The sequence below is a fragment of the Chamaea fasciata genome, unplaced genomic scaffold (genome assembly GCF_029207755.1).
Source record: "Chamaea fasciata isolate MVZ Bird 193981 ecotype frontalis unplaced genomic scaffold, bChaFas1.0.hap1 SCAF_2, whole genome shotgun sequence".
Classification (NCBI taxonomy): Eukaryota; Metazoa; Chordata; class Aves; order Passeriformes; family Sylviidae; genus Chamaea; species Chamaea fasciata.
The window spans coordinates 68,875,366-68,947,454 of NW_027094087.1; the positions used below are offsets into that span (position 1 = coordinate 68,875,366).

Genomic DNA, 72,089 nt, shown 5'->3' on the forward strand with positions numbered 1-72,089 from the left:
GGAAAACCTGTTTTCTTCATACACAGCTGGGACAAGAGCCGCTCAGTACTACCATGGGACTCTGAGACCAGAACAAGATGGAGAGAGCCTGAGACAAAGGACCAAAATAGTGAATAAAGGAAATGTCAAGCTGTCTTTTCAAGAAGCGGGATCCATGGAGAAAAAGTTCATATCCATAAGCAATAAACTGAAGTGAAATGACTGCTCAAAGGGAGACTGCACCTTTCCAGTCATATTGATCCAAGAACCAATGGATTTAAGATAAGCTGGAAAATGGAGATGGAAAGGCAATTTGAACAAGTCGTCTGCATCCAGAAACACATAATATGAAAGAACAATGGGAAATAGGTAGATGGTTCCCACATGGAAGATGGTTGTAATTCTCATGAAAGGAAATGAAGGCTGTCTGCCACTGGGAAGTTCAATAGAGGTGAAGAGAGACCAGAGTGGGAGGTCTGAGCTGGTTTTAAAAAGGCAGTGCAGAGAGGAAAACACAGTGGGGACCATGCAACTTCGTAGAAGTTTGTGGAGGACCCTAAGTACCCCATGGAATATAGTATTCCCTCAGTATGTGGTAGAGAAAGACCGAAATTCCTAAACATGTAGAAATTTCAACCTTATTCCAAGCCTCAGTCAAAGAATGTGGTTGAACAGCAGGAAACTCCTGGGTTTAAGAAGAAATTCCACTCAGCTCCAGCTACCACAGAAAGTATTCAGTGAAAATATTTGCCTATCCTAGAAAACATGTATCCTTCAGTGGAATTTTAAGGTGCATAAAAATTTAAGATGAATGAAATATAAACTTTCAGCAACAGAGAAACTAAGAATTTTGTTACAGGTTATGAAGTAAATAAGACTCAGACACAACCAGAAACTGGACTTAGTACTTCAGTCATAGGATATTCTCCTGAAACACCAGATTTCCCTTAATTGCTTGAAACAAATATCAAGACAGTTATGATGTTAAGAGATAAGAAAAAAAAAATCTTTCATTAAATGTAACTTATGCAGGTGAACAGTTGAAAATGTATGAGTTTCAAACTCTTCACTAAAAAAAGCATAAATATTGGTGTTTGTTTAGTATCTGTACAAAAAGAGACTCCTTAAAGATTCTTTTGCCACCTCACTTTTGAATAGTGGTTTACTGCATCCACATCTCAGCCACAGGCTGTCATTTTCAATGGGTTTTGAGCCTAAGAATTTGATGTGAGAAAATTTTTACCATAAACTCAGGTGATGGTAAAACTACATTTACATTTTCTGTAAGTGATGACATAGATGGCAAAATGATCCTTTCTGACAGCTGGGATCTGTTTGTTGTGGCTTGAGCCACTCTGGTGTATCCATTCTGCTAAGCAATAGGGGAGAGAAGTTCAAATACTGGATTGTGATGTTTGTTTGTAGCTTATATTCTGACACTGTTCTGGACCTCTCCAGTTCCCCCAGAGGGCTGTGGATCAGCGTAGGGCAGGAGGCAGTCCTCAGCAGCCCAGCTACAGCCATTTGCCAGGAGTGTCCCCCCTCGTTCAAGGGGAGTGGCACTGCTCCTGCAGACTGGTATCACTGCCCAGCCTGCTCCACAGAGGTGCTGATTATGACTAAGTTTACATATACCTCAAGTTATACATATACCTCAAGCATACCTAAGTTTATATGTACCTACTACATGCATATTTATTTTTCTCCTGCATGTCTTCTTTTTATCATCAGGAAAGTAATTATAGCTATAATACACAGAAAATGAGTGAGAGTGGATTACAAAAGGTTCTTTCTCACTGCTGTTTTCCTTTATTCTTTTCATCTATTTCATCTAATTCCTGTCCTCCAGGCATCTCTGAATTTAGAGGTGTAATTAATGATGAAAATCCTTCCAGTTGTTACATGCAAGTGGTCATGCATGCACACTTCAATTCTCTTCAAAGGAAGAACTTTGATACAAATATGTATACATACACATACACACAAAATTTGACCAGTTTTTCTACAGCATTTTTAAAGACTTATAATATTTAACAGTAATTCAAATGCAAATAACAGAACATACCATACAACAGTCCTGAGAATGTGATGCAAAATAGCTGGATAAAGGGGCAATCAGAAGAGGAAATTAGTTTTTTCCAAGCAGGAGAAGTGTTACAACCAACGTAGCTCAAGGGCAGATTACTCACCTACATTACTTCCTTCAGGACTGTTTTGAGTTTTGGTTTCTTAAAAGGGGGTTTATGTATGGAAATCCAGTGAAGAGTAAAGAATAACTGGTGAAGAGTAAAGAATAACTGGCCAAGAAGTTTATGAAATAACATGATTTGAATATAAAAAATATATATTATTTCAATTGGAGGTGAAATTATAGGAAGACATATGTTTCACAGAGAAAACTAAATTGAGCATAGTGTATTCCTTGTGTATGTTTACAAGCAGGACTGCATCAAAATTATCAATGAAACACAAGCATCTTCACAGAAGAAAGAATTACTTTGATGAAAGATTGGTACTACTTATATTGTGCACTCATTACTGGAATCATACACTCTCAATTGACATTATTCTGTCCATTTTTCATGTGTTTCACATGCACAATAAAACTCTATGGGATTCTGCACCTGGATAAAATGTTACTTTCCCAGATAAGTTGACATAAAAATAACTTCTTATCCCCTCATCCATTAAAATATGGCACACAGGCCAGCTGAGACAGGTTGATGAGTGTTAAGCTACAGGGAACCCTGACTTCCTGGGATTTTCTTGCAGTGTCCACTGCAAGAAACATCTCAAGTTATTTTTCAAGCTATAGGACTGACTGCCTGGTGGCTTGGCAGGGGGTTTTGGAGCGGCAGGGATTGGCCTGAGAGGTCTCTCTGGCATTAGGAGCCTTGTGACCCCCTGCATGGGGCAGCCGCTGCCGTCTTTTGACCTGGAGACCCCGACATCTGTGGGCTTGGTAGCCTACTGTTACATTAGGCTTTATGAGGCAGATTTATGCTTAAATAGTTTGCTGGTGAGTAGTTTACATTTCTACTTCCCTAATTGGCTGGATTTCTTTCTCAAAGTTGATTAAAAAACAAAACAATAAAAAATTCAAAGCAGTTGACATAAACCAACCAAATCTCTTTACCATGAGCTGCATAATAAATGTCTTGGATATAATATATGATTATACAGACATTTAACAAAAAAATTCAGCATTAACCTTTGGAAAATGCTGCTACTGCACCTACTACAAGGACCAGCTGTCAGCTCTCTGCATTTGAAATGATAATTATTTTGGAAAATGCCATGTACACAGGAATATACATTTCCCATTCCTCCAAGGAAGCAAACCCAAATCTAGTGACATCGTTCTGATCCTCGAACAGGCACATTTATTTTTCCTGATTTCAAGTTAATTGCTTTGTTTTGTATGTGACTGTATGAGTACACAGTGAAAATTACAGTAGGTAGGACTTTTGTAACTCCTAGTCCTGAGGCCTCAGATTTTTACAAATATATGACTGATTCTCACTGGATGCACTGGGAATTAATTCTCTCAAAATTCCAGATGTACAGTATGATGATTAGCTCACGGAAAATGTTTTCATATTCACATATAGAATGGGAAAGAAAAAAAATGCTAAAAAAGTGTACTAAAGTAAATCAGGCCTTCAACTCATTACAGCCAACCAGTAGTCTCCAGGGAAATTCCAAAAATTTTGGTCCTTATTACTTAATCATTTATTGTTAATAAAACAGAATTTAAAGCTCTTTTATGTATGTGATTTGCCCATGAAGTTTTCTAAAATACAAGTCTGGATATGTGACTAAAAGGACCACTTTTTTTTTAGATGCAGGGTAATTCTTCTGGACAGGATATCCTAGAGAAGCACTGAAGACAGTTGGGTATTGCATTTAGAAGTCCAAGTGAAAATATTTTGAAAGGAGATGAGAAGTTCCTCTGCTCCTTGAATTTGCACCAACAGGACATAGGAACTAACTGCTGAGTCCAGAAGGAAAGAGACATAGTGGAAGAAGTTTAGAACCGGACCACTGAGTAGGGTGAATCTGAAGGAGATGTGGATTTTGCTCTCAGAGGTAGGAGAAAAGATGTCATATATTTTCTGGAGCAGTTAAAGAAGAGACAGACATTTATTACATTTTCTGATATAAGAAACTGTTTGTACCCTAAAAATATCTAGCAGCTTTTCACTGCTGAAATCAGTCAGGCTTGTGGGTTTGTTGGGAGGGTTTTTTTTTTGGGTGCGGTTTCTTTTTTTTGGTGTTTTGTTTTTGTTTTGTTTTGTTTTGTTTTTTTAATGATTCCCATAACATTGTGAAACTGCACTCATATGCTGAGAATTGTAATATGGATGAATAATCTAAAAAATATTTTGTTACTGAAATCTTCTGTAAATATGAGAAGGGGGAAGGGAAAAGCCATGTACTTCTGTGACCTTAAATATGGGACTGGAACTGACTCACTGTGCTAGGAAAACCTGTGGTAGGATTGTTTAACACTTTTCTCAATCTCACAAAAATATATGCTGGAAGTACGTAACTGTTTATCCCTGTTAGTCCTGTGAAATCCAGGTTGGTGCATTCTCAAATCCTGAAGAGCTGAAGTGGGATATTTGTAAAACTATAAGAGGATCATCAGTGCAAGCTCTCCCCTTTTAATCTTGTCTAACGTCTGTCTGCCCAGAATGACAATTATAATTCTTTATAGAATCATTTATTATTAATTGTTACTGTTGTTTGGCCAAGGCTTGCTGGTTACTTTAAGGATTTGCTTAGTGTCACTGCTAGCAGTGCCTAAACTCTGAGTATTAATAAGAGGTAGAAAATCTACATGTAGCTTTGCACATTTCTATTCCTTTCTTTTTTTTTTTTTCTGATCATGAATGAAACTCATTTTTTAATATGCATAAACATGCAGAAAACTTGCTGGAAAGCAGTATTTCAAAAGAATTTGTTCTGGTACAAAATCACAGCAGATTTGCATTTGGTTTCAAGGACATTTGGGTAGTGATCCATTCTACTTTGGAACTGAAGTTTCAAGAGTTTTAATTTGATTCTGCCCTATTGCCACTTCTATTTTAGAGAATTCATTCACTAGTTTGGGAGCTCTTTGTTCCCCTTCCCCTCCATCCCTGACTGAAGTCAAAATTCTGAATGTACTAACAATGCCAGGATAGTGGAATATAAGTTCCTTCTATGAAATATTCTAAAGGAATAAATCTACAAAATTGTCTGTGGCAGCTGAGTAGGAAGGGGCTACCCACTCTCTTACCTGTTACTTCACACTGACCTAAGCATTTAGCTATCAGTGTGTAGAATAAAAGTGCCGGCTTCCATGGATTGATATGTTGCAAAGATGGGCTTAGGAACATCAGTTATCTCCCTAGCAAAAATAAGACCCTGACTGGATTTTACCAATCTCTTATCTGGCAGAAAAAAAATGTGGAAAGCTAATGGTTGAACTGAAATTTGTTCCTTTACAACTAGATTTAGGTAAATGCCAAGTGAATATTAAGTGCTTTTAAATATCCCGCTTTAACTATTTGAGGTTTTAACCATTAGATTGGCCAGGAGTGTTAAGGTGAACACTTAGCATCTCTGGGATCCAGTCGTCCATCTTCACACAAGCGGGCTGAGCCCCAAACAGTGACTGCAGAAGTGTTTTATAATGGAGAGTAATTACAATATAACTGAAAAAAAATTAAAGAAGACAAGTTTTTGTGAAGGTATTTTATGTTTCAAATAATTGTTGATTTGCTACTAGCTATATTTGCTAAAGTGATCAGATATGTCACAAACTGGGTTTACTTTTTCTAATAAAAACAAAATCATATCTTTCATGAAGTCCCTGTAAAAGAGAGTAGAACACTGAGTACCCGGTATCTGCAGTGCTAATCTTTTCCTTCTCCTATGTGTCAGTCTCAAGAAATGATTTTGTCACACACAGGCATAAAATAAAATAGGGTTCAACATGCAATTTTTTTTTTTGAAGAAAAGGTTTGTAAGTGACAGTGACTCATCTATTATTCCCTGCTTGCTTCAAAACGACTTATTAAAATTTAACTGTACCTGAGGTTTTAAAGTTTTAGTGAATCTATTTGGTCATATCTCAATGGGTCAGTTGTTCGATTAATTCCAGCCTTGTAATACCTTTTGTTCTTATTTTTATTTCTGGCAGTGTAATTATGAGTTACATTATAGATGAGCATGAGTGGTTATGTCAACACATTTCAGGTTGTAATGAGGAAAATATATAGGGGTATAATAAAGATAATGTGACTTCAGCTATACTTTGTGAGCATGCCTCTTGATTTATGCTGTTTTTAAAACCACTGTGATAACATTCTTGGAAGCAAACATAGCGAGGTCTTGTTATGCTGAATGTCACTCTGAAGACATATTCCAGTTGGCCAGAGCCTATGGCTGCAGCTGTCTCTAATTCATTACACCACTTCTAGCACCTGCATCTTTAGGAAATAACTAAGATTTCCAGCTGACATCTTCTAGGCATTTATTTATGCTGCGACTAAAAATGATTCAATCTGTATGGTAGAGGGGAGTGTTCTTTCATTAAGGGCAGCAACTGATGAGAAGAAAATGTGCCCTAATAATGAAAACCACTAATCTGTATCACCCTACACAGGAGAAAATTTGAGGTTAAACTAATGTTAATTTAACAAGCAAAGTAAATGAAGTTTTGATAGTTATATGACCATTTTAGTTTATTATTAGCTTTCTATTTTTGGAGATTGTTAGAAGTCTCCAACATCGTGAGCTATTATATGTATCACACTGCTGTTTGTATTTAAGCACAAGATAATAAATTAGAGATAGTGGCACTGTCATATTTTAATTAAAGGTCTGCTTTCTTTCATTGCCTGAATTCTTGAAAGAAACTTACTTTCCTGACCTTTCATAAACATAGAATTATGAAAGATTCTTCACTCCTTTCAAAAGTATATTCCCAGTTTTTAGAACATGAATAGACCTACTGCTATCTATGTCATGTTTAAAATCAACCAAAGTGTAAGAGGTATTTGGGAGGGAAGTGCCTGGAGATTAGAGTGCTCTACTGACTTTGTAGATATGGTGAAATGCCATGGAACTAAGCTCTACTATATTTAATATTTTATAAATATTGGAGTAATTTTAGCAAGCATTCAAACTGACTTTAGTTCTCCACAATTTAATAAAATATGTGGTCTTAAAAAAATCACGTTAACAGAATTGCGCGACTCTGGATTACTACAACACAGGGTAATTTACCCTCTATGAATTTATCCTTCTTAAGGATGGCCCTAGCTACAGGTGTTTCATAATCAATCTACTATTACCTGGAAAACTATTACAAGGTTATTCTAATGAAGAACAGGGTGTAACCTCTAATCTATTAAGAGTCACACTATCTTCAGCTGTGGAGTGTTAATGTCCGTATTTCGACAAGTTTAATTCTTCTTTCTTAGATTAAAAAAATTTTTCCCACCAAACTTCATCTACTGGATTTAATGTAAAAAACAATCAGTGTAATATATGTGACAGATGCTTCAAATGTGGACTTAGGAGAAGATGTAAGGAAAAGCTTGTGATGAAAAAAAGTAGAGGAAAAATGACAGACTCTAGCAGAACTATCTGTCTAAGTGGGAATACAGCAGCTCAAAATTTGCCTCATTTACAAGTTATTTGTGATAAGATTGAGCAAGAACAGTCTTCTGTCCTTAGTGCTGAAAAATGCTGAGACCAACTTGAGCAAAATATGAAACCCTCCACAAGGACATGCAAGAGAGATTCTCTCTGAGGTCAGGAGCAGCAAGGTTGTGCAGGCACTGATACAGAGGAGACAGTCAGAGGCGCCGAGCAGAACAAACCAAAGGGCAGGTAACACTTTTTTCAGCACAAAGCTGAAGTTCATTTTGCAAAACACATTTTGTTGAGTAAACCTGACCACACATAGTAAAAATGTGTGTAACTTACATCTTATACCATAACAAGCTTGTCCCACTTTTCCCACTTTTGCACAGCAAGGACTTGTAGCATATCTCCCTAAGATGTGTGAAGATCCTTCCCTCAAATTTACAGTGAAAGAGATATGACTCATTGATATGGGTGAGAAGTATTAATCCCTACTTAATAATTGTTTTCCCTGTTTTACTATAATTGCTTTAACATAATTGATTCAGTATTGCTTCAAAAAATAGTGCACTACACTTGAAGTTATAGCTATTCATACAGTGTAGTAAATATTTCTGATTAAGCTGAATTTATTTCTTACTCATCATTATTGTAATAATTTTAAATATATGATTCATTTTGTTTGTATAAATATATTTGATTTGCCATCCTTGATCCTGAAGGACAAAGTTATATAAGGGTTCCATTAAACCAATATATATCAATGTATAATGCTCTAGACATAAACCATTAGCAAAGTCTGGGGCCAGTATTGGATCCAGCCACACCCAGGCTCCTCTCTGAGAAGAACTTTAGAAAACAAGGGCATCCTTTCTGTACCTTGTGACTCAATGGGAAGGCTTCTCTAATAATGTTTGTCTGAAGCTCCCACTCTGCTTATGACTATGACAACCTAGACTGTTTTAACATTGCATAAATTGAAAGTAGTATGGGATATCTTTCTTTGTTAAAATAAATCCACTGAACCACTAAAACACTCCAACTCCTTCAGTGTGTCCTCACATAGAAGAAGTTCGGAAACCAAGTTTAGATATTTTATGTTGTGGCAGAAATCTCTCCCTCTCCAGCCACAAAGAGTCTTGAAAAATTAATCCAGTCTGTAGAGTTTTTCTTTCTTAATTATGTTCTCTCATTTCCTTTACAGTAGCAGAGACTGAATACCTCTTCACTTGAGCAAGATGAACAAAACTAGAACTGTAGAATTGTAGATATTACCTCAAAGGCAATAAAAGTTTAAAAGCTTGAAAGTGATGGATAATGCAATGTAGATCATGAGTACATTTTTTAAACAATTTATTTGTCCTTCTCCTAAGTCCTTGTCTAATGAGAAAAATCGAAGCATTTTAGCAAACTTACTTTGACATTAGTTTTGTAATTATTGTTTGGAAGTACAATTTTTTTGTAATATTTCCAAGGTAATAACAAGAAGGAAGAGAAACATCAAGTAACTGCTGCAGATTGTGATTACTTCTTGAAATTTGGAAATGCTTTATCAAATATTTGGATGATTAGCTGCACGGAGGTTAGAGAATAAGAGAAAGTACTGTCATGCTGCTAAAAAGGGTCTCTATAGGCTATAAGAAATCACAAAATGGAAATGCTCAACAAAATTAGTTTACTCTAGAGATTATATACACAAAAGGCAAACATCATAATGAAACACATAAACATTGTATGCATTGTTTAAGTGACATATGAAGTAGTTAAATACTGTTTGGTTTTTGTTTAGGCCTCAGATGCAATATTATGACCAGTTTTGGGCTTTATGCTTCAAGAAGGGTACAAACCAATTGGATTGGTCCAAAAGAAAATAACAAGAATGGTTATGGGTCTAGAAAACATAACTTCTGAAGAAAAATTGAAGGAATTAGGCTTGTTTAGTCTAGAGCTGAGGAGACTGAAGGCAGCTATGACAGCAGGATATAGAAAGGTAAAAATACAAGATAGGAATAAGCAGTTTTCCACGGCTAGCATGAATAAGAGCAAAGTAAAACAGAATTCAGTGAAGTTAAGTCTAAATGTTATTGAAAGTTTTCTTGCAGCAAAACTATTTGAGCTCTGTAATACATTGTGAAAGGAGAGTCTTAATCAATGCTTCCTTTTGTGGAAGAAAATAATAAAAACACTGTGGAATAATTTAGGTGCACTGTGTCTTTGAGTCTAGAAATGAATTGCATAACCCCTTGTGATCCCCTCCAGCTCTATTGTTTATGATTTTATGATTACTTATTTTGCTTTCTTTTTATAAGATACGATGTCGAACATATTTTAAACAACAGATGTAGGATTGTGTGTGAAAAGCTCATCTTCACACCCAGAAAGGAGCATGGACAAATAATGGCAGCTGGGGGAGCCAAGGCCAATCCAGGGGGCCAGCAGTCTATAGAGGCTCATCTCCACAAACCTAGAGGAGTATAAAGGCCTAGTCATGTGGGAACACAAATTAAAGGCTCAAGGATGTGACACAATGTCTGGGTACCTCCCAGAGTTGTTCCATGAGACCCTCAGCCCCTGTGACCTAGTAGGAAACCTCTCAGGATGGGACAATATCAGAGCATCTTCTGGGCTGAGAAGATTGCTGCTCGAGGTTGGGACATATTATGGCATGCAGGGGAAAAGTATTTTGTGTCACATAGGACTTTCTATGGGATATTTAAGAGATGAACCGAAGATGGGAAAATTGATGGTATGAATTGATTTGGGGAAGGATAACTGTGGGAAAATTGAAAGGTAAGGAGCCAAGAGGTGCCAATCTTAATAAAATGGTTACTGATAGGTATATTTTTCTGGTCATTCCCTGTGCCTGATCAATGTAGTCTGTCCCACCTCATTATTAAATGTTTTTTAGCTCTTTTCCTGGGTGAGGCCTCTGTATTTAGTGTATGAACATGTGTGTATGAAGGGATTTGGATACAGAAATTAGTCACACCATGGGTTGGAGGGTCCACATGCATGAGTTTTAGGGACTGGAAAGACTGGACTTAATGAAACCAAGTGACAGCGAGAGAGGTGGGACTATAAATGACAGGGGACCCTTGTCCCTGAGCTGCCAGGAACTGGAATAATTCTGGGAGTCTGAGTGCACGATGATTAGTGAAGACCAAGATGGACAAGCTAAAGAATAGGTGAAGTGGCTTGGGACCTGGGATATGATGGTCTCAGCAGTCAAGAGCATGGAAAGAGCTGGCTGCTCATGTATGCATGTCTGTTAGGTCTGGGTGTATGTGTGTGTGTGTGTTCATTGTACCTAAGTACACCATAGCCTGTAACATCAGCTGGTGTGAGGCTGTGGACTCAGAGGAGGCAGGGATTGAAGGTCAGCTCCTGAGCACACTAAGTACAGGGATCTACCTTGACAGAAAGAGAGAGAAAGAGAGAGAAAGAGAGAGAGAGAGAGAGAGAGAGAGAGAAGGAGATTTTCTCACTAGTGGACCTTCATCCTGGTCAGTCTAAGGGGAGGGTAGATGGCACTCTTGGTGCTTTCTGTATTCATCAGGTGATGACTATGCATGTACTTATATATATATATATACACACACACACACACACATATATATATATATATATATATATATGATGCTTATGTGTGCATGTCTTCTTTGTGTGAATGTACTTAGAAAGAATACGTTGCCAACCTTGCTGTGGGTTGAAATTGCATGCAGTATCCTCACTGTCATCAAGCTACTGCATTCAACCCTGGACACCAGCAACCTTATTTCAGTTTACAGAGCTCAAATTGTGCTTCTGTTACTTAGTTATGTGTGTTTTCTTGTCTGCTGTATTGATTAAAAACAAATAGATTTTCACGGTTGGGATTTCTAATATTTGAGTGAACTCCAGTGCATCTTCCCTGCCTGGCTATCCCTTACACATTTGTTTTTGTTGCATTCCCTGTTCCAGCTTGACAACAGTGATTCTCTTTAGAGTTTCCTGCAAGAATACTGACATTTCAGACTTCTGAATGACTTCCGTACCTTCAGTACACAGTTACACAGTCTCAACTTTATAGGTTCTTTGAGATTGTTAAAGGAATAATAGACATAGCAGAAAATAGACACCACTATTCCACAGGAATGATTCTAGAAAAAAGTTATAGCACTATGGAAGAAATTAGTTATTCTTTTTATAAAAATCAGAAACTTATCCTATTTTTCTCAGAGCCTTTGACCACTTTTTTGATTTATTGTTCTGGAGAATATTCAAGATTATTCTCAAGTCGAAAAATTTTGAATCACAGGTCTCCCTTTAATCTTATCTCTCTATCAAAGCATTCTGACCACTTGCTCAGAAGTCATATATATGTTACTTTTTTGAAAATTACTTCTTTTTTTCTGTATTTGGGAGTTTCTCACACCGAGAAGTTAAGTTAAATGAACCTGCATGAGCACATGAGGTGTGGGCATACCATGGATTTGCAAACCATGGATTTACACACAGTACATTTCATCTGTGTAGAAACAATGCATAATATAATTTTGTTCCATAATTTCATAGTTTTAATGAGAATCTTTAAATCATGCAAACCTTAAGTCATTGCAGATGATTGCTTTGAAACACAGAAGAAATAGTGAATTTTTTTTCCTTGAGCAAATGATATCCGGTCGGTAGGAGTTTAACTTTTTTTCACTGAAATGTAGTAGATACTCACGTTCGTCTACATTTTTGAAGTATTGTATGATGGTCAAACCCAAAACTCTCTCAGTAAAAAGACCTGACAGTTGGACACTCTCCTCTCACTGCATTTGCCCTCAAGGGTGTACTTACATTTTCCCAGTATAAACAATTTTCTGAAGACTAAATACTTTGAAATGGAAGAAATGCCTGACTTGACATCAGACATACTTTTCCTGTGCTTTGAAGATATAGTGTGCATTCTTATTTATAGTTCATCTTAGATGTTTGCTACAAATCCCCTCTGCCCCTTCTCATACAGTTGCTTCACTTCATCCTGGCTTTAGCTGCCACCCATACATCCCTTCCTTTTATCTTATCCCTCTCCCACTGCTTCCACCTCTCGCTTTGTCCCTTACCTTATCTTGAATATCATCAGTCAACAAAGAAAAAAGCCAGGAAAATTAAAATAAATAATAAGAGAACTGCAAAATATTAATGAAATTTCTATCTTTTTTATCTCTTGAGTCTTAATCTTTTATTTGTTTTATCTATTTAAAAATATTTGGGGTAAAGACTGTACTTTAGACTTAGCTGACAATTTTGGTGACATAGCCTCTCTTTCAACTGCATGGCCTAGGATTTTCTGTAACACAATTGTGACAGTAGAGGTGTTTTGACAGACATGAAAAGCAGTGTTGCATTTTAATTGACAATAGATATTGCTTTGTCTAACAGAGAAAATAGATATTAAATGATCCATGAACTCACTGCTATAATTATGTTTTATTCTTGTTTACTTTTGCTTACCAGAGTTGATTGCCTACTTCATCAGGCTTTGTAACAGACCTGGTACGGCTTTTATTCAGACAAGGTTAGTGCTGAGCTGTAATGGAGGGCTGTTTCACTGCATTTCCTGCTTTTGTTTCACACTTCATAAATACTCATTACCATGACATTCAAGGTGTAAGCTTGGTCCACTATTATCCTAGGTTGTTAAAGATGTCGCTGACACTGACAGAGTGTATAGAAAGGTAAGAATCCATGAAAAATGGAGATGCCAATTTCTATCTCCATGCTCACTTTAGGTCACCTAGTACAACCCTAAGTGTCAACATAAAGATCTGGAACAGCCTACCTGTAGTGTTTGGGATTAAAAAATGGGGGTTATTCTAGGAACTTTACATGGATTTTGAATGGGTAAATAACTTAAAAATTCATTTACTATGAATTGCTATTTTACTGTGTAAAATGGTGATATTTGTTGTTTTACTGCTGGACATTCAGCCTTGAAACTAATTTTATGTAGAGATAGCTTATGCAGCTGTGAGCTCATGAAGAGGAGGTGGAAGATAGGAAATTCTAGATGTTCTGCAGGCTGTCATTTAGATTAGAACTTCCTCATTCATCAGAATCAGTTTGCCCTGTAATACAGTGTAATGGAAGCCCTACAGGATGTAGGCATGCCCTCTCTGGAGAAACTTGTTCATGCTGGCATTCACTAGAAGTTTGTTCATATGAAGGTATCTCTTCTTGCAGATATCTCAATGAAGTGTGCATGTGACAGATGTTATTCATCCAGACCATATCACAGATCAAAGTGTCTGAACAGTAAGTATACACAGGTCTCCAAGCCCCTTCCTTTTATTGGCCTGCTTCTCTGTGCAATGTGTCATCATGTATTTGGTTTAAAAGAATAAAGAATAACAGTAGTTACTGAAGTTAGTGAGGCAAATCATATATTGAAAGTAAGGAATATTCTTCTTTAAAATTTTGGTCTTGTGACCCTGACTTACCCAGGATGTACCAGAGAAGTTGTGGATACTTCACCCCTGGAAGTGTTCAAGGCTAGGCTGGATGGCGTTTTGAGCAACCTGGTCTAGTAAGTGGCATCCCTGCCCACGATAGGGAAGGATTTGAAATAGATGAGCTTTAAGGTCCCCTCCTTAAAAGTTTTTATGATTCTATGATTTCTATGGATGCAAAAGAGAAAAATCCTAGAGCTTTTCAAATCAGTGGATTTGTTGTCATAATGTGTGTGTAGTCAAGATTGAATAAAATGTGTACTGGAATTTTTAAGGAGTGTTTGCAGGATTAAGAGATGAACAGAAATCTGAGTCCTTAGAGGTTTGCATGCTTTCAAACTGTCTTGAAGAGAAAGTGAAATGAAAAACCCCTTGTATCTTGCTCACTTCCTAAAAGGTTTAGAGAAACTTTTAACCAAAAAAGGATTTAGTTATTTGATTAGAGCTGGCAAAGTTAGAACCCAGCTATTCCCGGGTGCTGAACAGATGCCCAAAAAAAGAGGAGCAATCCCTCTCTCCATATTGGTATAATTTATTAGTTTACTGACAGATTGCTCAAGACTAAGATGGTTGCTTACCGCAGTTATGACTTGGATTGATTTTAGCAATACATGGTTTGCGCACTTAAAGCCTTTGTGTAACTTCAAATTATAGCCTGTTTGTTTACATAAGAATAAGAACTGTATATATTCCATCCAGTAAACTTATTTGTGAAAGTCTCAGTAGTTTAGCCCTCTAATCCCATAGGAGAAAGAAGGATGTAAGAATAGTCTATACTCCTAGATCATATTAAACAGTAGACCACATCATGTAAATACCACAAATCTCAATTGAATCTCATTTTTACTTATGTTTTGGTTAAGGAATATTTTTGAATCTTTTAAGTACCTTTTATCCTAAATAAGTGTATATATAAAACTTATAAATTGTACTGCTATGGGCATGGATGTCCTGACCCCCACATGAAACAGAGAGAATTTATTTTTTTCCTATGTCTAAATGGTGTTTATCACTCCCATTACATGTATAATGGAGAAATGAGGAAAAAGAAAAGAATATATTAAGAAGAAAAAAGAAGAATAATTTAAAAACAGCAGAACAACAACAACAACAACAAAAAGATAAAAGAGCAAAACTAAACGTTAGAATCTAAGAAAAACAGTTCTAGGGAAATGAATGCAAATGTTGGTATTAATACATGATTTAAACCACTACTATTATCCAGTCTTTGAACCTGTTTTCATTGGTTTGTACATTTTATGTTCAAACTGAAATTGTATTCATGGTTTTCAATGTTTTGAAACTAAAAGTTGTTTTCGCAAATGCACCTCAATTTTTTTTTTTTTTTTTTTTTTTTTTAAGAAGCTATTTAAAGTCACTGATTAGGATATCAGGATATTAAATACTGTACAAATTAAAAACACAAACCAAGAAGGAGAGAAGAAAATGCATGAGAATTGTTCATAGTGCTTGGCAAACAGCGGCTCCAGCAAGTCAGAATTTTAATCATATCAATGTCTTTTGTACACATCAAGGCTGAAGAGAAGTTAAGTGCATGGAAAGGAATAATGATCTGTTTCAAAGGATGTTAAATTCAGAATCCAGAGGACATGAAGGACAAAATCATAGTAAGGAGTTACTACTTCAATAAAGATAGAACAAAATGATTATGATGTAAGTGGAAGAAGGAGTTGGCTCCCTGGAAGTGACTGAAGGTCTCTTGGCTGCTTAAATGATCTTGGCCACCAAGCAGTTTGAAATCTATTCTGTATTTATGCTCTCTTTATCACCACAAGATAAGTCATTTGAGAGCTGTAAAGGGAACGGACAATTTTTTCCATGTGTTAGGCTATAGAGAACTTTAACTGAAATTCTGCATTTTCTGAGCAGGTATTCTATTAGGAAGAACTATGAAAGACAAGGTTAATACGCCTACTGCTACCTGGGAAAGAGAAAAAGGGAGACAGAGTAAACAAGCATTTAGAACTTTCTTCCAAATAGAAAAGCAGGATTAAGGGAAGTGGAAGTGATGCTTCTGACTGGTTCCTTATAGAAATGAACAGCAGATGAAGGAGATTTACTAAAGTGGTCTTGGGAGGTTTTCAGATGTGCCCAACCTTAATTTATGAGAGTAATGTCTATCTGAAAAGGACTTTCTTCCACTGTGCCTGAAGTTCAGGACCAACCATAATGCTCTTAGGAACGTCAGGCTGCTACACTGGTTCTAGTGTACTTATCACTGTTTCCCATGCATCCAAAATGTTCTTAGTGCTTCCAAGAATGTTCAGGTAAACTTAAAGGGAAGCTACTGCCTCTATTTAAAATATTAGCAACTTATTTCAAATATAGTGGAAGGTAAGCAAATAATTATATTTTGGTTTTGGGTGGATTTTTCATAGTTTTTCTAAATGAATTCACCTAAAGAGACATTTGTCTTTCCTCATGTATACTCTCATTGATGTCAAGTGCAAGAGGTAGAAAAAGACCTCCATAGTAGTAGAAAAGACATCCATAGTAGTTGAGATGGAAGCAGAAAAAGTAGAGGAGATGCAAAACCTCAGACAAAAAGACAAAGGATTGTTTAACCCCAAATTTAGTGATGAGGACCAAACCCCATAATTTATAGTCGGGTATCTAAACCTAGTCCTGAATTAAGTACTTGAACTCTACAATACGTTGAGTTTTGCGAAGTTGTTGGCTTACAGTTTTCTGGATGAACACAGCAAGGATTTGTTGTCAAAACTTGATATTCCTTAAAGGATTCCCTGCTCAGGTAAGAGAGGCAAGTTTTCCTTGCATGTGATTATTGCTGGTTAGAAGCTTTCGTAATTCAGCAGCAAAGGAGAACTGTTGAGGTAGGGGGGAAGGGGAGAAGAAAAAAATTAAGAACAACAAATAAAGATCCCGGTGCCTTACTGACAGGCTGGTTAGCAGGGTATACTGGGAAATAGGTATTCACAGCCATACTAAGAGCAAGTATCCCCAGAAAGAGCTTTCACTCTGCTGTGGAAAGGAAATGGATGAAGAATTACTGGATTAGTACTTACTGCTGACTGAAATAACTTTTGTATCCAGGGTCCAAGCAAATTTTGAAAATAGGCTCTTAATAATCTCCTCAAATTATCTGTCTAGAAATGCAATACTTTTGTTTTCTTTATATTTTAAAATACGGCTCTATATACAACTCCAGTGTTTGTGTAATTTTCCTTCGCAGAGAGAGCAGTGTAGCATTTTGTATTAATAAACTCATAATGAATGGAAAGTTGGTAAGTGATTTCTGTTAAATATCATTTCATAGTTCAACATATTCAGTGATTTTTATGCAATCAACACAGTTTTTAAAGAATGTGCTCTGAAAATTATTCCTAAAATGACTCAACCTCTCCAATCCATCTGTAAAAAACATCTTTAGCCAGTAGACTGGTTACAAATGTTTGCAATTTCTCACATACTTTTAATAATGTAGAAATTCTACAAAGGAACAAGGAATAAAGTACTATAGCAGACTCTGTAGCCTATTTCTGCTGATTTTTTCATATTGTTCCTTTTGAATGAACATGTTTTTACAAGCAAATACATTCTTAGTTGTTTGTAGAGCGTTGCACTGACAATGACATGCCATTTAACTTCAAATCAATGTAAAATTGGGTTTTATTTCTTTTTTTATCCTTTTTCCCTCCCTTTCTTCTTCTTTCCCAATCCTGCTCCCCACCCCCAGTCCTATAGCTCTTCATTCATTTTTCCTTAGTGTTTAAGTAAGTGCCAGAGATTTGCTAAACATCACATGGTCTTTTGCAAATAATATTTGGAGGACTTTGAAATATTTACATGCTGCTTTTTGAAAACCCTTTAATGCCTTGAAAATGTGTACTTATTTGGTTGCATATGAAAGAACATACACCAAGATCAAATAACTTCTTATCACAAATATATTATTTATGGAAATCTAATGTTGCTAATAGAGAGATTTAGGAAAAGGTTACTTTCTGCTGTTTTTTCAGCAGACACTGTCTATAAGCCTGTCTCTCTGCAGGAAGCACGTTGCTTCTCCACACCTTAGGCAAATATTTATATTCCACTGTAGTACATACTTGACATTGTTCATGCTAACCTTTACTTTTTTCCCTTGTAAAATGTTAGCGCAGCATATCTTAATAGCTTCTTATGGAATCCTATAAATGCTTTAAATTAAGAATATTAATTTACTCTGTTCTCTAGTAGAAATATCATCAGAACTTTTACTTTGCTCTCCATTTTGTCTGTCTTGGTGCCTTAGGTATAGAAGAAAGGCCAATCTGTCTTTGCTTTCTTGCTACTTCTTGTTTGAATTTGAATTGCTTGGGTGTAGGGGGAGTTCATGCTGCTTCTCTTAATCACCTTTCATGGTAGTCTTTCTTTAGAATTGAATATTTTCACAAGAGGTGATATTTTCTTTTCTAACTGTAAAGCACGTAATGCATGTAATGCAAAACTGATCTGTTGTCAAATGTTGAAGTTAGAAATTAAAAACTTATCAGTGCCACTTCAGTCATCAGACAATGTGAAAACAGGTAATCCAAATTTGTAAGCAACCCTATACAATATGGCATAAAAAAATGTATTGCAAAGACAAATGATTACAGACTAGATTGACTTTTTCAATAATAGATTATGTTTTGACTTGAATAAAATTAATGAAATAGTGTCACATGGTGTTCTTGTAAGTAGGTTAAACATATTTCCATAAGGTGACTCAAAACTGGCTGAAAGCCAGTAGATAGTTATCAATGGCTCATTGTTAAACTGGGGGGTGTAGAAATTTAAATCTTCACAGCTGTATTTTACCTGTTTTTCAGTGATAATGTAATAGAGTATACTTCAAAAAAATTACAGTGTATGATAGAGGTTAGAAGCATACCAAAGAGAGGTTAATTAGTTCACCATAAGGAAGGAAAAAGATGAGAAAATATTTTCTTGAAGGATATAGTTCTTGGAGAAAAGAAAAAGTTTCTATATTTAGAAATGAATAAACACAACACTTTGAAAATATCTGCAGTATGGAGCAGAACTCAATATCAACATCAACAGAAAGTTGCTTAAAATGTTCTTACAAAGAGGAAAGGATAACATGCTTGCATACCCATAGCAGGTAAGAAGAAAAATAATGGTTTACAATTACCACAAGGAAGATCTGGGCTAGATTTAACAAAAAAGATTTCAAACAGGAAGGCCAAGGGAATATTGGCATACATTGCCTGTGGAGACTGCAAAATTTTACTACCTGGAGATTAGATTAAGGTGGCTGAAACCACTCTCTGGCATGTCTTGGCATTTCTTGGTGAGCTTGATGATTCTGGGAAGTATACTGTACAATGATGGCATGTACCTATGTTATATTTAGATGGCAAAATCAGAAACCTTTATTTTTGTTAATATTTGGAAGAAGGAAACAAAAGTGTATATTCAATTGTTGACAGGCTGAGTTTCTCAGTTTTCATTATGTAACTATTGCTGAGGCCTCACACTCCTCCAGCCAGTTTTATGGAGCCCAATCTGACAGCTCATCTACAAGAGATTAGGGTCCAGTTCCAACCCTAACTTACTGCTTAGCCTCCATTCTGAGACTGTAAACAAGGGTAGCAATAGATACCAAATGTGACTGTGGTTTTGGTAAACTAGATATTGATTGAGCCCAGGGCTTTAATGCATGATGAGAAGCAGAAGATAGTAACATATTTGTGTCACCACCACCATAGGCTGGAACCACAATTGGTTCTATTCCAAATCTTTTAACAAAGCTTTTGAAGTGCCTTTTTATCAAATTTATGTGTTTTTTTTTTTTTTTTTCCTTTTTTTTTTTTTTTTTTTTTTTTTTTTTTTTTTTTTTTTTATTGCCCTTCACAGAATTGCTGTTGTGGTATGTTGCATTCTGTTAAATTACAGAAAAATAGAGGAATACTATGCCATTTAAGAAACTAGAGTGCACACAGGTTGAAGGCTACACTTAGAAAGCAGATATTTAACAGCAATGTTTTCTGTTGTAGTTTTGCTTTGGTATTCTTGTGGTAATGCTAAACAAAAGCTCAAAATTTATGTAAAGAAACTGCTAACTAAGTCTGTGGCTGGAAGAATGTCAGTTTCAAGTATCTGGTTATAATTTAAAAATATGTATCCCAGAAATCAAATATGATGTTCATAGCTGCCAATATTTTTTCTGCCTACAACTCCACTGACAACCTAGTACTTGAATGACACAAGAAGCTAGTCACATCATGCTTTAATATATTTTACACTAGGAAATGAACCTATTTTTTATAGTATTTCCTTTTCACTTGACAGTATATGTTGGCATACACATAGTCAGTGAAACAAGGAATTCTAGGAAAAAATATGGAATTAATCTTTTGAGCTTGACCTACAAGGGCTTACAAATAGTACTACTTGGCAAAAATCTCCCAATGGCTTTATTTCTCTCACAATTTATCATTTGTAGAACATGGAGTTTCATGCAGCAGTGGAGACTACTTCCTATTCAGAAGTACATTATTCCACGTCTGGTAATGATGAAATAATGTATTTTACCTTCCTCTTTTCCAGGTGCAAACACTGTTAAATTTCTCATACCTGGTGATGTCAGAAGATACATATGTAATTATGCAAAATGAGATTTTAGCAACCAGAAAAGGAACCGTTTAACCCCTGGTAGCTGGAATGTCACAGAATCACAGAATGATGGAATTCCTGGGTTGGAAGGGACCTCAAATATCATTTAGTTCAACCTCCTCTGTCAGGGATGATACTTAATAGATCACATTGCCCAAGCCCCCATCCAAACTCCCTTTGAACATTTCCAGGGATGGAATATCAGTTTCTCTAGGCAACCTGTGCCAGTGCTTCACTACCCTCTGAGTAAAAAATTCTTTCTAACATCTAATCTAAATCTGCCCTCTAAGTTTAAAATCATTGCCCCCTGTTCTGTCACTGACTGTGTAAAAAGTCCTCTCCCTCCTTCTCATAAAGCACTTATAAGGTATCCCTTAGGGTACTGGAAGATGTCAATCAGGTGTGCTGAAGACTTCTTTTTTCAGGACTCAACTACCTCAGCTCTCTCAGTCTGTCTTCACAGGAGGGCAGCTCCATCCCTCTGATAATCTCAGTGGCCTCCTGTGGACTTGCCCCAGCAGTTCCATGTCCTTTCTGTACTGGGACCCCTGGACTGGATGGAGCTCTGCAGGTGGGGTCTCACCAGGGCAGAGCAGAGGGGCAGAATCCCCTTTCAGGCTCTCCTGGTCACTTCTCTCCACATGCAGCTCAGGATGTAGTTGTCTTTCTGGGCTGCATGTGCACACTTTCAGCTGATGTCCAGGTTTTCAGCCACAAGAACCCCCAAACCCTTCTTCACAGTCAGGGCTGTTCTCAGTGATTTCTTCTCATACCTGTGCTCGTGTCTGAGATTTCCCAGACCCTTCAAGTGCAGCATCTTGAACTTGGTCTTGTTGAAATCCATGAGGTTCCCGTCCATGTCATACGTTACCTTTTTTTTTTTAAATTAAATTAGACTGAGAAACAGGAAATCTAGCAGTTTTATGTGCAGAGAATTCTTATTACATAATGTAGTAATTTTCAAGAATAAGTTGCTTTATTGTAAGAAAAACTTTAGTGGGTCAAATAATTTTTTTTTTTCTAATTCAGAGGCATGTGGTACCAGTGTCAGGTCTTAAAGAGAGAAAAGACAAAATAACACTGCCTTTGAAGTGTACCTTTTTAGCTTCCAGAAATTTGCATGCTTCCTGAATTGGAGCTTGGAAATATTCTTTGAAACCCAAATAAGCTTATATACTGTGCACTTCTGTATTTAGTTTCTGGAGCTGCTTTTGCTTCTGACTTCTGCAACAACTTGTGGCAATGGTTCCAATGTTCTGAGACCTCTGTACAAACATATTTTTGAAGAGTACATAAGATTAAGTGCTTAAGTTCTCTTTAAGGTAAGGATCTACCATTTGAACATATTAATACAAGATTTGCATCCTGTTAAAATAAGAAATGTATAGAAGCACTAAAAAAATCAGAAAAAGAAAATAAATACAGAATTTTATGAATGATGATTATCTTATAAAAGAATCAGATACTTCTTTTCCAAATTTATCCCACAATGATTCTCCTAACTTGGACCCTGATTATTCTCCTACTCTGTGTATTTTCACAAATTTTACCTTCACTTATTTCAGAGGAGTCCTTCTGTGCTCTGAGAGTGCACCAAAGAATGAATGCAAACTCCTGAAGATAGGAGCATTTCTTTCTCAGTCAAATACAGAGTATATAGAGTAAGTCACTTGTAAAATGAATCAGCTCAATTATGTAGCAGATTGCATGTAAAAAGTTCCATAGGTTGATATGTCAGTTACTGACTGACTTATCCCTCAAAGCATCCAAAATATTACAAAAATCTATCCTTTAAAAAAACTAAAACCCCAAAATTTTTTATATTTTAAATTTTTGATTGGTCATGTATGTAAGTTTTTCATTATTAACAATGCTACCACTTGCTTCTGTTTTTATATTCTTCTTCAATGAAGTTATGGTTAAGTCATTAAGAGATGAAGACCAATAGAAGTAGAATAGAACAGTTGTCATTGAAGCCTCATAGTCTGTAGCACAGCAATTTGTAGGGTAGGCTGCTTACTTCAGACTGTTTCTAGTTCAATCCTATGAACTGGATTCTGTGAGGACAGAGAGCACATTAGGTGAAGCTCTGAATCACATCTTCCAGTAATTTAATCCAAAACTAAAATACTTTATGTACTTAAACCCTCCTATATGATATCAATCAAAACAGGTAGTATCCTGGAATTTTTCTGGTGGTCAGGATATTTGTTTTGAAAATGCATTCCCGATTCTTACTAAAATACTGTATAAAGAAACTCTCAGTAATCAGGACTAAATAAAAACATTTGTCTTGAGTAATTTTGTGGATAAAGTTTGGAGTTTGTCTATTAATATCTGTCTCTGTTGGAAATGGACTGTTGTCTTCTGTCTCCCAAATACTACTCCGTATTTCTTCATTTTTTGCTTTTCCTTTACCTGCATTTGATTAAGATATCAAAGAACTCAATTAAAGGGAGACTGTATGTACATTTCTCTGTAAAGGTTTTACTGACTTTCTACAGGTTCTAGTGGAGGAACTAATTGGACGGTTTTGGGCCACACAGGAAAATATCTTTAGTAGCAGGGATTTGTATGAAATTTCTTGGTGTTTCTGCATACAATGTAATCTGTCAGTGCAATCTTCTGTCACCTGCTTCTTAGCTGTGCAACAAAAGAGCAAAGGTAGGACAAGACAACCACAGGGAGAATGGGAGCAGTAAAAACATTTCCAGAAGCAAAATAAAACCCAGGAGAAATTTAATGAGTAGATTGCATAGATCAAGTTTTCAAGCCAGATTTTGTGATGTGGATATAACCATGGAGAAGTCTGGAAAGGGGGATCAAGAAGAACTGAAGGAATGGCTGGGGCAGAAACACACATAGTCTTTGATAACATTGCGAAAGAAACAGTATCCAGAGTAACCCAGTTTTCTAAAGTATAATTAATGCAATTATTATTGTGTTGAATCCAGCACATGTATGGACTACTCTGCATGCCACAGGTTAATTTATCCTTACTTTAAAAGGTGAAAGCACAGAAATACCCTAGTTTCCTTTCATAAATATGGTTACTCTGTTTTCCTATTAATTCTAATGGTTTATGAGAAGAGCAGAAAAATCTGTGATTATTAATTTTGTCTTAAATAAAACTAGTTACCTCAATACACTTCACTGGAAATGGAATGAATATTCTTGAAAGAAAGGAAATCAACACTGAAGTTCAAGGAAATGAGTGACCTTTTGGTGAAACAGTGTCAGGCAATGATCATGACGAAAATCAGTTGCCTAATTTGCTTTTTGGAGTGTATAAAAACAGGCGACTTTTTGTGCATTCTAGACAAAGATAGGAAAAATAAGCTTCTTCTTCCATGAAGCAGAAAAGATTAGATTAACGTCTTGTTCATCAGAGATCATGATCAGATTGCTTGCTTTACTTGCAAATGTCTCCATTAGAAATATGGAATGCCTGTTTCCTTCCTATTCACCAAAATTTTTGGATGCAATTCCTTGTGACCAAAGAAATAATAAAATCAGCAACATCAATTTGAACAAGGCTACTTATGGAGATCAAAACTTTTTGATTGTACTTTTTTTTTTTTTTTTTTTTTTTTTTTTTGATATATCCCTTCTAATCAGTCAGAAATATATTAAGTCTAGATCATATCTAGGCAATTTCTTCTGATGAATAAATGAACAATAGTGAAATGAAATCAGATTTTTTAGTAGATTCTCTTATATCCATATACTCAAATAGAAGATGCAAAGTAACAATGTCAGCAATTTATGTAACTTAATTTTTTATAATGTTTCTGGATTCTCTTCTATCAAATAGTAGATCATTCTTCAACTTTTCTATCCCTTAGGTCACTGATTAAATTTCTTTCCTTCAGAACAACACAGGGAATCTGTAAGAACTTCATACCTTTAAGATCACTGTTCCTCAGTCTGATCTGGCTCAAAACTTGCCACTGTTTCTTTAAGGGAAGACGGGATGATGCCAATACTCCTTGTAGGCTTTGCTTCTGTAGGGAAATGCTAAAAAAACATTATTGTTTGAAATTTGACCCGCACATAATTATAGGAAAATGCTGTCCACTAATTTAATTTTCTCAGTTTGCAATTTAGGTGCTTTAATACAGAAGAGGAAATAAGAATGATCCGATACTCTGTGCAGGATATTTGTGTATTAGCAACCTGAAATATGGAAATCACATTATGGGGAGCTGGAGGGCTTTCAGTCAAACATTTCAACTTATAAATACTGTCCTGTAACTTGAAATTCCAAATCATCTTTAAGTACTGCCATGAAATCCTTAGAAACATTAAATAAAGGTTGCAGATGGTTGTCTACCTTACTGTTACTGACTTTATCCCAACTCAGAAATCATCTCTGGTGAGTGGTACCATAGTGTGTGTTGTGTGAAACGACAGAATAGTTGGGATAGCATATCTGCATAACTGTATGCAAAACAGAACCTGTCCAGTGCACTCACAATACAAAAGGTTTTTTACAGTCAATGCTTTGACAGGATGAAAACATCGTCCATGACTTTCAGATTTGATTCTTCATATCTCTTTCTTTTATTTTAACTTCCCTCTAAGGTTCTTTTAGTATTTCTGCTTCATTTCTAATCTAAAAATGTGCCTTTGAATGAAACACTCATATTGTCACTGTGGCTGTTGCTTATTTGTGAGTAGCATAACACTGCTGAAATTTTGGTTACTCAGCAAGGTTTTGGCAACACTCTATTTATCTCTTGTACTTGGAACATGGCCTCAAATGACCACCTAACTCCTAAACCTGAAAGTAAAACATGCCAAAGTAACTACATATCTGACAGATGTATCTTTCTAAGAGGCAGTAGATATTTGGTGATCCATATTCAAGAGTTTCTTTTTTTATTTGCCTGAATATTGGAAAATTAAGCTTAAATCATATTACTAATTTCTTTGCACATTACTACATTAAGGAAAGATTTAAAGCCATGTTACTGTGTACTCAACTCTTACAAAACTTGTGTAGTAGAAATTTCTGGAATACAAAACAGCTTTAGTAGTTCATAGGAAGCAGCCTGGAAGCTTTGTAAACACTGAAACCTAAGTTAAAACCAAAGTGATCCTGTTTAGTACTGTAGGGTACTTATCAATTACATATGCAAACAGTAAATGTTTCTTACAGAACTTGCCTCTAAATGAACTTCTGTTTCTGGCTGAAAACTAAATCTTTGTAAGCTTCAGTATTGCAGAAATCAGAGAGAGTAAGCTGATACTTTTTTGCTTAAATCATTAATGCTTTAAGCTTCTCTTACCTTTTGTCACCCCACCAGTTTTCTTTATCAACCAGCTCTTCATGTAAAGGGTCAGTTTTTCAGGGTCTGATTGTGAGGTTCTATTTCCTACCTCCCTCATTGTGTTTATAGTGAATGCACTGTTTGTATATAGAGAGAGGACATCAGAAACTCCACAACTTACTGGAGTTTAGTCTATGAAGAGCTGATTGTAAACAAAAATGAGAAAAGACCAATTTACTTTGCACAGGAATGCTGTGTGGTGGGTTGATGTGTTGTTTTGGGGGATTTAAATACTCTTCTTGCAGTTTATTGCTGCTTTCTTAAGTATTCAAACAAACCGTAAATACTGTCTCTATGAGATGTGATGGCTCCTAAGTAGCCATATACATTTTCAATTTCTGGTGTAATTATTTTTAATGGAAATAAGGCTTATTATAATAAATACTTTTTGCAGTCATGCTTACTTGGCTGAGCAAAAATGACCAAAAATAATTTAAATGCTCTAAAACGTAATACAAATCTAATACAGAACAACCTAAATGCTTCAAAAAGTTACCCTGTGCCCTGAATTGACAATAGGCAGTGCTGAAAAGAAGGTGTATGGACACATTTTGGGCACATCTCTAAATTACTATGTCTCACTTACTTCCAGACTGCTGCTGGCAGGGTATAGTGCTGCTGACATAAAGACTCCCTGTTTGGAAATAGAGTTGTAAAGAACTCACTTCAGAAAATCATCATGTACTCTTTATCTTTTCTTTAAACGTTTAAGGCATGAATTCAAAGTGTTTTATTTTTATAATCAGGACATAAGCTGCTCCTTTCAAAACTTATTCATTCTGTGATTTTGTGATCCAGAAAATTAATAATTGAGTGAGCACTACTACTATTCAGCAAAATAAGAGTTTTAAAAATACTTGTGTCTTGTGACATTTTGTGGATTCAGTTCTATTTCCATTTGTTTAGGGTGATCACTGCTAAAGTATCAGTTTTCACATAACATGATTTAGCTTTCCTCTGCAGCATATAGTTTCATAAAATTTGGAACAAGTGCAGAGTCAGAATTTTCCCAGTTCTGAGAACTTTCTGTTAATATTGAAGTCTGTTTTGTAGTCTCCCCATCTTCAGCTATTCAGGAGGAAACAGAAGGAGGGATTCAGTCTTCATACAGTTTGAATCCCTCTGGAGGCTGCCCCTTCAGCAGCTGTGTAGGGGGCCTTAGATGGCATCATTCTGACAAAAGACATTTGAGGTGCTAAAGAACAGCTTACAAAACCCCTGCAAAAGACATAGTCCCTCTCTGTAATCTTCCTCTTTAACATGTATGAGACAAAATACACCTTGTTACTGTGTATGCACCTGTAATGGGTGTTGTAGTCAAGATGGCCACTGCACTGAGTGTGCTTCTATAAAAACCTCAGGGGGCTTCAAGCATCAGCACCATGTTATCAGACATCTTTCATACCTTTTCTATGTAGCAATCCTATAGGCAGTTCCACACAGCTCTGGTTCTTTCTCTCCTTCTTCTCTCTTCCTTCTGGAGTCCCAGCTCACCACTTCCTGTCCCTGGCACAGCCACCTAACCCTGTCTGTCTCTCACACAACCTCCTGTCCCTCCATCCTCACAGCACAGCCAGCACACTCCACCTGACTCTCCACTAACTCTCTCTTTTATTACACCTATGGCTGTGAGGGCAAGGCTGTTCCCACTCTTTGGTAATTAACACAGCTGCAATATATCAGAGGCAATATATTAGAGGATAGCACTATCTCTGTCTTCCCACAAATGGGTGACACCTGAGGCATAACTGTCCTGTAAAAGTGATCCATGTAGCCTCTGGGCTGCTTCAGAGATTTCTTGCACCATGCTGGGCACTTGTCATAAGTTGGATAAATCAGTTCTGGCAGCAGGAGCAGCCTAGTCTTCACCTCTGTCTTCTTCAAGCTCTTTCCAAGTCACGAGGGCACTCGCTGCAGGTGTGCTCCATGTGCACAGGAGAACTGCTCTCTATGTGCTCAGAAAGCAAAGGCTTCCTGGCCAGTGATGGTCCTGGGGACCATTCTGTCAGGCCACAGTGAAATGCCTTACAGCACATTCAGCAGGCCTGGGAAATGCGGCATTTTCTTAAGAGGCATTAAAAGCATACAATAATTACATACACAGAGGGATATTTCCACATTTTTCTTCCACAATACTTTATTTCTATTGATCAAGCTTTTAGCAAGCTTTCCTAGTTTCTGCAGTCTGCCTTTGGAAGAGGTGCATTTTTATCCATGGATGTTGCAATAATACTGAAGAAGTTGGAAGGTTTCAGGGACTTTTCATTGTAAAGTCTCTATTACAAGCAGAATTAAATTTACCCTAATCTGGTAAAGTAAGATACAGTTCACTAAAGATAAACAACCAACAGAGATCACAGATATCTCAACACATCTAGAAAGTGCCTTTTATGATAGATCAAATCAGATGTAAGATTGGACTTTTGGGAGATTTCAAAATGTCTCATGTCTCCTTTTATTCCTCGAGAGTTCATAATTTATGCAGTGAAGTGTCTGGTCCTTTCTAAGAAAAGAAATTACTAAGAAATTTCTAGGGAAAGGAAAGATAAATATTATAAAATAGTTTCATTTGTCTCAGATCAAGCTATGGCTCTTAATATTTTCAGTATAGTTTCAAGAGTGACTGGTTATATATTCAGTGTTTATTAACAGCAAAAGTCCATTTGAAAAGTAGGAGAACAATTTTTTTCAAGAGACAATTTTTTTGAATTAAAGTACACACACAAATATATAAATAATTAAAGTGCACACACGAATTATGTAAATAATTAATGAATTAAAGTACACAAATGAATATATAAATAATTAATGAATTAAAGTACCCACACGAATATATAAATACGTGCATAGAGAAACAGCAAACACTTTTCTAATATAAAAGAAAAAAACTTACGTTTTTAAGACAATGAACTTGAGAAGATTGCATAATTTAGCTAAAGGGAATATTATGATTACCTGGGAATAGTGATGTCTGAATTTCCCCAAAATAAGTTGGTAATCTGAAAGATCTGTGCAGATGAACAGGATGTAAAACAAGTGATCACAACAGAGACAACAGCAATGAAATAGAATATATTCATATTCATGAAAACAGACATGCCAGAAATGTCTGGTGATGCCAGGCCTCTGAAAGAAATGTTAAAAACAATAAGCTAAGAAAAGTTTCCTTTGCATGCTATGTAAAGAGAGCTTTACCATTCTGCTATATATTTGTGCATACATTCTAAACAGCAGCCCAAATAAGTCTGCTATTTGCCTTGGAAGAGAAAACGTTACTGGCAGAGAGAAGGGGCTTGGATTTGGAGTTTTTTTGTTTGGTTGGGGTTTTGAGGGATTTTTAAACACGTTTACATCTTTTTTTTTTTTTCCCCCTTCATTCTAAGCACTTTCTATAAAGCTGGGACAAAAGTTATTAGCATCACAGAGATTAAAGAAAGATTGACTTATCTCAGTGTCAACCAACAGATAATGAAGAACCTTCTAATTGTCTCCTTTCCTTCTGGAATTAGAAGACTAAATGTGGCAAATCTCCATCAAAAAAGTTAAAAAAGATTCTGACAGATGTGATCTCGTGTTTCCTTTTAATCTTTGATTGCTTAGCTATTTCTTTGAACTCATTTCTGCTACAGGTAGTGAAAGCTGAGGGCATGTTATTTTAGTTATTCTTCCTTCCCAAACAGGACATCATTCTTTCACAATGTGCATTTTTTATCATCTGATTTATAGCCTTTGTTTGCTTTACCATTCTGTTCTTCTTTCTTCTTAGGAAAAAATATCTCATGCATACCTTTGTCTAAGTTGCTTCCTATTCTTTACAAGATCTGTAAAACTTTTTTTGGAAGAAAAAAGGCTTCAGATTTCAATTAAATAAATGTAAGTTAAATATTTAAATGATTAAATTCTTATTTCAGCTTTGAAATAGATAGCTCTCTTTAATTAGAAGAGTGTTTAGTGTATTGTTCTTTTAGTTTTTTTCACTTTTTTTCCCCATCAGCAGGATAGTGTAAGTACTTATTTTCAGGAATCTTGGAAGCAACAGGAAGACCTTTTAAAAATTATATTTATTTACTCATTTCATGGATTACTTTGTGTCACCAAAGAGAACACAGCCCATTCTTGTTACACAAACATCTCAATTTTTTACTACCCCACTGAAAACAACACCTTAGCTACAACAAATCACACTAAAGCCTTCAAGAAATGAAATGAACAGTATTATTACAACTTAAAGAGGATGGAGTGTAAAGGTATAGCAATTGAAAAGATTTTATGGTAAAGGAGGCTGTAGTTCTGTGTGTATTTCCTATATACCCTGTATTTTAGTATTTTTTTAAAAAATGATGTAAAATCCATGCTTTTAAACAGTAATCTAGTAACTATGCTCCTTCTTTTTAGTATCTCTGTATTGTGTCATATCTGGAGATTTATGCAATTACTGCAAAATGTATTTAGCATTGCCTGAATTCTGTAGTGTGTTGGGGAAGATCTCACAATAGATACAGAAAATTTAGCTCTGTGCCTTGGTACAGATGCATTTGTTTTATAAAAACTGAATCATATCAGGTAAATTAGAGAAATATATCCCTAATATAAAATGTATAGGTTAAGCAAATGATTTTTCTCCTTGGAGTCAAACTTGCCTAGTCTCAGAAGAAATGCACATTATCTTATGTCTATGTATGTATAGCCCACACTTGATTTCCCCCAAGTTATCTGAAAAAAAACTAACCTCAAAATAACATAATGTGCATTTTAAAACATCTGGTTTTGACTATGATTTTGGAGGAACAACTATAGTAACTAAGTTTCTGGTCAATGAGAACTTGGTGTGCTAAACAACAATATAACAGCAGATGTACAATAAAGGCCAGAAGGCTGAAATATTTTGGCTACTGCCTCTTCCTTGGTAACAGGAAATGAACATCTCATGGCATAATCTGTCAAAATATTTCTTTGTCATTCTTTGCCTGATTCTGGCATGAATTCAATAAGACAGCACTTTGTTCTCTTGAAACATCCATATTCCACCATCTAAGTTTCAATGTTTCCTTTGCACAAGCAATGATTTTGTACTGACTTAGCAAAGGCAAATATTTTCTTTAGGGCTTGAAAATTTTTGTAATTGTTTTTGCCTTGTTTCTACACTTTAGCATTAATTTAAGAACTCTTTGAAAATTGTGGTTTGCATTTAGTGTTTATGAACTACATAAAGATAAGATTAAAAAAAAAAAAAAAGAAAAAGAAAAAAACACTTCAGTCTATCCCCAGAATCTTTTTGAAAAGATTCATTCTTTTTCTCACAAGGAAATATTTGCATCTGTTTAAAATAAATAGTATCTGCTTATTTTCCTCAATACTTAATCTTCTACCAATTCACCAACAATTTTACCTGTTCTTATAATAGGTCTTTCAAATAAAATGGTTTTCTATAGAATGTACTCCTACAGTGAATGAAATGACTATTTTTGCCTACGTTGAGTACTTGAAGAGGGCATTACCTTGATGCCTTTGGAAACAGAAATGTAGCAAAATTCATAAAAAATCCATGGAAATGTGCAGGGAAATTTTCAAGAAGAACCTCCTGAAAGGAGTATATAATACTTTTTAATTGGCCATAGCCAATAATATTAATACAATGCTTGTAAATATCCCCAATAGTTAAAAGACAGACAGCTGGTTTTGACCCATTGCTTGTTTGCTTGTCATTGTGCTTTTTTTTTTTTTTTTTTTTTTTTTTTTTTTTTTTTTTTTTTTTTTTTTCCCAAGCAGTAATGAAACACATTTTTTAAAGGTGCCATTTCTGTTACTATTGAACAATGACCATGGCATATCCTATTGATTTATTATGCCATTTTCCATTTAGTGGGGAAGAAATTGCTCCACTTAGATGTCTCTTTCTGCCTAGGAATGATGTTTTAGTCTCTCAAAAGCTGGCTGTGGGTTTGCATCTCTAAGTTATATACCATTAGACTGAAACATTATGATGCAAAACTTTTTAATATATTTCAGAGTTGGGTTGTCACTGCACATATTTTTGACTCAAATTCTTTTCATTGCAATAGGGTTGGACAATGATCTCGGGTTTTTTGGGTCAAGTTCAATCTGAAGTGCTTGGTACCACAATCAGAGTCAGTAATGTGCTGGACATTATATTGTGTGTGTTCAATCATGGCACAACCTTTGGCAGAAGTATCTTTAAAGATTCTGTTTACATTGAATCCCCTACCATCTTGCCACAATGCAAAAAAATATGAAGAAGTTTTTACAAATTTGTCTGGACAGCAGGTCTTTTCACGAGTATCTAAAGATAACTAACTAACTGTTGTTAGTTCTGTTAGTTTAGCTAGAAAGACAAACAGTTGGCATTGACTTACATGTACTATTGTCCACAGAAATCACAAACAGCTTTGACTTTCCCAAAGGATTTTTTTAAAGCAACTTCGCTGTATTATTCAAACAGTAATTTATCCCAAAGCTAAAACAAGTGATATATCCTGGCACTGAGCAAGCTTCTTAAAGGTATATGATGTTCACATGACTTTTTCCAAATCCCACTTTACAGAAAAAGTCTCCATTGATATTCTGATTAGGAGATGATGCCCATGATTTCTGCTGAAGAGACCTTAGTAGTTCCTGCCTTGCTTTGCAATAATACCTTTTACAGTTACTGCTAGATGCCTTTAGATGGGGAAAAGTTTCATTTCATGTTGCTCAAAGAAGAATATGTTGGCAAACTGTCAAAAACTCCAGGGCCTGTATTCAGTGTCTCCTGTTGATCAGCCAAAAGGACTTGACCATATTCATTGCAGAGTGATGTATATTGTGGTGGTGGATAAAGCATCTTTTTTATGTCCTATAGAACTTTCTGAAATCTTCCACACTAATAAAAGCTTTTCTCCTTCTCATCACTTTTTATAGCTAGTGTTTCTTGTTTAGCAGCATAAAAAGCAGATAATTTGTTGGCCAGTTTTCTGGGGTTTTTATCCAAACTCTACTTGGAATAGACACACAGTTTACCAACAGTCATAAATGGAGCTATCATCAACCAGTTCAGATGCTTTACAAAGACACTCCATTACCATGTTTGTTTCTCAGAATCTTCTATGCTGTTTCAATGTTTTTTATTTGATTTGGGAATTGAGTTGTAGCAGCAATACTCTTAGTTTATAATTACTACAATATGCCATTTTGAATAATGCAAGTCAAAGCTTTTACTGAGTTCAGAAATATTCTCTATTTTGGCAGGAAATAACACCCAGTATCTCATTAGTCTATGGCAAGTAATCACCATTAAATATGACTGTGGCCATTCCAATGTTATAAACATCAGTTGACTTACAACAAAATAACAATTACAATGCCAGTGTCTGAATCTTGTAACTATGCCATCCTGCATCATTTTAGCAATCTGGAACAGTGCTGATAAACTGATACATGCTGATACATGATAAAATTACTGAAGGAATTGACACCTGTGGTAGGCTTGAATAATAGGAAGAGACAGGGTATGATTACACCTTATAACACCAATGAGAAAACATTGTAGAAAAGGTTATTTAATGTCTAAGAAAAAACACTAGGAAGTCTTTAAAGACATTTTGTGGATGCTCAGTTTTTTTTAATTGAATATGTTTGTTTGCTAGAATACCTCTATCAGTTTATTCAACTGGATTATTGACTTGTTAATAATTTTAAGTTGCTTTGCTTGACTACATATTGCTCTGAAGAATTCTCAATGAGAGAATTTTGTCAAAAGCCACATACTCATTTAGAAATATTTCAAAGAAATTACTTAGTGTCAAAAAGAGTACTTGCAAACTTTTTACACAAAATCAGTAATTTTTGATTTTGAAAATGGTATAAATTGAGAAACAGTCATGGTATTTGCTTTTGCATACACATGGGAATGCCAGCATCATATACATTTAAGAATGAGCCATTTGTATACAACCTTTTTCCACCGTCACTCATACAGAACCTACTAAGGACATGTCCATGGCGAACACTCCTAAATTCCGGTGGGAATGAGGAGAATCAAGAATGTGTTTAAAGGAAATATCACAAGCAGTATTTACAAAGTGTTTCTGTCTGTAACTATTTATAATTGGAGGCTTGCTGTGTGTTTAAATTTTCTTTACATAACTTTAAATGAAAATCACTATTAGAAGCAAAAGTACTTAAAATATTGGGTAACTCATCTTTTTAAAACCTAATTCACAATTTCATGATAAATACATAATGATTAAAATCTAATGATAATGTCATGGTAAAAAAAAGAAATTACCTAGAATTCTAAATAATACAGGGTTATTTGATATATTTGTTCCAATGTAATGTGCCCAAAATTTTTACTGGCATTGCAGTATAACATATTAAAAATTAGCCAAAAACAGTTCATCATAGAGGAGAAAAAAAGAGTAATCATTAAAATGAAATCATATGCCTTTCTCAGCTGGAGGTGTGAAAGGTCTCTTCAAGGCCTTATGTCTGTTTCTGTTTTCACTTCCCTGATGTTTTTTTTTTATTCTTTTTTACTGTACAGGCTCATTTAATTTGGTTTTACTGATATTAACTGTGATTCCTGTTGGCATCAACTATGTGCTCTAACCAATTTGCATTCACGAGGACAACAGCAACAAAAGTTGTTAGACCTGGAATGACTTACTGGCATAAAATCATTGCCAGAATGGGAAGCTTTGGTGAATTATACTGAGCTGATAACCTGCTAAGTTTATGGCATTTCATCTGTCCTGACTTTTCCTAAAGAAATTAGGATTGGGAACAAGACATAGAAATTAAAACCAAATAAATTTAAATCAAAGAACCCCTTTAATATGTTGGCTCTCTTTTTTTCAAAACATTGCCCAAATTTTCATGCACTGATTTATAAGTTTTAGGGCATGTACTTCAGGAAAGCTTCAATATTATCATATCTTCAGGAAATCCTGAACTACAGTCAGTTGCTTCATTTAATCAAACAGCAGAAAAATGTAATATTAGAAACATATGAGTTTTCGATAGATTTAGAAGCAGGTACACAAAAGTAAACACATCTGAATTTTTCTCTTCAAACACCTTAACGATGTACAACTGAAAGCTTAAAAGTCCATTTGGAGTGATTTCCCTCCAAGTAACGGTTTGACTCAGAATGTTTGAATGGATGTACATCTATAACTGAGAAATTAGATGTATTACAGCCAGATATGAGGCCTGGAAGGCAATGAGAGGGGGAGAGAGAGGCACATGGAAGATGTTAGAAGAGTCTGCAAAATCCAGTTGCAAATCTTACGTTTCTTTTCTTTTCTTTTTTTAAATGCTTCTAAATAAATCACTGGGCACCAACCCATTTTCTTGAATCTGTGTGTTGAATGTGAAAGATTCAAAATCCAGCTCTGAATCAGATTTCTGTGTCCCAGAGTCATCATTAATTTTGAAGGATAATACAACAATGACAGTGTAAGAGATGTGTATTTATATGCACTGCTCATGAAAAACCCAAACAACACTAATGGTGTTTTATTTGAGAGCCTTTGATGTTAATGAGAGATAGGCTTCTGCCAAGTCTGGCACATCAAACTTTTGAATTGTATAAAGGCTTCAGCCACAGCAGCTTTGTTCTGCATGAAGGCTTACATGTTGAGAGGGAGATAGTGCTTACAGTTGTGAAAAGTGTAAAAACATTTTCAGAGGCTGTAATGTTGTTTCATGTCAGCTATTTTTTAAACAGGGCTCTCTACCAGCTGACGGTTTTCAAACTAGTGGGAAATGAAGCAATGGATTTCCTCCCCTTTTTTATACCAGACATTTTTGTTAGCTATTTCCCAGCCCCAATAATATTTGAAACTGTTATATTTTACTACCTACTTAGAAATAACAATTCATGTAGAAAAAAAAAAATCGTTTTTTCGAAATGGATATACTTAAGTGTATATTCACCTTTGTTTTAAAGAGGAGGAAGTTAGAAAACCTAGTTATATCTGTGAAAACTCATGGATCTTATATATGTCTCTCTATCTATACACATGGTTTAAAATTACAGGTAATACAGTTTTGAAATATACATGATGAAATTATGAGAAGTAAATATATAAACGTTTTGAAGATTCTCCCAATCCAAAGAACTTCCAGTTTCAGACCAGTTTAAGTTTCTGAAAACCACGTCATCATCCTTTTACAGTCACCTAAATTTAGGTATCTAAAAATTAGTCAGCACTCAGTAGTAGACCATTTAACTGGAGAGTCTTTCAAAGTGTTGTCTGGAGACCAGAATTTCTAGCTACTGGAAATAAGAATATTCTGAAATCACTTTCACTTTGATATCAATCTTTACAGTTTCATGTATAATCAGTTCTTGAAGAATCAAATTTTTTTTTTCAGAATGTATCACCTAAAATAAAATTTAAAAAATGTTCAACATTGAAAGGTTTTATATAAAATGTTAAGTAAAAGGTAATGAAGTTTTAAATTAAAAAAATTATTACATAAAAGTTAAAATTAAATGCAATTCCAGAACTGAATGTAAGCATTGCAACTATCTTCCAAAAAGAGATTTTTGTTTTTTTACTACCAAGATCAAATCACATAGTCTAAATACTCTGTGTTTTTGTTTTCTTCTTTTTCCCCCCAAATTCATATTTTTTCAAACCCAAAATTTCCTGTAGAAGTCCTTTTGCCACCAAGCTCTACTTGATCCAGCCCTCATGTTTAAATTTCTACTTGGAGACACTTTTCAGTCTTCCTAATAAAATTACTCTGAATGGGATTTTTTTTGGTAATAATTAAAATTGAGAGACCCAGTGCACTTGTGTCTTAGACAGAGAACTCTTTTCAGTGCTTACCTCATTGTAACATACATATTCTTCTTGGATGAATTAATAGAAGCAGGAAATCTTCTAACATTTAGAATGGATAAATGAGATTTCTGATTAAATTCCTTTCTTAGAAATTCAACTTTTAAGAAAAAAAACTAGAAGTACTGCAGAGTAATTCAAATCACACTTTATAATTATGATTAGATTAATGCTCATTTTTATCCCTGTTTGATTATTTATATTAAGACATTTCTTTAAGAACTGACAGTGCAAATGTGTTTTTTTGTTCCACCTCAAGTGGCTGAAAACCCTACCTCAGAGTGTTAGAGACTGAGCATTACTAAGTTGGTAGTTCTATATGTATAGAGTATTTTGTACAAAAAAAAAGACGTTGAACTTACAAAGACAAGTGTTAAAAACTTGAATAGAACAGTTATTGTTGAAATTCTCTTAGCATACTCAACCCCAGGGAAAACAATTTTAGAAAATTGGAACTCAAATGGTAAAAATTTGTGAGGAATTAAATAACTGAGGCAGGAGGCTTACAATGGTTAATGCAGGGGAAAAAAAAAAAACAACAACAACCAAACTTCAAATTGAATTACTTATTCCACCTATGAGAGAAGCTGATTCTTTTTGGAGTTCCTTGAGGCGAATTCTAATAAAAATTTTGGCAGTAACAATGAATTCTCGCTTTGTCATCTAAAACTGTGGCTATTTTCTATAACTGAGAGGCCCACACTGGTAGTTTTCATATCTAGGAGAGGCTTGGTCTCTGGGCAAAGTGAAGCTAGCTGTTGAGTCATGGTTAAGATTAGGTTTTATACATTTTTGCTATAACTCTGTGAGTTATCTTCTTGATAGTTTAATTCTTGGTAGTTAATATCCTCTGGATACTTTTCAATGGAAATCATGGCTTTTCAATCTTCAAAAGGTAATTGTGGCCTGGAACCAAAATATTAGGAGTTGGGAACCAGAAATGTAAATTTAAATTCCAAAGACCCTATTTTAAACCAACTCCTGTTGTTTCTGTTTTGTTTGCTTTGTTATGCTCAGCTATTTTTATTCTATTGCTGAGATAAATTTTTATTATTTTATTTCAGATGTGTCTAAGTCTCCTAATTCCCTAATTCCTGTTTAACTCAGACAACTTGTACAGGTTCTAGGTAATTATAAAAAAAAAAAAAATTCCATACAGAATTTATTGCAAATTTTTCAAGAGTTTGAAATTAATTTATATATATATATATATATATATATATATATCTCAAAAATATATGTAGCAAATACTAAGCTCATTTTAATCAATATGTCCCCTTGCTCTTTTTTGGCACACTGAAGAAAGAGTATCACTTATTATAGAGGATTCTTTTACAAATTTATTTATTTAGTTCTATTTGAAATTTGGTATCTCTTTAGGAAAAACACCTACTGTGTAAGCATTTCTAGACAGTCCAAAGATCTCACCTACAGTTACACAATTCACGGTAAAATTCTTAAGGAATTTGTCAGAAAAGCCATTATAAATGGTTTTCTATCCTTCACTAAATAAATTCTTTCCATGCTTTTGTGAACACATACACCCATACATGTACACAGGGAGGAGTCAGTGCTTTTCTTCCTATTAGTCAACGTTGTCCTTGATTTCTGATTTATATTAATACTGGTCAATAGTTTTGTGGCATTTGTTTAAGGACTTTTTTTTCTTACTTCAGTTTAAAGGGACATTTTAATGGTGGAAGAATTTCTTATTTTAAACATATATTATTGAGAGACAAATATTAATCAGTTAGGGGGGAAAGAAGTCTGTTTTATCAATACAAAAGAAAGAAAACACTACACCTGCAAGTGCTGAAATTTTCAACAAAAACCCCCCAAAATATTTCGTGTTTATATGAATGAGATAGCATATATGTTTTTCCTGAGACTCATTTATCATTTAATAATCATTTCCTGCAATGCCCCACTTTTGCCTTAGATGTGGGAGGGTTCTATAAGTTGACTGGTGGAATAATCTACCTTGGAATATTTAATATTTTTTATATCAACCATAAGCATATTTAACATTTCTTCTCTACCTTTCAGACTAGTACTCAGCCTGCTCTGACACTTGATAAGGAGTGGGATTCTTAGAATAGTTGGCTGAACTGGAAAGAAATAGCAGAACCCTCTTGTTTTATTAACTGTACCTCCTGGCAGAAGAATTGTGGCTGTGAGAAATTGAATAAAAAATCAGAAACGGCGTCTCACCTTCCCAAGCACTGATGTGGGCACATTGCCCTTCAGGAGTGACAAGAAGTAGCAAATATTTCTTCCCTTCCCTGTCACATTACCCTCATGGTGATATTTTTTCATTGCCTTCCATACAGATGATGTAAACAGGATGGGTGGAGTGAATTGTAAAGTTCTTGTAATTCAGCATAGCTCATGTAATGGAGTGTTTTGGTCACTGCAGATCTGAAGTTGTAGTGAAGGTCATGGAACAATTTTCTGGAAGAGTGACAGGAAAGATGTTGGGGGAGGTTCAGGGAATTACTTCAATCCCTTAACTTAGGGCATCTCTGGTGCATATGGCTACACCTGTACTGGCATCCTGTTGGGAGAAATGGGTTAAATGGGATGTTATCATATAAGGCATTCTTGCTTCAGGGTAAGGTAAATTAACTCACATAAGTGCCCATTGGAGATAGCATGATTAACTCACATATATCATCCTGCTTCAGGTACTTGAAGCTGCATTCAGTTAACTGTGTATCCAATTTGTGGTTTAGAAAACACTCAAACTCTTCTTCACTTCTTTTACCTTCAGAAAAGGTCACAAGATCACTGCAACACATCTAGGATGACAATGGAAGCTATTCTGAAAGCAGAGTACGTGCAGGAGCAGAATGGTCTTTACTGTCAGTCTTTCCCAAGCACTCTAGTTAAACTGTAGGCAAATTAAACCATGGGCATTTAGTCTTGTAGTTCTCCTGCACTGAGGCAATAAGTAGAAAAGAAGCTAATTTCTCTTGCCGCCTTCTCCCGCCCCCCCCCCCCCCCCCAATGGCTTTTTATAGTTATGAATGGCTGTATCTTTTAGACTGGCTTTAGAGTCATAGCATGAAGTCACACCAGTTTTTGATACTCCAGATGATAAATCTCTGGAACGGTGTCTTCTTTCTTTTTTTTTTTTTTTTTCTTTCTTTTTTTTTTTTTTTTTTTTTTTTTTTTTTAGCAGCTCAGTATGCTGATAATATTCAGTAATTAATGAAAATGAACACTAGTCACTAGCAAAATATATGATGCTCTGCTTTTCTCTTTCCATCTCCCATCCTTTGTCCCATTGTCAGTCCCCATCTCTCCTTTTGTCATGTGCCCCCCTCCTCTGTCTCATCTGGAAGCAGAAATCTCAGGCCCAGGAATTCATCTTCGGGAAGCTCTGATGCAGATCAACTTGTTCACTAACTTGGTCCTATCAGCTGGTTTTGACTGGAAACAAACAGAAACTACTAGAAACATGGGTGTTCCCCATCCCCAAATCCTCTTTATGAAAGTAGTATTTTGGACCACTCTCTTTAAAATTTACAGTTTCCTATGTATTCTTGTACCCCAGATGTGTAGCTGACTTCCAAGCACAGACAAAGCCAACAGTTTCTCCCTTGCAAGTTGCAGATTCCCAGGGGAAGTAAATGATAAAAATTAATTCCAACATATATCCTTTCTCTTTCCTGTTATTTGCTTCTAATGCCTTTTCTTCTAAACCTGGCTTTCCTCTCCTACATTTTTATTTTATTCTCTGAATGGGTGCCCCAACATCAAGTGTTGTTGTTAATTGAAAATACAGTAAGTTAAACTGTAAGTTTATAGAAAATATGAAAGTTAAAGAAAATAAGTAAGTTAAAGAAGAGGAGAATGCTCATCCATGTTCTCTGTGGATTCTTATATCTGTTGAAATACTTTTTTGCATATTTTCACTCAAAAAACTTCTGGTTTCTGCAGGTGCAGATATTAGGGTTAACATGCACCACAGGTAGTAATTCTCAAGTCCAAACACAGGCAGAGCACTGACTCAAACGTTTGCATATGCCAAGACATTAGTACTGTGATTTGTGAAATCCAAATTGTTTTAGAATTCAAATTTCTTATAAGAACTGTGACATTGGACTTGGAGTTATGATAATACTTTTTTCTTCTAAGTGTGTTGCAAATATAATTTTATTTTTCCCAAAAAACATCTGTGAAGTAGATAATAATTTTCTTCATTTTTTGCAGAAACTCATGAAAATATTGCCAGAGCATAGAGGGAGTTAGTTTCATAGCTGGATGAGACAATGCTTGCCATGCTTAGATCAGAATTTCCAAAAACTTCATGATCCTGAAAGAACTCCAGTCTGAAAGCAGGATATGAAAAAGGATGTGGTATGTTCTAACACACACATACACACATACCCGCCGCCATGCACACAGATACTTCTTGAATATTACCTCAGATCCCCTTAGGACACAGAGGACTTCTTTTTATCTCATCTGGATTTGGGTGTGATTCTGTCTATATGATGAATGAAAGTAAAAAAAAAAGGAGCCTAAATTCTATTTTTATGAATAACTTTTTTTTTTCTTTTTTTTCTTTTTTTTTTTTCTTTTTTTTTTTTTTTCTTTTATCAAATCATTAAGAAATAGGGGTTAACTACTTGAAAGTGATTCTCCCTTCCAAAACAAAAACAACCAAAAACATAACAGGTCAAAACAAAAAAAAAAAACAAAAACCCCCAAAAAAACCCAACCAAACAAAAAACAACAAACAAACAAACAAACAAAAAAACCCACAAAAAAACCCACCAAAAAAAAAGGAAAAAAGAACCAAATAAATGAAAAAAATCCCAGATGATTTACTAGCACAAGTTATGCCTGAAAATTTGTAGCACCCACAAATTTCAGAGACAAGAGCACATAAATTTATTTTTAAACGATATTTAAAATATAGAATTTCACTGTAAAAAGAAAACCAAACACAATAACCATTTGTTTGAACAAATGCTCAAAGGAGATCAACTTCTAGCAGAGTTTCTTTGGGGGGGGGGGGAAGAAAAAAAAAACTAAAAAAACAAAAACAAAACACCAAACCCCCCCAAAAACCCCCAACCAGTTCCTTTGACAAAATTCTTCACGTTTCCTTCCAAAAGAATTACCATTTCTAATTTCTGATGACTTTTGGAAAGCGGGTCAGATGCCCTGTCCCCCGTGGTAGTGCTCTAATCTTGCATGTACTAAGCTAATTACCCATCAGAGGCGAGCGCATTCATCGCTGGGCTCTTTCCCAGGCTCCGGGCTGCTCCCTCTCAATGTCGGCTGCCAGCCCATCAGCTGTTCCGGGGCCTCCGACAACAGCTGCCAGCAACTGCAAACATCCGGCCTCTGCCGAAGGGCATAAAGAGCCAATTGAGAGGAACAAACGTCAGGATGCACAGGAATACCAGCATGGTTATAAATTAATTCTTTGAATTTTAATAGTCTTGAGGGAATGAGAGAGAAGGAAAAAAGAAAGAAAAAGAGAAAAAAAAAAAAAAAGGAAAAGAAAAAGGAAGTTGATGTTAAGATAAGACAGTGTGGTATATCGATATTTTGTTCCTGGTTTCCCCATGATTGCAGTGATTTTTTTACTACAGCTGTCTTGGATTTAATCCTTTCTGACCTTTATTTCCTATGTATCTACTCTTGCAAGTAAGCTTCTGGAATATTCCTATAAACTGCTAAGCCAAAAATCATTTGACTATAATGCTAGGCTGATTTATTTCCTTGTCAAAGGATAGATAAACCCGTTATTCTGCCTCCGAAGCTAGATAGACTAGATGGATGTATTGGTATTTCATGCCTATGAAGTGATACCCCTGCCAAACTGACTCTCTTGTATCTATCTTGCAATCAGTAATTTTTAAAATATCTTTGTGATAACTTAGGTGTTTGAGCAAATGAGTACTGCTTTGTTGAGAGATGTCTCTCCTGACTGAGTTAACAGTGCCAGATCAAATAGAATTTCTTGGTAAAATACTATTGCAGTTAATCTCCCTTTTCAAAAAAGAACATGTAATAAGACCCATGTTAGAAAATATAAAAATGTTAGCTTCATGCTGTGAGATATGACTGAGGAGCTGTTCTGTGGGTCATGATCAGTTATTATGAAAAACTAATTCTTCCTACAGCTAATGCAGCATTTCAAAATGGGTCACTATAAACCTGGAGTTCATGAATGGAGTATGTTCATACAGAGGAAAGGAACATTTAAATGGTTGCACTAGGACCTCCAGTGCACAAACCCAAGACAATTCAGATTATAAAGTTTTCTCCAGTGTCTGTGAGAGCTCACAGACAGGAAAAACAGCATGAGCTTGTAATGGAACATCACCCTTAACTCTCAATTTCCTGGCAGTCATTCATCTGAGTGACACCTTTAAGAGCGTTCACTTTTTGATACCCCTTCCATGTGAATCCCCTAACTCAGGTTTTGTTTTGTAGTTTTTGTGGGATTGTTTGTTTGTTTGTTTCTTTGTTCTTTTTGTTTGCTTTTTAGTTTCTTTGGGTTTGTTGTTTTTGTTCCATCTTTAAAATTTGTTTTGTTTTGTTGCTGTTGTTGCGATGGCTGTTTTAGTAACAGTTTCTCTCTATTATATACACACGTAGAAAAAAACGTGTTCCACTAAGATCTTAAAAATACATTCTTTTTCAGGTCTGAAACAGTCTTGTCTTTGTTAATAGGCAAGCCCTACCTTCTCTTCAGCCACATGTGGGCTCTTAGCCAGCAACATAATGTTCTGTTGCTTTGGATCTGGAGACAAGAAGGAGAAGCACACAGGGTTAATAATTCTATCAGGAAGCAAAGCCCAGCATTTTGCAAGCTGAATACATAGGCGCAGAAAGGCTGTAGGAAAGCACATGTAGGCCAAGACTGATGCAGGACTAGATAATCTAATACTGGAAAAACATCTCCACCTGTTGGGAAAGGTGTCTCGGATGTCCCTACATCCACCCTTCCTGTCTGTACAGAGGTATCACAGAACCATGCAAAGGTAACTTCCGGTGCTAATATTTGGTGGATACCTGGGAATAGACTTTATTGTCCCCTTTTTTAACAGTGTATTTGAAAGCTCCTAGTCATAGATTCACATTAACATTTGTGCTGTCTATTTCTCAAAGAGTAGCAGTATCCATGGCTTACTAATTACAATAAATCAGGCCACCTTTAATCAATTTTTCCTGTTAGCAGGAAAAGATTTGAAATTTATATCTGTGCCTTCAATCAAGTTTATTTGCTATGAATAAAAAAAATAGATTTGTTCTTAGGGTTCTTTTTACAATAAAAAATACTTTATTAGAAAATAATATTTTGGTCAGAACTTCACTGACTGTTTTGCTATTTAACTAAAATGAAGGTCTGAGATTTAGACTGCTACTCTCATAAAGCAAACCTCCCAGTGAAATTAAAGGCACTATTGCTCACTCGATTTTGGGGATCCAAATGATAGAACTTTTCCTCTGAGTGGTTACTTTAACTCCTTTCTATGCAACAGAAAGAAATAGACTCCTTTATGGTTATTTAAAGTTATTGAACTTAGCCTAGGTAGCTAACTTTGGGTAAGTTGGATTGTTTCTAAAACCCCTGTTCTTTGCCTATAAAAGATCCCTAGAGTGAGTAGATAAGATGGATTGGTTTATATTTTAGGGAAATAACTTCTACCCTCAGTGTCAATAAGAGCTTTAGTGATGAAAAGAGGCCCTGGAAGAGAACAGATTTGGCAGAGTCACCTAATCATATTGATCACAAAACCTTGACAGTAGCTGGTTGAAATTTTTTCCGAGGATGGCAATTTTGTACTGTGAAGTCTGTGGGAACTCTAGGAATTCAGCCTCCCAAAGGATCGGGTGCAAAGAAAGCAGCACTTTTCACTGAGACAGGTCCCTGCTTGCCAGTTTCCCCCTTTTCTCCCTGCATCCTAATTCTTGCCAATTAAAGTTAGGGTGTTTTGTCCAATGACTCTTTAATGCAGAAAGTATAAGGTCTTTGAATCGAGAAATGGAACTTAAGGAACTCCTTCTCCTTCCAGGAAGTGCAGGTGTATTAACTACCGGACAATGCATTAGCTCACCTGTACTTCTCACTGACCCTGTTTAGCACAGTAGCCCAACATTTAATGCAAGAATCTTCCCACTGCAATTTCAGCTTTGCACATAGACTTCAAGTTAGGCAGTCTCTTTTTGGAAGATGAAATGAACACCAGTAATCCAGGGCAAAACTGCAGCTTCTCTCCATCAGTTTTTGAAAATGGCAGTCCATGGGATAGAGCTGTGTGGTTGTGTTGTACTAAATGCTGTGAGAGTGCTTTAGGTCGTGGTCTCTTCCTCTCTCCTCCCTTCACCTTTCCCTCCAACATATGCGTTTTATGCGAGTTAGGCACAGTCTTTTGCTTGATCTGAACAACATGAGATAAGCACCAAGACCTTGGATCAGACACAATAGCAGCATCTCTAAACAAGTACAGTAGCAGAACTCTAGTCATCTGAGTATGTAAACACTCCTGCTTTGAACTCTGTGGTCAATGACTGTTTAGGAAACTGAGCTAACTGGTGCCTTAAGTCAGTCATGATTTCTTCTTGCATAGCTTGTTTAGTTGTTCTTTTGAATTTCATCCTTAATCATCAAACCAGTAGAGTTTAGGAACGTTTATCAAAATTCTTTAATGTTTAGGAAACAGAGCAGTTACTGTGGAGACATGCATAAATGTATCTGGCCTGTAAACAGAAACATATATCTTTTCAAATATAAAGGAACAATGCTGCACCTCCTTTTAAATATGGCTTGTTTCTTTAGCCTTGCAAATTTAGTTTTCTAAACCAAGACTTGTGGAATTTGGCATCTATTCTTCTGTTCTTTTGATAAGTACCTAAACAGGATGTACTTGCAAATCAAATGAAAAACAGTACTGGAAGATTTCCTCCCTCAGGAATAAGTATTAAGATTGGCAGATGGCTTAAGTGGAAATACACAGAAATGCACTTTAGCCAGTACTTGAAAATCATTCCAGCAGGTATTGCTGAGGTAGATTCACGAAGCTCCATCAGACATCTTTCTTCATTGAATCAATTTTTAATGGCCCTGATCAAGTGTTTTAATTCTTCTATCCTAATTGTCACAATGCAGCCTTACCTAAAAGCAAAAAAAAAAACCCCATAAATATCCTAAAGTAATTATTTTTTAAATACTTTTATATGGCAGAAATGGCGAGGAAGGTTGTTGATATTCCCTAGTTAGCAAGAATTTCTGAAAACTTGATGCAGGGCCTCAGGCAACTTGCAACTGAGTTCAAATGCATGCGCACATGTAAGTAAGTATTCTTGTAAGTATCACCATTAGCATACTGGTGGGTATGGAGAGCATTTATATGTAGTATGTTGCAGAAACCTGGTAGTTAATATACTTACTTAAGCAGGTCTGATCCCATTACAAAAAGTGTGCAGTTCAAATCTTTGTTTTATAACAACTCAAACAGTTAGATTCTGTGAGAAGTGTCCAGTAACAAACAAACAAAACAAAGCAATGACAAACTGCCAGAAATAATATTTGTTCCTGCTCCAGATTCTTCCTCCATTAGCAACATAGAGTTAAAGAATTCCAGTATCTACTGGCCCTCTAGTGATAAAACGAGAGCCTCTGGCAATGGGTGCTTTCAGATTCCAGAAGAAAACACACTAAGTCTCAAAATTTCGGTAAGAAAAAGGGAAAAAAAGACATAAAATAGGGTGCTTTTGTATATGCTATGTCTGAATGTATATATAGATAGATGGATAGGTAAAAGCTAATTTAAGTAATTTTTAGAGACTTCTGGATTGGATCTTAAGGGGTTTGAGAGTCAACACATTCCATTTGCCATACTAATGTGTCTGATGGCTGTATTGCCATTGTTTTCATATTAACCATAAGGCCTGGACTTCCTTAGTTGAACGATATAACAAAGCAAAATGAGTGTGCTGAACGATTTAACACTAGGAAAAATTAAAATCTTAACGTACTGTCTTCAGTAGACACATATAAGAAAAGAGATGCATATCTGTGTCTTTCCAGAAAACAGAGAATAGATAACAATAGGGTTTGGAATTGCTGGCCATGATCTTGTTATAAGCCTTTTAGCTGTATGAATAACTCTCAGTGTCGGCAGAGAGGCAGGAGCTTTCTTTTGGCCTCTACTCTTCTTTAAAGGAAGGGGACACTTTTTTTTTAGTCATCTGTGGTGCACTTTTGCTGTTGTAAACTTCATATTGTTGTAGGAGTCCTTTTCTTCCTTTTTGTGGAGGTCTAGGTGTGGTGAGAAGAGACTTATGGATACTGCTATGCATATTGAAGTGTTTCCCTGTTGTAAATGAAACTTTGTGTTGCTGTATCACCTGTTCCATGCCATCTGAAAATTGTGAAGTGAGATAAAACAGCATGCACAGGTGCTACAATTTCCTATTTAATTTCTACCATACAGCAGAATATATATGAGAGAGAATGGTGAGTTTTAAATGTTACAAAGACAGTTCAAGCGGTAAATTAGATAACAATGTGGATGCAGTTACCATTGGGAAGCACTTTTGGTAGGATCAGTTTTATGTTAGTGCCAGGATTTTCCTTTCCTAGGAGTGAAAAAGGCTTACATTCCTAATCAGGACTCTTACATGGAACACAAGCTGGCTTCCATTTTATGCAGGGATGAAATTTTGATTCTCTAAATAGTAAGATATAAGTTGTTCTTACTCTTATGTAGTGCTTTTCATCTTGGATTTCCCATGTAATATATGAAATTGTACTCTTAGTAAAACTGCACGAAAATATATCGTAAAATGTTAAATTCGATGAACTACATTTTGATCATGAACACAATGATCAAAACACAATGAATGTAATCTAGTCACAGCATTTCCAATTTATACCATATACTTGAAAAAAGATAAACCTGCCATTTTTATATAACTAACTAGAATGGCCCAGATGGACTCAGCAAAGAAGAAAATATCTCCACAAATTGCTCTTGTAGCCTGAGTTAGCTGTACAATGATAAAAATGTACTTTCTAATTTTTCTTAAATTGGAATTCCCTCAGCCTCAGAGGTCTGCATGTTATTAGAAATTTTCTTTGATAAAAAAATAAGTAAAAACTGTTTATTCTAATCAATGTTGAAAAGCCATGGTTATACCCTGTACAAGGAGGTATATAAATTCATACGTTTAGGTGAAATAGATGAAAGAATAGATCAAATTATTAAAAATAGACCAAAGTATTAAAAATATGTCATCAATAGTTCTAAAGACAAAAATCATCTGTGAAACAATAATAAAAAGGAAAAGAAGTCTGCATTTTGTACCTCTTCTGACTGATTCTGTGACTTTCTAACTGCTATTTTTAATCAATTTATTCCATGGTTTCCTTCTTCAAATTTCTAACGATGGAGGGTAACAGAAAAATGTGTGTAGATTTTAGAATGCTGAGGTGTATTTGAGGTTTTTGCGGTTGTCAGTCTTTTACGTCCCAGTTTTTAAGCAGATTAGGAACCGGTAAGAAAATTGTAATTTCTATCCCATTCTAATTAAAATTTAAGGAACATATTCCCAACAGCAATTCAATAAGGAAAATAATCTGAAACACAATGTTGTGTTGAAGTGAAACAAAATGTTATTAAATTCTAAAACCTTTTTCTCAAGAGAGAAGAAGAAGAAAAAGAAGATACATTTTGTGGAAAATATCTTTGTACAAAGACAATACTTTCACTTGCTAGAGAACTGAGCTGAGAACAGGACGGTTAGCTATAAACTGCTGAATTGTTAAGCATGAAGTAGTTGCGTGTGTTTTCTAAAGGAAGCTCAGGTTTATTTTAACTATAAAATCAATTTAACTGCAAGGAAAGAAGCTCTTAATAGCATTTACTTTTACTATTTTCCTGGCCAATAATATCCTCATTGCTCTGACATCAGGGTGAGCAGCATGTGGGATTGGAAAGGACAACAGCTTGTTTCTATAGAGGAATATTTGTGGGTGCAGACTAAAATCCTTAGGGAGTGCCAGCTGATTTACCACCACTGGCAACAATAGATTCTCTCTCCTCAGCTACATTACACCACAGGCTCAAGGTCTTTTATTTCTTGTGCTCCACAAGAGACCTTTTACAGTACTATTTGGGATTTTTATGACCGAAATATGTAGAATGACCTTTCTTTATGGTTCTGTGTCATCAAAGAAAGATCAATGATTGACATGAATTTATAGTGACCACTATGTGTGAATAAAAGTGTTTTGAAAGTGTTGGAGTTATATAACAGTGATAGAGAATATTACATCCACAGACATATTACATTTTTTTCATATGTGTTGTAAATTCCCATTAGCAGTTTCTAACATTAGGAAAATCTTGTTAACAGCTTAGCATTAGTAATATGGCATAGATTTTCTTTGAGACAAGCTGATTTTATTTCTCTATTAAATTTGTCTCCACTACGGTTCTTAAGGTCACTAGTCATTAAATAATAGTACTCCTTATTTAAAGAGAAGCAACATTTTATATCACAATTAAATATATTTTATCAAAATTTTATCAAGTGTTGACTCCAGAAAAGTCAGGTCAATTAAGTTTTAAAGTAAAAATGAATGTACTTCAGATGTGCAGACTTTAGATTGACTGCTTTATGTTTAGTCAGTTTCACAGCTATTAAAAATGCTTGGCTTAATTTAATCAATGGAGGACTGGAAAACCTTGTGACAGATGGTTGGTGTGAAAATTCACTGTATTCTACCTCCTTTGAAGCCACAAATACTTCACAAAAAAAATCAGCACTTCTTTTTCCAGTATCTTTCAGAACTGAAATGACAAAGGTCTATAAAATGAATTTAAGTAGGCTTAGGTCACAATGGATACCAAGTTTAGTGTACAAGCCCATATAGTTTATGAAATCTGACAGACAGACAAGATGATAAAATCCCTGGTTCTCATGTAATTGGTACTGAATTCCCACCTTGATTATCTGAGTCATTCCATCAAATTTATGTTACAAGTGAGGTTACTGGGCCTGTTGGCATGCTTATAGCCAAGTTCATGGTCAAAAAACTTACAAGGTCAATATTAATCAAAGCCTTTATCATTATTATTGATTTGTCACTGACTTAAAGAAATCACCAGTATCTTGAAAACTTCTATTTCTCAAAATTTAGGGCATTTCCCTCTTAGTTAAGGCTTGTAAGATTTAAATCTTTCAATCTGAGCTGATCATAACAGTTTCCTTACAATCAGTGAAGAAAAAAAGGGAGTTGACCTGAACTGAGATTTTAGATGTGAAGATGAGACAAACTGTGCTCCTGAAGATTTCATGTTCCTTTGCTGATGGTACAGTGAACACAAGGCAATTGTAATACATGTTGATGATCAGTTTTCGGCATTTGAAGCTATGTGAGCTGAGTCCCCTCCCTGGAGTTTGGACTTTTAGTGTTTTTATACCTAATGATGAAAAAAATTGTACCTTTACCTATGTCTCGTTCTAATTTTGCAGTAATGGGATCATACTGCAACTAAGAATGCTAATTCATTCAGACATTTGTAGTAGGGAATTTTATAAAACCTAATATATTCAACTTATTAAAAAAAAAAGTTTCCTTCTACTGCTTTCTCATGTATTATTTTTCCAGTTAAAGAACATAACATCATTTATGTACCCTTGACATATATATATACACATACACACACATATAAAAATGACACTCACATGCAATTCTCAAGTCATGAGCCTTTTTTGTGCTGTTATTTTTGCATGCTAAAATATTACACTAACTTCAAACTAACTTTAAAGCTCTTGCCTAATTAAAAAATAAAAAATGCACAGTATTTCATATTTTGATTTAGTCTAGTTTTTATTTCCAGCACTACTTTTCAATTAAAAAAGAAAATATCCTGAGCTCAGTTAAAATGACTTCCTGTCCTTTGGAATTTCATCAATGTTCAAGTCTGCCAACATATCAAAAGTAGCATATGATGGATAGAATAATGATTAAATTGCCACAGACTAGTGTAGTGTTTAATGGTGAAGGCCATCTTTGCTCTTAAGACAGTTCCAGTCCATGGAAGTCCAAGCAAACAAAACCAAAACTGGTTCAACAAAACCAGAACAAACACCCATCAGAGTTGAAGCCTCACCACAAAGCACTGAAATGCAGAGGAAATTTTGTTAAATGAAGCTCGTGATTTCAGTGGATTCTGGAGGAAACTCACTCTAAGGTGAAAACAAGTAGAAATGAATGATTTGACAGTTTTTTATATTGTGAGACCCAAATTGACAAATTCATGAGCAATTTAAATAACTCCCCACTACCATATCTATAAAATGTGTATCAACACCCTTCACCAACAAAAGGCATTGTAGAACTGTACAATAAACCAGGAACCCAGATGAGGACAGGTGTGTAAAAGGCTTCTCAGTAAAAGAATGCATCTGTCTACTTTCCAAATTGGAGGTGTGGCATAAAACTCACCAGGATGAAAATGTGCAGCAGAGAAAGATTTTGGGTTTGCTTTGATGAGTCAATTTTTCTGCAGCTTGATTCTGATATTTGTACTTATTTTATAAATTATTGTCCATAAGGTAACAGAACAACATCCGCTATTCAATAAACTATGCTTAAAACCACTTTGTGTTGTAATCTCTTGACATTTTATCACTCCACTAAACACCAGAAGTAGAAAAACTATACTGAAAATCAACTGACTTATCAGTTATATGGAATGACTTCCATGAAGACTCTGTAGACAGATGACAAGCAAGAAACAAATGTGAGTGATATGCAACAGAGGTCTTTAAAATTCAAAAGGGAATTCAAAATTCAAACTTGATCATCTGTGGTTGTCAAACTTGAGCATATGACAGGAGTTCAAAATGGTCTTAACCTGTAAGTGAAATTGAGAAGAAAATGAAAGAGATATTCTAAAAGGGCTATTGTAAGTAGTAATAATTGTAGAGAGTCATAAATTTATTTAGGTCAGAGAAATACAAGGTGAGGAAAACTATTTTACCGCAGTTCTTAAGAAAACACTCTGAGATTACTGGGAACCAGAATTTCACTATGCCATATTTTTATGAAGAAAAAAATCAAATAGAGAAGTTTAAATAGGAATTAAGGTTGAAAGACAAGTAAATTATTTATCTTATCTACTGAGCCGCATTAAAATATCAGCTGGAATTCATGTTTGGATACTTCTGTATGTAGCCTAAATTGAATCTTTATGAAAACAAGGAAAACATTGACAAGTATGAAAAATGTAATGTAGGAGAAAAGAATGAAAATTGTGGTACCTCTTACCTTAAAGAACAGAAGATTTAGTGAGCTCATGATAACACACATCAAATATATAAAAGACTTTTCCAAAACCAAAAAGAGTGGTCTGTTTTCCATGGCTGTGGCAGATAGGAGCAGTAGTAAATTACTATTGTTTGGTTGGAGCTCTGTTTTTAATAAATTGAACATGTTTGATAATGAAAAAAAAAATTGTAAAGGTAAGGAGGTAAAGAACAGAACATATTCAGCATATATTGTGTAGTCTGTGTCACTCAAACATTGTCAGAAATAGATATTCATGATCATGCTGGCACAAAATTAGACAGACACTGTGATTTCTAAATTAATGACACTATTTTCTTATGATTCTTACACAAATCTAGTGACATGCAGTAATGTGTTCAATTATTAAAAATAATGGAGCTCAGAGCCACAGGATAACATTGAATCCAAAAATATGAATAGTTTGACAAAGTGACTAAACAGATTTGCCTATGATAGTAAGTAAGTAGAACAAGCAGTGGTCAAATGCTGTAATGGTTACGTAGGATTGCTACATAGCTCAAAAATACATTGGAAAGATTATTTGAGGCAAGCTTTTAGGCTTACAGATTTCTACATATGCTTTTAAAATCTTTTAACATGAAAATACCTTCCAGAAAAATGTCTTAGACTGCCTACTGTTCATCCTGGCATTTTTTTTACTTTTCCTTTTGGAAAAATGCAGGATTAGAGAGAGACTATAAGCAGTGGTCTGCAGAAGATCACTTGGTGTTTCAGGCATAAATTATTTATTTTAGTTGATGCAAAAAGTTCCATTCAACTTCCTCTTCTGGAATGGGTAAAACATAAAGAACACAGATGAAGATCTGAGAGAAATAGCTATTCATTCAGTTTTTGGTTGAGGTACACACATTTTATTCCTTAAGGGAGGAAAGAGGAAGAAAAAGGAATGAAAATTATAATAGCATATCTCCTCTGCAGATGGTTCAAAGGGATATTGTCCTTCCGAAGAAACTGAAAGAATAATTCTCTGTCAGCAAGGGAGTTTGCAGATAATGCAGTTGGAAAGGCCTCTCATTGCAGAGGAAGTAGAGGCCTGGGAAAGTTGGTGAAAAGCAAACAAGTAATATCAGCAAATTGAATTGGAGGGTGCAGTTACTGGGAAAATAGGAAAAATGTATGAGTTTATTCATTATTTTTTCTTGTAACAAGAATACTTTAGAAGATTTTTATAATTAGATTTCTGTAAAACTTATGTATTCAGAAATAATGTTTGTAAAAATATCAGGAAAAGTCTGATTGAATATAGGCATTTTTAAAGTAAATATCAAATTCTCATGAAAAGGCAGTCTGTAATACTTTTGAAAATATTTATTACCAAGAGGAAAGTCTGGAACAGGGTGCAAAAACTTTTATCTAGAAATGGAAATTTAAAAAATGGATGCTTTTGAGGTTGTTGTGATAGTTCAAGAATTGGGTGTATAGAAAAATTTAAAGACAAGAATTTCACAATTTTCATAAACTTGAGACCCAAGCAATAGGTCCAAGTGCAAGCTTCCAAGTGCAGCAACTGAAGCTAGTTCATCTTTGCAAATATGTACGCTGAAAAGCAAGACCAGTTCTTTGTTTCCTTCAGTGACTCTGCCTGAATGTAATAAACACCTATTGTTCAGCTTAGGGGCATTTCCAATTAATGTAGATAATTATGAGAGAAGACACATCTTTCCTGTATTAGTATTTGGTGTATATTATTTTCTGAGCTCTTAACTCAGGGTGGTACTATAAGACCTCAAAGTCTCACTTCCCTGGGTGCTTAGAGCCCTCTCAGGTAATAAAAACACAGGGAATTTCAGTATGGGTGGATGAAGATGGGCTCCTGCTTTTCAAGGCTGTGTTTGAAATGTCAGGACAGTGCCCATTTATTCTGGATACCACTGAGCGACATTAATGTGGCACAATGCCACAAGAAATACAGCTCATGTTGCTACCATTCAGTCAGACACATCTGATCTTTCCTAGGAGTCAGGCTTACTTAAAAACAGCACCAGCCAAAAATAGCTACAAAGTTTGTTGTGTGGAGTTGCCTGTCTTTACCCCAGGTTACAGAACAAGGAAAAGATACCGTGTCTTTTAACTCACGTAACACTCTGTGTAAACATCAGGCTGTTCTCCAGCTATAGAGGTGAGGAGAATTCTGTTTGTTATTCACCTCAACAAATATACACTGATATACTATTTATTGAACTTCATACATGTATAATGTATAATGTTATATATGTGTATAATGTATGTGTGTAGATATACATTCAGGGACATATCAGCAGATATATCTCATCCTAAGATAAAGTGTTTCAGTGCAATTGTCTGAACCACTTTCTGTGTTTCCTGCAGAATCTCATTCTGTGGGGTTGCCCACATAGCATAAAGTAAATACATCTCTACACCACAAACGCATATAGAATTTCAACATATAGAACTACGCTTTTTTTCTACCAGTTATTTGTGAGTTTACAAACACTTTGTTATTAATACATGAAAGGAGTTGCTTTGTGATACTCAGTTTCCTTATTCATACCTTTTGAATTCTTTGTCTCCATCTTTATTGGATGGGAGAAGGTGGAGAAATTGTCACCAAGACTGAGGTACTTAATGTTGTCCTTTCATCAGTCTTCAACAGAAATACCAGTGATCCTCAGGGCAACCAGTGCCCTGAGCTGGTAGACAGGGGCAGGAATCAGAATAGTCCCTGCCCCCCCCCCCCCCCCCGAGAAAGTAATTAGTGACCTGCTGTGCCACTTATGACATTCATAAGTCTGTGAGGCTGGATGAGATTCACTGGAAGGTACTGAGGGAGCTGTAAGAAGAGCTCACGAAGACTCTGTCCATCATTTTTCATCAATCCTGCCTGGCTGGGGATATCCCAGATGACTAGAGGTTGGACAGTGGTATGCCATCCACAAGAAGGGCTGGAAGGAGGATCCAGGAAGCCACAGCAAGATTATGGACCAGTTCATCTTGAGTGTGATCACATGGCACAAACAGGACAAGGTGGCCCAAAAAGCCAAGGACATCCTGGCATATATCAGCAATAGTGTGGCCAGCAGGACCAGGGCAGTGATTGTCCCCCTGTAGTCAGCTCTGGTGAGGCCACACCTTGAATCCTGTGTTCAGGTTTTGGCCTCTCACTACATGTAAGTCACTGAGTTGCTGGAATGTGTCCAGAGAAGGGCAATGAATCCTATGAAGGGTCTGGAACACAAGTCTGATGAGGAGAAGCTAGGGGAACTGGGATTGTTTAGCCTGGAGAAAAGGAGGCTCATGTGAGACCTTATTGTTCTCTACAACTACCTGCAAGGAGGTTGTAGCCAGCTATGGGTCAGTTTTTTTCTCTCAGAAAACCAGTGAGAGGACAAGAGGACATGGCCTTGTGCTGCGCTAGAGGAAGTTCAGGCTGGAAATTAGGAGGAATTTTTCATACAAAGGATTGTCAAATATTGGAATGGGCTGCCCAGTAGGTGGTAGAGTCACCATCCCTGGACGTATTTAATTAAAGTCTGGATGTGACACTCAGTGCCACAGTCTAGTTGACATGGTGTTTTTCGGTCAAAGGTTGGACTCAATGATCTCAGAGGTCTTTTCCAACCTCATTGATTCTGTGATTCTTTGAGTGGCTCACAAACAATTGATACAGAAAGGCTATCTATCTATCTATCTATCTATCTATCTATCTATCTATCTATCTATCTATCACTTCAGAGTCAGACAAGAGATAGAAAGACTATCCAGAGATTGTTGGTCTGATGAATATCTGTTGCTCAGCAGATGCTCACACACTATGTCTGCATTAGTAAGTACTATGGCACAACTCACCCTACAAGACCCAGCTGGTGTTGAGGGCTTGGTGTGTCAACAAGCTTTTTAGGATATTTCACAAAATCTAGGGTGGCCCCATGGGCTGAACATCCATTAACAGTTTTGAGAAATGAAGTTTGTTCCGTGTACAACTTGCATTTTACTTTGCATTTTACAAATCCATTTAGCACTCACTCTTTCAGACTACATTGTGAGGAGAGTGGCTCCACAATGACCAGGAGATTTGGTTTCAAAAGTGCAATCCTGATCTGACTTAAAACTCATTTATAGTTACACCCAGTGCATTTTGCACCAACAGGGATAGGTCTCTTGGCATACACATTGTGTAATTTGAGTACTAGACTGTTTAAAACCAGCTAAAATTGAACTCTTGCAAGATCGAAGCTCTGGCAAATTGTGTGAAAGGGATGTGTTTGTCTCTGGTAGTGCTCTAAGAAGGGCTATAAAGTTAAATTGAAATGTGAGGAAGACAAACATGAGGGTTTATATGACTATTGTGCACAGATGCTTCAGCTATTTAAGTGCACAAGACGTTGTGTCTGTTTATGCCATCAGTCTCCAGTCCTAAATAAATAAGATGGAAAGGAAAGGAAAGGAAAGGAAAGGAAAGGAAAGGAAAGGAAAGGAAAGGAAAGGAAAGGAAAGGAAAGGAAAGGAAAGGAAAGGAAAGGAAAGGAAAGGAAAGGAAAGGAAAGGAAAGGAAAGGAAAGGAAAGGAAAGGAAAGGAAAGGAAAGGAAAGGAAAGGAAAGGAAAGGAAAGGAAAGGAATTAGATTTGATCTTTAGAAGTGAGGATATAATCAATAACTTGCCACTGCCTCAAAAAGTTTCTTTTTAATTTATTCAAGTCACCTTTCAATTCCTTTTTATACTTCTTTATGTGACTGTTCTGTGGATTTTTTTTAAAAATTCTATTTATTTCTACATTAATGCTTGATAACTGCTCATGCATGCATACTTTGTTTTGCTTTTCAACAAGAGAGCCAACAATGCATAAAAGATTTGCTTTCTATGCATAAAAGAATTGCTGTACAGGTGGTTGTAGGCTTTTGCTTCTTCCTGCAATGACTTTTTTTTAACTTAAGTATCTGTGGGGATAGTGGAAGAAGAATACGATTTAAGGGAGGACTGTTATAAACAGAGCTATAGACCTCCTCCATGTAGTTGTGAACAGGTTACCCCAGGCTTGGCCTTGAACAGTCCAAACCCCTGCAGGGCAAGTTCACTGGAGTGCAATGACCTGCTATAAGAGGGCTGTGTTTTCTAACACCTGGGCAATGAATGGAGTTTCCAGCTAGTAATTAGACACCTCTTGCAGGCAGCAGAAGAGTCCCATTTTGTACATTGTTTTCAAAGATGGGGGAGGGGATGGGGAGCCTAAAAAGCAGAAAGAAAAAAGGTTAGGCATGATGTTTCATCTTAGCTTACACTCTGTCAGGAAAAAAAAACAACAAAAAAAAAAAAACAACAAAAAAAAACCAACCAAACCAAAAAACAACTGGGATTGTAGTTCCATATTAAATTTCATAAGGGGACAACATGCCTGCTGGATTCTAGGGTTTTTTTTTTTGTTGTTGTTTGTTTGCTTTTTTTTTTTTTTTTTTTTTTTTTTTTTAGTCTCTTAAAACTCAGTATCATATTACAGGTATTGAAAATAAATGTGTTTTGCAAGGTAATGGGTAATGAGGCACTTAAGAGAAATCCCTGGACCCCTACATCTCTCTGGAGCCCAGAGAAGTTAGTATTCAATGACAGCTCCAAGGGGATTTATTTAAGCCTAAAATAAGTATTTCTGTGGACTTAATTATAGGAAGTGCTTAAGCTGCTGAATTCAAATGCCAAAAGGGATTCATTTAGTCCAAAGAGAATCTCTTCCTGTTCTGAAATTAAATCTCTCAGAACAGTTTGAAACAAGCAAGAAAAAGATGAGTGAACATTACCTATTTTTTATTGTGTTTAGGCCTGTTTTTTGACCATCAGTTTATCCCTATAGGATAAACATCCCTATTACTTGGGAAGCAGCTCTTGTTCACTTCCTTGATACTGTCTGAAACGGTATGACAAGCATTTTTGTTACAACAATGAGAAAATCTCTCAAAGTTCAAAGAATTTAATAGTTTGAAAAACAAGTTGTTTAAGGCTTCTGTGGGTTTTCATGTGTATATAGAGTCTGTGATTAGCACAGGAATGATTGATCATTGGTTGTTAATTTACAGCTTTATTTCAGTCTCTCATACAACTCTTATTAGAATTTCCATGTCAGAAATTCTAACAAAGTGCAGCTCCAGGGGCTGCAGTGAAGCTCACTGGCAGCAGATAGCTGGCCCTGATCTCTTAGCAGATAGAAAGTCCCAGTAGGCTGTAATAGACTAACGATTCAGTATCATTTGCAAGCACTGAAAGAACTGCATTGACAACCCATGCATCTGTAGAGGAGCAAAGATAAGCCTTTTTGGAGTAGTTATCAATACTTGAGGCATGCTTTTTGTTCAATGGAACTATATTAAGCTATTATTAATATTTTTGATATTTTTCTTGATTTTTTTTAAGTAGGGACAATTGAATATTGCTTGTTTTGTTTTGTTTTGGTTGGTTGGTTGGTTGGGTTTTTTTTTTTTTTTTTTTTTTTTTTTTTTTTTTTTTTTTTTTCGGGGGGGAGGTTTTGTTTGGTTTGGGTTTTTTTGTTTTGTTTGTTTGCCTACCTGACTGTTCTCTCCTGATGGAATAAATACTATGTCTCTCTATTCTTCTCAGCTTATACCATTAAGAGTTATTTATCAGTTTTGACTAATGTACTCTGTGTTTTCCAAACCTCTTGACCTACACCTCCTTTAATTTCTAAGTCACTCTCCCTATCTTCTTAATAGTGTAACAGCTATGGTATTCTGCTGATGATAATAGAAGGGACTTTACATAAATGCTTTGATGAGGTAAAATAAAGTAATTTGATTTGTTGTGGCTCAGTCTTGAAAATAAAACGAACTCTCTTTTGTCCTCAGGTCCAGACCTGACATACAGACTAATGTGTCCGACTCTGGTCTGATTCTCTTATTTGTCAGAAATTACTGGTATCACATTGCTCTGAAGACTGTACTAACCTTAGCCAGATGGAAACGAATGTCTCACCAAAGCATCAATTAACTGAGCTATTCTGTTACTTCAGGTCCTCAGGATGTCTAAGACAACTGACTTTCCAGCACTTCAGTTCCTCTGAGGTTCTGTCACTACAAAGCTTGGAGTCTGAGAAAGGGAAAAGAGAAAAATAGGGAAGTTTTGACTTTCAGTTATACCCCAGCTCTTTCAGCCCAGCTAAATACTGGTATAGTTACCTTGGAGAGATGAGCATTGTATCACAGAGAATGGAAAGGTTCTCTTTACATGGTGTTGCACCACTTCTGTCTTACAGGCTGTTATAATCTAATTTAACAAATGCATGTCTATGTTCTGTTCACCTGACAGGAAAACTAAGGGTTTGTGGTGTAATCAAAACAAGCATATGAAGGAAAAAATGACATAATAAAGAGCTTCTCCCATTTTTTACCAATATTTATTTTGGCTTAATTAGAGTGTAAAACACTCATTGAAGAGGCGAATGAAAATTCAGTACTGAAGGGACCCCTCCAAAAATCTAGTAAATCAAATTGTATTACAATCTATGAGATCATTGATTTCCAAAAATCTTACAGTTTAAGAAAATAACATCCTGAGTCACTTTGAACAGTTAAAAATCCCAAACAAGTAAGATGACTTAATGATTCATATGATTTTAATAAAATCATATGATTGTAAAAGCTTTTACGAATCTGTTCTGCAGTGTGGAATTTACATGATTGGCAGTTCTTCATACTGCATTTATCAAGTTAATATGATTTTGTACAGCAGCTAAGGTTTTTTTATCACAGTCTTTGTAGCCATAGAGCTTTGAATCCCATTAACCTCTTTCATTAATGGTGGTGGTTTGTTTCTTTTCTTCTTTGTTGTTAACCTCGACATTCTAACAATGTATTTCTATTATTTATCCTTTTTTTCCAAGCAGACACATACATGTGTGTGGGTATAGTTGTTAATATATATACTCAGTATCATAAAAAACATAGAGGTATTTATTCTATATATTTTAGGGAATTCAATAGATTCTGATGTACAAAAACAAAACTTCCAAGTAGAACCCAGGATTCAAAGTGGTAGAAATTAATGAAATACTGCTGTGGCCAATGCTATGAGTTTTTAAGAGAAGAAAAATCTCCATTAAATATCATAATTTCTTACAGTTATAATATTAATATTGTATTTGGTATCATAAATATATTTACACTTATTATATATTAAATAATTACATAGAAACCTATAAAATATAGATCAGTTAAATTAAAAGCATATATCAATATGAAATAATTTTGTTACAAATTGAACCAAACATCATTGGCTAATAATTTTTCAGTCAATTTAATTTATTGCTTATAGCCTTTTTGTCCTTTCTGGATGGGTATAATCACTGGATGCATGCTTGAAAAGATTGTTCTTCTGTTTTGAATTTCAGGGGAGTTGTGTTTTTTCAGGTTCTGGGGCACATTACTCTGTACATTTTAGTAGAAAGACAAAATATGTCAAAGACCATATATTTGAGTTTTGTTTTCTTTTGATGAATCACAGTATTAAAATTTAATTTGGAAGAAAAAAAATTGAAAGTCTTTTGAGATTTTTTTCTTTTTTTTTCTGGACACTGAACTGCTGATGTTACTTCCAGACGTACTTGCTCTCCTGCTTAACAACTGGGATTTAATAAGATAATGTGTAATTAGCAATGGAATAATTTCAATTTGCAACACTGAGAGAAGCAGAGGGCCAAATAAGGGGAACACCTTGGAAGAACACCACAGCAGCTGCACACTGTGCAATTGCATTTGTAAAATACATAAAAGGTCACTTGGCTGATCTTTAGTGCTCTTTGTGAAATACAGTATGTCCTGTTTCAGGAACCGGGGCCAGATGCACATCTCAAGCAGAATTTGACCCTGTTAGTTCAAGGAAGCTGGAACAAAGCCTTACAGAATTCATGTTTAAAATTCAGTGCAGCATGCAGATTCTAATTTAAGCAGTTGGCTACTTATAGATCTACAGTTTTAATTACACCAGTCTCAGATGGATCAGAAAGATATCCTGAGTAGTACTCTAGCAGTATTCTAAGCAAACAATGTGAACAAAAAAAATAGCAAAAATTTTCAAATCCTTCAATTTGTTACATAGGCCACAAAAGAATACAGCTGTTAGTGTTCTCATAAGCTAAAAAGAATCTCTACTTTCACTTTCTACAGTAAGAGTAAGGTTTGTCTAATTAATTGAAATGAAATTATTTAATGCCAACATTTTGAAATCCACTCACAGATTTAATGTCTGTAAACATGTGGATTTGCAAAAGATAAAGGATAAACATCTAAATCCTGTTACTGGAGAGAATGTTAATGAAATTTCAATTTCATTTTAAACTTGAAAAATGTGAGTGAAGATAGCAGCAAAAAAGAAGTCATAATAATACTTTCACTAACAGAAAAAAACACTTCCTCTTTTAGAGCAGAAAACCAGGTCAGGATCCAGTATTGAAACACAACATAATAAGTGAGCAATGTAATCTCATGGTAGTGGATACAGATAAACATTGTCAACCTCTCCCACTGCTTTAATTTCAGGCTTATCTAAATCAACTGGCTGGTATCCCACCCTCCCTCTGCAGTACTCAGTTTAATTCAAATTTTAAATATGTAAACTCTATATACTTTAGTGTTTCATGAAAAAGTACTGTTTGAACCTGGTCTTTTAGAAACTTAGCATGTCAATGATTATTTTATGTCAGAAAGCAATAAAGATTCTCAGTCCATTTTAGGTACATTGAAATGATTTTAAAAATTCCTCACTGTCTTTAGCATCAGGATTTTATCCTGTGTTACTTTCATCTCATAATTTTATGCATGTTTTGAACAGTGCAGATTACACTGTAGAATCTCTTTACATCTTGCAAAAATCCTGAGTTGCAAAAGGGGGAATTGTCAATGCGATGATTCATAAAACTAAATATAATTAGTACTTTTCATTCCAGGTCAAAACTTTCTGAGAAATCTGCATATTCAGATCTGCTTATACTGATGTCACAATGAGAGCACTGGCCAGTGTCTTCAGTCTTTTACCTTTTCAGTGGTTAAGTAGATTTCCAAAAAAGGTGATTTCAACCATATAATTAAAGTTTGCTTTATCAAAGACATTTATTTGGGGAAAGGTAGAAAATAGTTTTTCAGACCAGTTTTTCCCACCATTATGAAAGCAATCCTTTAACACTTCCATATGAGTATTTGCTCATCAAAAAGGACATTCTTACTGCCCTCTGATCCTTGATTTTTGATTCAAATTGTACTAGGCCCTAATCCTCTTTAATAGTTCTATTACATAAATTCACATCAAGGTATTCAAGCCTGTGTTCAAAGCAGCAGAAACCTGTTTTTTCCAGCCCTTTCTCATCTTCACTAATCCTCCAAACACAAAGATAAAATACAAAGACTTCTTAATATATATTTGGAGGAAAAAAAATTAAAAAAGTCTTGTCAATCCTTTAAACTCTGTTTTATCTAGCTATGATCACATGGCCTGTGTATATTGTAAACAATTTAATCAGGGATGTCTTGGCTTGGTTTGGTTTGGGTTGGGTTTTTTCCCTAATTGCTTTGGAGTTCTTACATTTATTTATTCTTATCCAGAGTAATGGCTCCAGGGTTTCCCATAAGAAGGTTGAGACACGAAAGATGATATATCAGGAAATGAAAACTTAAATGTCCTGAAGGAAAATGTGTTTCATTTGGGGATTTAGAGCAGATGTTTACATTTTTGCTGTTTTTGAGGAATAACATATGTCTCTTGCATTGATTTGTTTATCAAATAATGATATAGAATAAGATTCTTCCTGTAGTTTATAATGAGAAACAAAACAGAGGTTTAGATACCAGAAATAGGAAATAAGAAGATACATTACAAACCTCAGAATAAAGGGAAAAAAGAGCTCCTTCGATTTACACTTTTGGAGATTTTAATGGGGTTTTTTGAGAATAGTCCCCATTTTGTAAAAATCCATTAGTATAGCAAAGCCTAGAGAAGGAGAAAGTCTTCATGAGGTTTAGAACTGTAGCATGTTGGGATGGAGATTTGCCTTCTTATTAAGCAGGCAACTGTGGGTCCCTAAAGAGACTCTAAGCATGACTAGGTCAGTAAAAGTTTCAACCATAAACTTAGACCGTCTTTGCCCCAGAGCCTATTGGTTCAAGCTTCTCTCTTGCTGAAATTCTTGTCAAAACACCTAGTACACCCAAGGTTAATACTATTTGTAGGGAACATTTCCACGTGCTTTGTGAGAACAGCAAATGTCACCAAACCAAAGTGACAAAGTGCTATACAATTTAATCTTTGTCTCTTTTGTTATTCATGAATCTCAAGAGAGAAACTGCTCTGAAAAGGTCAAGGTACTCTTTATGCTCTGCAGGTGTCAAACTCTTTCCTCCATTCCCTAGAGGAAATTAAGATTTATGTGTTGGGAGTACCCTAAAGGTTTGTTTTGTTTGGCTCTTTCTTTGGTTGTTCCTCCCCCTCTTTTGGTCAGGACAAAGCATAGTGGCTCTTGAAAAGCAAACACATGACTATTTTGTGGATTTATCCTAAGTATTTATCCCATTTTTCTGTCATTCATAACTAGGGGACCACCAGTAAGCTTAGCACAACCTCCTGGCCTTCATTAACCACATTGTAGGTTATCCCTTATAAAAAGTCTTTCTTTCTTGTCTAATTCTGTGTCACCTCATGGGTTAAGTGCCTTAGAAAATGGGATATTTTAAAGAAGTAGATTACCCATTCATGGCTCCTTGTGTGCTTTCCCCCCACTTCTGCTCCTTTCTTTTCCTTTTCAATGTAAGATAGAGAAGAACAAAGGGACTTGAAGGAAAGTCAAGCTAATCAGGTTGAATCCCCTTTACCTCAGATATGCAGGAGTCAAATTCTGCAGTTCAGGCTCTGAAGCTGTTCAATAAATTCAGAAGTGTATGTTGAGGGGAGAAGATGGGGGGAAGCCAAGGAGAACATTCTTTTATGGTGTTTTGCAGCCTCTGGGAAAGGAAAGCATAGCTCTCTCAGAAGAGTCAGATTAGTGCGCTCCTTCAGGCACCTCATCTGGAGAAACTTTTCCATGGCTGGCTATAATCATTGTCATCTGGAAAAGAAGGAAAATGCTGTTTTTGTAATGAACTATATGATTAATTTGGAGCTGTCCAGCAGGGTGTGGGCTCATTGACAGTTTTTCATTCTGATGCAGCCACTCTTCCTTCACTAATAAACCTATTGAGATGATATGGAAAGGCAATTGTTAGTGCTGTGTGGTTTATGTAAAACATGACTGTGCTATCCATGATAAGATTGCTTGAACAGTGAAAACAGAGAAAAGGACATTTGTTTCTAAGACTTTTCAGATCATTGTGCTTTTGGGCTTTAGGCAGGGAAGGAGATCCATTGATTTAATCATGACAACTCATTTGTTGTAAAGATAAGAATGTGCTGGGATTTAATTTTGTTCTTTTTGCTACTTTGCTATCATTTTTATGGACAACCTAGAGAACACTGCTGGCTTATTTTTCCTCACATCTCTAATGCTTTATTCACAGTTAATTCCACTTTTCATCATCAGTCTAGTGAGAGAGGGGAAGAGTTCAAATTGATTTTTTTATTTAACCCAGTCAGAATTATATTGTTTTGCCCTTGCACACAGATAATTATATCTTATTCCATAATTTCCCAAAAGCAACAGATAATAAATAGTGTAAGGACAATTCAGCAATTTTTTTACCACATTGTTACAGGTTTAAAACCTCTCTTTTGAAAATAAATGGGATCATGTCTTTTGTACCCAGGATCACTGCAACACATCTGGCGTTTCTGTAATAGCAGAAGAGAATTATTGTTTGAAAATATCCTGATAGAGTGACACTTGATTACATCTTTTCCTATAAAGTGTTATTCATATAATGTCATTAAAAAGCAACAGAATTAATATTCTAAAAGCTAGGTGCTTTTGAAAGGGAAGAACAGAAAGTATAATGCTATAATGAAAAATAGAATGTTTTTCATTTAATAGACGAATGAAGAGTCATAACTTCTGCTAGAGCACTGCCGTATAAAATTTCTGGAGTTTTATTAAACTTGTCCCTCTGAAGCTAACAAAACCTCAAAGTTCCTTCAATAATGAAAAAAAATGCATACTGTATATGTACTTGGTATATCATTATCTGGGCCTGAATTTTTCTGCACAGTCGTAGATAAGCATGCATTTAAAATAAATCTCATGTATTTTCTAATGAGATTTTATTAATTCAGAGTTAAAATGACAGAAGTTTTATGGACAAATTCAAATTTTTATAAAACTCTTTTTTTTTCTTTTTCATTCTCTCTCCAGTCCAAAAAGAAATTCTGAAATTTCTTTTCAGAAAGGTTAATTTATGTGAAAGCTGTGTTGAGAGGTAGCAAAATACTTCTCAAAAAAAGTGGGGAAATAAAAGAATGTGGATATGCAAAGGGTTATGGAGGCATATCCCTGCACCCCGCCAGGGCCCTGCTGGGGTTAATATACACATGCACAGCTGGAGGATTAGATACTCAAATGGTGACAAAGTTAACTGTTAACATCTTAGTCTGTAATCCACGATGCAGTTGCACACTTACTCTTTCAAGGTTGATTCTGAGTGGACTTTTAAGACTGTAGAAGTGTTTCTAATCACATGAAGTGTTTATATAGATGAGGAAAGCAATTTTTGGCCTAAACACCATTTTCTTATATGGATCAAAATTTCCATAGGTGTTCAAATCACAATTTTCATATTTTAATGCTGTTATCTTATATGTGGATTCACTTTGTAGATTAAAATAATAAAGGAGAATGTTTATTTTTAGAAAAATAAATAGATAGGTATCACTGAAACTGATAATTTAATGACAGTTATGTAGATTTTTTTAAATTGTGCTCTGCTGGATGTTTAAATATGTCTGAACTAACTGCCATGAACATAAATTAAGATTTATGTCTTTTAGCCAATTACATGCTTACCAAATTTGGCTGACATTTCCATCCAAAACAGATTAGACAAAAATAGTTTTACTATTTTCCTAATTATTGATGATATTATTAAGGGCTAGGATTTTCTGAAGAAAACAAAAGCATAAAAAGTTTGGTTTCTTAAATGTAATTAACATGAAGATAAATCTTTTTACCTTTTAGGGAAAGACAGGGAAAATTGATCTAAATATCATGTTTTAAATTATTTTATCTTTTTAGAGTTAAGAATTTAGGCATTATCTTCCATTTGACTTAACTTTCCCCTCACTGGGTCTCTTAATCATTTGCTGGTTGCAATATTACCTCTAGCTACTCTGAGTAATTTTTCGGGGCAGTTTACATTGGTGATTAAAACTAAAAATTAGGAGATGACAGGTGCTTCATCTCATGTATGTTTTTCTTTAAGAATAGGTGAGTTATTTTATATTTTAACAAATTTATTTTCATTGAGGCATGCAAGGGGACAGATGAGAGTTGATTCAAACTCTGGTAACAGTTTTTTACAGAAAAAGCAATTAACAATTTCTCCCTATCACAGTATTATCTTCCAGGCTTACCACCCCCTTCAGATGAATGATACCATCTCATTCCCAAGAGCATAATGCAATACCCATAAGAAAATTTTACATTACTTATTTTGCAAAAATAATTTGAGATGGTTGAGGGAAAAATAATTCAGGCCTCATTGTTTCCTGTAAAATTTAGGAATCTTTAAGAGGATGTCTGTAAACATTAATCCAAAAACAGTGAGACATGTGTGTACACATATTAGGTATTGCTTCATATTGTACCCAGCAAGGCTGACCACTACTTATTCACAAAGTACTAAATAAACTTAGTAGTTTCAATTCCATGTGAATGCCGAAGCATTTTGTCTTTATTGTGCTCAGAATGTCAGTGAGTTAGGACAGATTTATTTTAAACTGAATTAATGATTTTACAGGGTTACAGATTATTTGGTACTTTCAAACAACTATCTCTTTAGAAAAGATCAGTACTAAAAAAAATGGTGCAATACAAATAGGTTGTCATTCTCATAATAGGTCAAGTACTTCTGCATGGGACTGTACTGTGCAGGCTAATTATACCTTAAAATCTACCCAACACCAGCCTGATGCCTCTTCTACGACTATAAAACTGTTAATATTGCAATAATCATATTTTTATTTTTAGTTCTCAATCTCCATCAGAATTCACTCTTCTATTTTCTTATGAGAATCGCATTTAAGAGTGTGCTTGTAACTTTTTTATAATCATTGAAGACAACCTTTGCAATTAATCTTGGTCATCTCTTTACAGACCTTGAAGAATTTAGAGAATCTGAAACTTAAAGAATCTAAACTATTTCAATTACTTCCTCATCTTCTTTCTGTTCAATCTGTATTAAAGTTTTCAGACTAAATAATTTCTCTTCTACCAACCTAACTACCCTAAACTAAATCTTGGATTACTGTAAGAGTTATTGCAATATTGTTAGTAAGTGTCAGATGATACCTGAGATCTATTTTGTATACTAAAAAAGAAGCAGAGAGTTTACAGTCTAAAAAAACCCCACAGTTGTCATTATGATATCTTAAGAGGTTGCCAAAGAGGAGTTGAAGGAAAAGGGAATTAAATTCATGGATGGATTTTGTTGCTTATTAATCATGCTAAAGCACTACTAAAAGTTTATGGACCTCTAAACATTTTCAGAATTCTTTTGTATCCTCTAACAAACCAGGGAAGCATTCAAAGTCCATAAGAAACTGCATTTCTCCTAGTGGCCATATGTATACAGCTGTTCAGCTTTTGGAATATTCCTCAAAGCTTCTGACCCATACCTGAGCTGCAGTGGGATTCTCATATTGCTTATTTAATTCTAGGAGTAGTGCCAATGGTGCTTTCAAAGCAGGGCTAGTAAAAAAGCAGGGAGATGAAGAAGCTAATCTATTCCCTCATGTCAGAAGATCTATAGCCTAGACCTCCCACCCAGACACTGGTAAATGATGGCTCACCTATGTCCTCTCCCCAGGTCAGGCTTCTAGTTGGATGGCAAATTGTACGTATCACAGAGCAAATGTCTTGTAAGTGGATTGTGAAGTCTCTAAGGTTGAAACCATTCCATTAATAAAAGTTTCTCAGGACACCAAGACGACCCTTCTTGGATAAAATATACCTTAATTACCACCCAGTATGTGACTTCTGAATATCTATTGATTTTTGGGTGATACATAATGCCTTAAACTATCTTAAACTCTGGGTCTATCTTTCTAACTTATCTAACTTTCCCAGCTCCCAGCTTTTCCCATCCACCTTTTGCACTTCATGTCCAAATGCTTGTGATGGTACATCCAAGCTGGGCTCTAGTCTTGTCTTGGTGGTCCCCAGGGCTTCTGGGGACTCTCAGTGGTCCCTGCCACTGGCCACAATCTTGGGCCATTCCACTCATCCCCTGTGGGATGTTGCCTCTCAGAGACTGCACCTGCATTGTGTGCTGGGAGTCATACCCAAAATTGTCAGTTGCAGAAACTTTTCCAAAAATCATATTATTAGCAATGTAATCTATAATTTTCTTCATATCTATTCTTTCAGCATCTCTTAACTTTACTAAAGCTACCCTAGTAATAGATTCAAGAGACCTGGGAAAGAAAAAATGAGAGAACTAGCTGAGGACTTGCTTGGAGAAGATCAGAGGATATCTGCAATCAGAGGATATCTGCAATCAGAGGAGGTACTAACAAGAGGAAACTATCATTGATAGTTTTTGCAGTTTGCAGCATTTCAGAGATCTAGCTTCTCTCTGCCCCCACAAACGCTCATACCCAAATGCCATCAATAGGGCTGAATCAGTAAGGCTGTGGAAAAATGTTTACAGCTAAGATGAAGAGAGAAAATTTTATTCAGGGATATAAGAAAACACAAGATCATCAATTATACACTCAAACATGCTTTGTTCAAACAGAATCACAGTATCATTTAAGTTGGAAAGTACCTTTAGGCACATCAAGCGCAGCCATTAACCCAGCACTGCCAAGTCCACCAGTGAACCATGTCCCTAAGTGCCACCTACTATATGTTCTTAAATGTAACGGTGATTCCACCACTTCCCTAGGCAGCCTGTTCCAATGTCGGACAAGCCTTTCGTTGAAGCAATTTTTCCTAAAATTCAATCTAAACCTCTCCTGGCTCAGCTTGAGACTTCCTCTTGTCCTATTGCTTATCACCAGAGAGAAGATACTAACCCCCACTTGGCTACACCCTCCTTTAGGGTGGTTGTAGAGAGCAATAAGGCCAACCCCCCACCCCAAGCCTCCTTTACTCGAGGCTAAACAATCCCAGCTCCCCCAGCTCTTCACCATAAGACTTGTCCTCCAGCCCCTCCATCATTGCCCTTCTCTGGACACATTCCAGCACCTCAGTGACTTTCATGTAGTGAGGGGCCAAAACCTAAACACAGGATTCGAGGTGTGGCCTCACCAGTGCTCATTCAGCAGTAAGTACAGGGGGACAATCAGTGTCATGGTCCTGCAGGCCACACTAGCTGATACAGGTCAGGATGCCATTGGCTTTCTTGGCCACCTGGGCACACTGCTGGCTCATGTTCAGCTGGCTATTGACCAGAATCACCCGGGTCCTTTTCTGCTGGGCCATCTTCCAGCATCTCTGCTCTCAACATTGCCTGGGACTGTTTTGACCCAAGTGCAGGACCCAGCACTTCATCTTGTTGAAATTCATAGGTCTGGCTTCAACTTACGAACCACCCCATCCAGATCCCTCTTCAGAGCCTTCCTATACCCCAGCAGTTCAAATTCCACCTTACTTTATCAGTCTCAAGGTATTGAAAATATTATTGCTCCTCAACTGCAGTTACAGATTTCTGAACTCTGTGACAGCAATTTCCTTTAAACTGGTGTTTTTTGACTAAACAATATCCACAAATACTTTTTGATTCTTAGGTTGTTTTTTGGTTTTGTTGTTTGTTTGTTTGTTTGTTTGTTTGTTTTTTCAAGAGTACTTTTCTCGGTAAATTTTTCCAGGACACAGTTATCCATTCCTGACAGAAAAACCCACTGGCAATCCCATTCATTTTTCTACTTCCTAGGGAAGTTCAGGATTTTAAGTTTCCTTCTGCCTAGCTCTGCAGTTCCCTGGCCAGCACTTAAAAGTTTTCTTGATTATCTCTGTAATGTATCTGCATCCAGATTTTGGATACCCTTCAGAATGCCAAGTGTCTAGAAAGTACAAGTGGCAGGTTTTAAGACATCTGAGGTTTTTTCAGTATGTTTAGCTTTAAACAGTTTCAAAATGTTTTAAATACATTTGTGTGTGCACACATATTTACAGAACCGGGGCATTTCTATAGCAAATAGCAAAAAGGTATTATTTCTAGGTAACAACTGAGAGCATTGGAAACATTTATCTAGTCTGCCTTTAAAAGAGGAGTGATTGCAAGAACAACCATACTCCCCAAGTCAAAGGCTGTTCATTATATAAATAATCTATCTGTTAAAAACAACAAGAGAAAAAAAAAAAAAAAAGTGAGGCACAAACTTCAAATTTATGCCTTTAAGTTTGAAAAAGATTTTCTGTCTAGCTGGGAAATCTGGAAAGCTCTACAAAAAGATGCAAACTGTGCTGAGATCTCAGGGCTCTTCTGTTATTTATTTACATCTGAATCAAATCCCATTGTAATTCTCCCGAGAGCAATTGTTTTCAATGTGCAAATCAGATAATAATAAATCAACGAATACACCATACAGAGGCCCTTAAAATAGCAATGTGTATCACATGAAAATAATTTTATTGAAGCCAAGACCCAATAAAAGAGCTAAGACTAGAATAGATACTGTACTTACTTTTAATTAGACAGAACTCTATGTCTTAAATTACTGAAACTGCAGAATTTCTCAAAGTTATGAATCATTTATAGCTTCCTGTCTTGGGTCACTGAACACTCACTGTTCATCAAAATATATAGCTGCATTCTTCTGTATTTCCCATAACATTTTCTCTCACTAATGTCCCTTTTTTAGATTATCACCTCAGGGCAGATTCAGTTTTATGTTAGTGAACTTAATGATAAACAGCAGATGTACAGAATACTTTAAATAGAAAAGCAACTAAATAATACAGAGTTCTTTGCAGATATACATTTGTAAATGATTTTTTTAACCTTTTGTTCCCAAGAATGCAGAGCACAAAAAAGAGGTAGAATCTTCATAACAGATGTGTTCTTGGCTCCAGCTAACTATTCGCAAAGGAGAAATATATTTTCCTTTTAAATGCAGGATATTGGGTTGTTTCTGCTTAAGGCACATTTAGAGTTTAAGTATTTGCAAGATCCTCTAAAGCTGTATTTTAAGGCCTCAGCACTTGTTAGTGGCTGGGTTTTTCCAGCAGAAGACTGCAATGAAAATTAATTCTACAAATGTATAGTTAGAGAGAAAAACAGTTTAATTCTGGGATTAATTTGTGTGTCCAGGGTTTCTCAGTCCTTGTTTGTGCTTTTTTTTTTTTTTTTTTTTTTTCAGCTGGCATACACAGATAAGACAGACATTTGGAGTTCGATGCTGTTCCAAACAGTTGCAGCTTATTGATATATCTGAATCTGAATAGATTTCAGACATGAGTCTTCAGTTCTCTACTCTGACGCAGGTCCTGTGAAGGCATTGAAAGAGGGTTCTAAGGTGGCATAGGCAGCAAAAGAGAATCGCCATGCCGGGAAGATTTTGATATTTCATAAAACTGATGCAACATGCCATCCAATTTATCTTGTGACCATAGGGGGGAAAAAAGGGAATGATTGGTTGTTCCTTGAATTTTCAGTTAATACTAGGACATCACAAAGGCTAAGGAGGCTAAGAACTCCTAAAGGAGTTTTACCTGAAACACC

The 72,089-nt window shown here is 35.6% G+C and overlaps 1 long non-coding RNA gene across 1 annotated transcript; it reads right to left on the reverse strand.

The window, feature by feature from the left end:
* Positions 1-19,024: 19,024 nt before the first annotated feature.
* On the reverse strand, positions 19,025-27,643 carry LOC136285995 (uncharacterized). The gene is made up of 3 exons (XR_010719660.1): positions 27,477-27,643; positions 24,643-24,755; positions 19,025-22,003 (listed from the first exon to the last, which is right to left on the reverse strand). It is a non-coding gene; the product is annotated as an uncharacterized lncRNA (long non-coding RNA).
* Positions 27,644-72,089: the final 44,446 nt, after the last annotated feature.